This window comes from Bos taurus, chromosome 7 (assembly GCF_002263795.3).
Source record: "Bos taurus isolate L1 Dominette 01449 registration number 42190680 breed Hereford chromosome 7, ARS-UCD2.0, whole genome shotgun sequence".
NCBI lineage: Eukaryota > Metazoa > Chordata > Mammalia > Artiodactyla > Bovidae > Bos > Bos taurus.
The window spans coordinates 41,193,616-41,265,704 of NC_037334.1; the positions used below are offsets into that span (position 1 = coordinate 41,193,616).

Genomic DNA, 72,089 nt, shown 5'->3' on the forward strand with positions numbered 1-72,089 from the left:
CAGAGTTGACCACTTTAAGTACCTAAAAAAATAATAAATAAATTCATTTTGATTTCTACATTCCAGCAGCCAGTATTGGTTGAAGTCAACAATCCACTCTCAAGAGTTAACCAAACAAATTTAGATTCAGCACCTGCTTACATGTCCCCTGAAGATTTCAAGCTAAGTCTTTGTGCTAATTGGATGGTAGCTCAAATATATAGTGCAAGCCAGGTTTTATGAAAGTGAAAATCAGTTACAAAATTAAATTATGAAATAATTACTAAAAGAGGTCTATTTATTAGTTACATTGATTAAAATCATTAGTTTACAAATAATTTGTATGCAGGTCAGGAAGCAACAGTTAGAACTGGACATGGAACAACAGACTGGTTCCAAATAGGAAAAGGAGTTCGTCAAGGCTGTATATTGTCACCCTGTTTATTTAACTTATATGCAGAGTATATCATGAGAAATGCTGGACTGGAAGAAACACAAACTGGAATCAAGATTGACGGGAAAAATATCAATAACCTCAGATATGCAGATGACACCACCCTTATGGCAGAAAGTGAAGAGGAATTCAAAAGCCTCTTGATGAAAGTGAAAGTGGAGAGTGAAAAAGTTGGCTTAAAGCTCAACATTCAGAAAACAAGTATCATGGCATCCGGTCCCACCACTTCATGGAAAATAGATGGGGAAACAGTGGAAACAGTGGCTGACTTTATTTTATGGGCTCCAAAATCACTACAGATGGTGACTGCAGCCATGAAATTAAAAGACGCTTACCCCTTGGAAGGAAAGTTATGACCAACCTAGATAGCATATTCAAAAGCAGAGACATTACTTTGCCAACAAAGGTCCGGCTAGTCAAGGCTATGGTTTTTCCTGTGGTCATGTATGGATGTGAGAGTTGGACTGTGAAGAAGGCTGAGCACCGAAGAATTGATGCTTTTGAACTGTGGTGTTGGAGAAGACTCTTGAGAATCCCTTGGACTGCAAGGAGATCCAACCAGTCCCTTCTGAAGGAGATTAGCACTGGGGATTTCTTTGGAAGGAATGATGCTAAAGCTGAAACTCCAGTACTTTGGCCACCTCATGTGAAGAGTTGACTCATTGGAAAAAACTCCGATGCTGGGAGGGATTGGAGGCAGGAGGAGAAGGGGACGACAGAGGATGAGATGGCTGGATGGCATCACTGGCTCGATGGACGTGGGTCTGGGTGAACTCCGGGAGTTGGTGATGGACAGGGAGGCCTGGTGTGCTGGGATTCATGGGGTCGCAAAGAGTTGGACACGACTGAGTGACTGATCTGATCTGATCTGATCTGAATCATAAGGACATATATAGACAGGATATCAATACATTGTAGTTACTGCCTTTTCATCATTTGTGTTCTGAAATAGAAATACAAGGGTTAATAAAGCCTACATTAGGAAAGTGGATTTTTATATACATTCTAATTACTAGAAACTGGTTTTTATATATTCTTATCTGAAAATTATAAGAAAAAATGAACTCATATTTTTCAATCATGTAGTTTATTCTTGTGAAGATGAAGCATAAGTAAAATGACCTAAACTCCATATAAATGAAAATATTTAATTTTAATTATTGGCAAATCCTGTTTCTTCCTTTTTCTTGACTTATTTTAGAGAATCCTTACTGAGAATAGAGAGGGAGAACTGGACCTTGATGACAGAGATCAGCTTTACAGGGATCCCAACCACCAGAGTCCTTGGGAATTTGCTGTTCTTGCTCTTTCTTTTGGTCTACTTGGAAATACTCTCATCATTACCTTGATTCTGATGGATTTCAGGCTTCACTCACCCATGTATTTTTTCCTCAGCAATCTCTCTTTCAGCGAAATATTAACCACAACTTGTGCTGTTCCACAATGCTGCCAAGTTTCCTGTTAGGCAGAAACAACATCTCAGTTGGTGGATACTTTGCTCATATGTATTTCTACTTCCTGTCTGGATGCATTGAGTTTATCCTTTTTGCTGTCATGTCCTATAACTGCAAATGTGACCATTTTCAGCCCCCTTGAGTACCCTGTGATTATGACCAGCTTACACTGTGTTCATCTTGTCATCCTCTCCTGGGTGGGTGGCTTTCTCCTTATCCTCCCACCCATCACCCTTAAGGCAAGACTGCCACATTGTGGCCCCAATGTGACTGATCACCTTTTCTGTGACAGTGACCCCTCCTCCACTTGGCCTGTGCTGATATCCATATCATTGAGCTGTTGGACTTCTTCAGTTCCCTTGTCCTGCTCCTCAGCTCCCTCTCTTACAGTGGTCTCCTATGTTTACATCATTTCCACCATACTGAAGATACAATCAGGCCAAGGTCATCACAAAGCCTTTGCCATCTCTGCCTCCCATTTCACTGTGGTCTCCATGGGCTATGGGGTCTGTATATTTGTCTATGTTTGCCCCTCACAAACGGGCAGCCTGCACCTCAACAAGGTTCTCTTTATCCTCTCCAGTGTCTTCACACCACTCCTGAATCCGTTCATTTTCAGTCTATGAAATGAAACCATGAAAGAAGCTCTGAAGGACACATTAGTCAAATGCCAGAACGGGACTGAGGTTCAAGCAACCGGATCTTTGAGTATGATCTCAAACCTGAGTATATTTGGCTTTACAGAAAATGAGTTCATGAAAATGGGGTATGAATTTGTTATCTTTTTTGTATTATTTGCACTCATGAAAGTATAGCTAAGCTGAATTTATATACAAATTAATTTTCAAGTTGGCTGAATAAGTATTGAAACACATAATTTGGTAGTGAAGATAATGATGCTTATAGTACTACATGTTGCACTAAACCATCATGTGGTAATATTACTGTCAATAAAGATGATCAAGGTAATTAATAATAATGTAGTAAAGAAGGCTTCTATGTGTATATTACTTTATACAAAATCAGGAAAATAAAACCGTTTAAATCTCTGAGGAAGAAAGCACATGCACACACAGATATATGATTAATAAAAGAATAACTTCTGAGATATTTAAGCTTAAACTGTAATCTTGCATTAAGTAACATTACAAACTTCAGTTTTTTATCATTTTGTTAAATCACTTTTTGTCTCTGCACGAGGTCTTCTTTGTAAACCTCATAGACTTACTTCACTCATAGGTAAGAAACAAAATCAAATTCACTTCTTGAATTCAGTTGCATTGAACAATAAAGAGAGGTTGAACTAGCTCAAGTTTGAAATATCCCAGATATTCAATTTTATTTTTTACCTTTAGCCATGTTTCTTCATCATTTCAGCTCAGTCACTCAGTCACGTCTGACTCTTTGTGACCCCGTGGACAGCATCACACTAGACATCCCTGTCCATCACCAACTCCCGGAGTTTACTCAAATACATGTCTATTGAGTCGGTGATGCCATCCAACCATCTCATCCTCTGTCATCCCCTTCCCCTCCCCCCTTCAACCTTTCCCAGCATCAGGGTCTTTTTAAATGAGTCAGTTCTTCACATCAGTTGGCCGAAGTATTGAAGTTTCAGCCTCAGCATCACTCCTTTCAATGAATATTCAGGACTGATTTCCCTTAGGATGGACTGGATGGATCTCCTTGCAGTCCAAGGGACTCTCAAGGGTCTTCTCCAACACCACAGTTCAAAAGCATCAATTATTTGGTGCTCAGCTTTCTTTATAGTCCAACTCTCGCATCCATATGTGACTGCTGGAAAAACCATAGCTATGACTAGACGGACCTTTGTTGGCAAAGTAATGTCTCTGCTTTATAATATGCTGTCTAGGTTGGTCATCATTTTTCTTCCAAGGAGCAAGCGTCTTTTAATTTCATGGCTGCAGTCACCCTCTGCGGTGATTTTGGAGCTCCCCAAAATAAATTCTGTCACTGTTTTCATTGTTTCCCCATCTATTTGTTATGAAGTGATGGGACCAACATTCAACACTCTGAATGTTCTAGAAGCTCAACATTCAGAAGACTAAGATCATGGCATCTGGTCCCATCACTTCATGGCAAATAGATGGGGAAACAATGGAAACAGTGTCAGACTTAATTTTGGGGGGCTCCAAAATCACTTCAGATGGAAATTGCAGCCATGAAATTAAAAGATGCTTACTCCTTGGAAGGAAAGTTATGACCAAACTAGACAGCATATTCAAAAGCAGAGACATTACTTTGCCAACAAAGGTCTGTCTAGTCAAGGCTATGGTTTTTCCAGTGGTCATGTATGGATATGAGAGTTGGACTGTGAAGAAAGCTCAGTGCTGAAAATTGATGCTTTTGAACTGTGGTGTTGGAGAAGACTTTTGAGAGTCCCTTGGACTGCATGGAGATCCAACCAATCCATTCTAAAGGTGATAAATCCTGGGTGTTCTTTGGAAGGACTGATGCTGAAGCTCAAACTCCAGTACTTTGGCCACCTCATGTGAAGAGTTGACTCACTGGAAAAGACTCTGGTGCTGGGAGGGATTGGGAGCAGGGGGAGAAGGGGATGACAGAGGATGAGATGGCTGGATGGCATCACCGACCCAATGGACAGGAGTTTGGGTGAACTCCAAGAGTTGGTGATGGACAGAGAGGCCTGGCATGCTGCAATTCATGGGGTCACAAAGAGTCTGGCTCGACTGAGCGACTGAACTGAACTGAACTAAAAGAAGGACCTTTTTTTTAAAACAAACATGGCCAGAGACCCTGAGGCAGGGAAGAGATGTGTCATGGTGGAGGTGAAAGATTGTGTGTATGGATCAAGTTGTTACTTACCTAAGATCCTATTTCTCAGAGTTTTTGCTCTAGAGTAAAAAATCACAGGGCTTGAAATCTTACAGCTCAAATAGAACATATAGCTCAAGAGGTAGACTGTAACTTATACTACTTCAAGCATTAAACCTGCCAGTTTTAAGAAAGCATTTAGGTCTCAGAGGAGTCAGACTGAGGCTTCTCAATCCAGCTCCCATAGAACAGCTCCTATTCCCAAGGAATGGGCCAAAGATTCTGAACCAGCAGAATTCCAATGAAACACCCCTTGTTTCTGAATGAATGGGCCAAAGGCTTCTCAGTTCCCAGAGGAGCAGCCTCTGATCCTGAAGAAATGGCTTGAAGGCTGGTCAATTATAGTCAATACAGTCTGATTTCAAAATGAGACTGAAATGTAAAGTCAACACTCAAAAACGTAATAAGGTCTTAATCAGAAATGATAAAACTTAAAATAGATACCAAATAAAGCCTGGAGCGGAGAAAGCAATGGCACCCCACTCCAGTACTCTTGCCTGGGGAATCCCAGGGATGGGGGAGCCTGATGGGCTGCTGTCTATGGAGTCGCACAGAGTCGGACTCGACTGAAGTGACTTAGCAGCAGCAGCAGCAGCAGCAAAGCCTGGAGAACTTCAAAATACAAAGAAGGAAGAAGATCAAAACCAGGAGAAGTAACTTCATATTCCAGGGTCAATGAGAAAAATAGTTGTTATTAAACCAAACTTGGGTCCACTCATCCACTAGCAGTAAAGACAATCTACTTGAAACTGTGCAACTCACATTGGAATTTGAGCCTACCATCTTTTAACTGAGATCACACACGTGGTTTCAGGACTTAAAGAAGCTCAGATTCTTGATGTCTCATCATAGAAAGAATTCATCAGAAGACAAAGTGATAGGTAAGAAGTGGATTTATTTAGAGGGAAACACTCCACCCACAGACAGAGTGTGGGCCACCTCAGAATGCGAGAGTGGCCTCAAAGTATGGCATGGTTAGATGTTATGGGGTGAGTAGTCTCATAGGTTAATGAATGGGAGGATTATTCCAACTATTTGGGGGAAGGGGTGGAGATCTCCAGGAATTGGGTCATCACCCAGTTTTTGGTCTTCAAGGTCAACCTTAGAACTGTCAGTGTGTCTATGAGTGTCTCATTTAGCTTGCTGATGTGTTACAGTGAACCTATACTGAGGCTCAAGGTTAGTGGATTAACTCATTTGCCATCTTGGACCTATTTGGTTATAATCAGTTTATATCATATCCTCAGGCCATATCTTTCTTTTAAAGTTTGTACCCTGTCTTCTTACCTCCTGTTTCACATTGACACTGGGTTATGGTAAAGTACAGCATTTATTGCAGGGCATCAAGCAAGGAGTCAAGGGAAGCTAGTGTTCAAAATGCCTAGACTCCCTGATAGATTTCAGGAAAGCATTTTTAAAGGAAAGGTGAGGGAAGTGGAGTCCCAGGGTATGCAATCAACTCACGAACAAGTCTCTGGTTGGTTGATAGTGAGGTAACAGGGCAGTGTCACAGGGGTTAACAGTTACAATTCTTGTGTTGTTGTTGCGGGTGCATCCTGGTTAAGCCAAGAGTTATAGTAAGAGAATTTAGGGCCCATGAAAGTCCTGATTGATAGGCTAAGGAATTTAGAAGCTATTTATTTGGTATTTAGTGGATATATGTGTTTACTGCGCTCGGTCATGTCTGATTTTTTATGACCCCATAGATGGTAGCCTGCCAGACCACTCTGTCCATGGAATTTCCCAGGCAAGAATACTGGAATGGATTGCCATTTCCTCCTCCAGGGTACTTTTCCTGATCTAGGGATTAAGGCGATTGCAGCCATGAAATTAAAAGATGCTTACTCCTTGGAAGGAAAGTTATGACCAACCTAGATAGCATATTCAAAAGCAGAGACATTACTTTGCCAACAAAGGTCCGTCTAGTCAAGGCTATGGTTTTTCCTGTGGTCATGTATGGATGTGAGAGTTGGACTGTGAAGAAGGCTGAGCACTGAAGAATTGATGCTTTTGAACTGTGGTGTTGGAGAAGACTCTTGAGAGTCCCTTGGACTGCAAGGAAATCCAACCAGTCCATTCTAAAGGAGATCAGTCTTGGGTGTTCATTGCAAGGACTGATGCTAAAGCTGAAACTCCAATACTTTGGCCACCTCATGTGAAGAGTTGACTCATTGGAAAAGACCCTGATGCTGAGAGGGATTGGGGGCAGGAGGAGAAGGGGACAACAGAGGATGAGATGGCTGGATGGCATCACTGACTCAATGGACATGAATTTGAATAAACTCCGGGAGTTGGTGATGGACAGGGAGGCCTAGCGTGCTGCGATTCATGGGGTCACAAAGAATCAGACATGACTGAGTGACTGAACTGAAATGCGGGATTGTGCCTGCACCTCTTGTGTCTCCTGCATTGGCAGGTAGATTCTTGACCATGGTGCCACCTTGCCAATGTATATTCATGGTCATCAAGTATTTTATTTTCTCCACTTGGTGATGGTTTTAACATCTGTAAAGCAATGAGATACTTTCGAAAGGAGCTAAAGCAAAGGATATAGGGGAGGAGACTGCCTCTGGAAGGCCTCATAAGATCCTGAAGGAACAGTGGGTTCAATTGTGAGGACTGCTCCTGTTTACTCACCAGCCCTGGAGTCATCAGAATCTCCTTTGCTCACCATATGGTTCACCAAAATGTTCAGTTCAGTTCAGTTCAGTCACTCAGTTGTGTCAGATTCTTTGCAACCCCATGAACTACAACACGCCAGGCCTCCCTGTCCATCACTAACTCCCGGAGTTCATTCAAACTCATGTCCATCGAGTTGGTGATGCCATCTAGCCATCTCATCCTCTGTCGTCCCCTTCTCCTCCTGCCTCCAATCCCTCCCAGCATCAGAGTCTTTTCCAATGAGTCAACTCTTTGAATGAGGTGGCCAAAGTATTGGAGTTTCAGCTTTAGCATCAGTCCTTGCAATGAACACCCAAGACTGATCTTCTTTAGGATGGACTGGTTGGACCTCCTTGTAGTCCAAGGGACTCTCAAGAGTCTTCTCCAACACCACAGTTCAAAAGCATCAATTATTTGGCGCTCAGCTTTCTTCACAGTCCAACTCTCACATCCATACATGACAACTGGAAAAACCATAGCCTTGACTAGACGAACCTTTGTTGGCAAACTAATGTCTCTGCTTTTCAATATACTATCTAGGTTGGTCATAACTTTCCTTCCAAGGAATAAGCGTCTTTTAATTTCATGGCTGCAATCACCATCTGCAGTGTTTTTGGAGCCAAAGTAAATAGACATCTAGCTATTTCTCCAGCAAAACTGGGTTTATTTGGGATCAGCAGAGACTTGCACTTCAGGGTCTGCAACCATGGTGATGTTACTGAAAGGTGTGGGGTCCACTTGCTTGTCACTCAAGCACCAATAAACAGGCTAGGTTGGTGGAAAGGAAAATTTGCTTTGCAGATTCGGCAACTGAAGGAGAGGGCAGGCATCTGTCCAAAAGTTGACTCCCCCCACAGACAATCAGTCGGTAAGAGCTTTTATAGTCAGGGGAGGGGAAGAAGGGGTCGATAGGTTACATACAGAAAGAGCATAATCAGCTCTGACAGTCATCTTCAAATTGGTCATCAGTGATCTGATCTAGTATCATCATGGTTGTTTTTAGTAAACTTAATATTCAGTTCCAGGGTCAGTTTCTTTCCAGTTCTTGGAATTGTGGCAGCTTATGTCATGGATATAGTCTGGTCATCATGTAGTTAACTTCTCCACCTGAGGTTTCAGTATCTATAAAACATCTCACGGGATATGGCTCAGAATATTATCTACAGCCCTTAGAAAGACTATAGCCATAAAGGTCCTTGACTGTGTTTATTGACTACATTATTATAATTTGGTCCCCTTTGACTGCTTTCCTTTGTTTCTGCATACTATCATTTCTCTGATTAAACTTATTCTTTGACTAAAGTTTTGTGCAGACAAAAGGCCGGCAGAGGACATGGGAGGTAAAGACCATAGGGTCCTGTTCCATTTCAATGAGGCACATGCAAGTGCCCACACAGCAAGAGAAGGAAAATTCCTTTACAGAGGGAAAAAGGAATTTGTGAGGGTTATATAATAAATGAAGAGTCCATGGCTTTTCATTGACTGAGTTGTTGCCAGGAAAGAAGAGGGGGCCATTCTTATTGGGCACTGCTATTGTCACAGGACGTGAGAGTTCCTCTTTCTAGTCTCTTGACCCTATTTAATTGAGGCTCTGCTTATTGGTCCTGGAGAAGACTCTTGAGAGTTCTTTAGAAAGCAAGGAGATCAAACCAGTCAGTCTTAAAGGGAATCATCCCTGAATATTTATTTGAAGGACTGATGCTAAAGCTTAAGCTCCAATACTTTGACCACATGATGTGGAAAGATTGATACTGGGAAAGATTGAGGGCAGGAGGAGAGTGAGTGACAGAGGATGAAATGATTGGATTGCATCACTGGCTCAATGGACATGAGTTTGAGAAAACTCCAGGAGATAGTGGAGGACAGAGGAGCCTGGAATGCTGCAGTCTATGGGGTCACAAAGAGTGGACACCACTTAGCAACTGAACAACAAAAATAATCTATTTTTACACTTTCATGTTACTCTGGATTTCATTTCTAAACTGATTTTTTGAGGGAACATTGGGGAGATGTAATCATTTATACATCATACTGCCACTCAACCACACATTCTGTCATGACAGCACATGTGATCTATCAATCTCCTTCTCAAAGCACATGTTTTCCCATTATCTGTCTGTACTATTTTTTTATTGCTGCAGAGTTTAAATATATGAGTGTGATTGCATGCATTGTTTGTGGTAGCAAAGGTATTTTACCACATTAAGTGAAATCTTTTGTTGCATTCTCTCATTCTCTCCTCTCTAATTTTATGCCACCTGGGATTGGTATAACTAGCACTGTGTTCTGTTTAGAGGTGGTTCTCTGATGGATAGATACCGGGACAGGAATTAGGGGATTGAAAGACTGTTAGAATCCCTATTAAGAAAGTACTACAGAAAGTGAGAAAGGCAGACATGGGCCAAGGATGAAGCTGCCCTACAAGGCAGTTGTTTCTGAGGCCTCATGCATTTTGTGAAGAACTAGAGCGAAAGGGCGGGTCTCTGTATCCAATCAGGGGTTATAAGCTGTTCTGGGGAACATCCTATAGATGGATGCAACTGTGAGTCCTCAGTAGTGAATGGGTGTTTTGGCCTGAGAAGAAAACCTAAGGAGAACATGAACATATCCACTGCAGATAAGAGTCCAGTAGTTAATAATTACCTAATATACTCAGGGCTCCCTTAAGGATTTTACATAGCAACTACTATGGGGTAGATATTGTTTTCCTTCTTTCAAAATTTGAATTACTTAAGGGTGACATTATCAATTAATGTTACATGACATGCTATGCTCCCTGTGTGTTGAAGAGCTGGAATGTGAAAGAATGACTCCCTGATTAAACAGTATGTCCTTTTGACCACTATGTTATATAATAAGTATTTAATTTTAACACCACATTGTAAATGAACTGACAATCTAGTCATCCAAACTCCAAATGTTGCAAAACAATGGGTGAAAGGAACATCATAAATTGATAAGGGGCCAGTAATGTCTTGACCCCCCTGAGCACTCCATCCTGGTTCTTCATCTGTATCTATTCATTTGGTGCCTGTTGAAAGCAAAGCTATAAGTTATGTCAACTAAAAAATTAGTCACAACCAAGAAGTAGAGAGTTACTTTATTCGGTGGGAGTGTTAAGGACTTTGAGCTTGGGAGGTGGCATCTCAGTGGCCCTGACAAAACTGCTCCAAGGAGGCAGGAGAGGAAGTCAGTCTATATACAATTTTGTAATAAAGGGGGCAGGCAAAGATTATGTTAAGTAGTAAGGAAAACCAGATATCAATTTTAGGAATTTAGTGTTCTTCTATGTATGAGAAGATGCAAGCCTCTGGGCTCACTGAATTCATTCCTTTTATATGCACCTCAGCTATCTGGGGTCAAATCCTGTTTTCCGATTGTTTAAATCTTTAATTCTTTGTTCACCTTGAGGGATGGCAGCTGTGGTAGGTGGGATGGCTGCTTCCTGCATTCCCCCAGCTCCTCAGCAATCACTGTGGGGCGGAAAGAGGTGGGGGCGCCATCTGCTGGTTCACAGGCATTGTATTCCATTTTGGGAGTCATTCACATTTGGAGGCCTGAAATAAAAATTGCTGATGGCTGTGACATTTATTTATTGATATGGCAGGAGATATTTCGTTTCACCGTTAAAAACCAGAGATAAACTAATAGTCCCTACTCTCACAGGACAGATTTAGGGTAATTAATCTTTAAGATAACCTATATATGACACAGCTTCCCTGGTGGCTCAGACAGTAAAAAATCTGCCTGCAATGCAGTAGACCTGGGTTTCAACCCTGGGTTGGGAAGATCCCCTGAAGGAGGACATGGCAACCCACTCCAGTATTGTTGCTGGAGAATCCCCATGGACGGGGAGACCGGCAGGCTGCAGTCCATGCAGTCGCAAAGAGTCAGACACAACTGAGCGACTAAGCACACAGCAGACAGACACACACACACACACACACACACACACACACACATGACACATGATCACACAAACATACAGTAAAATCTAGTTGAAGTTAATAGAAGTTAAGGTCATTTTTAATTTTGTGTGTGCCAGAGACAGAACAAACAACTTCTGTTATGAAACCACACATTGCTTACTAATAACATAAGAAAGGATTCATTTTATAATACTTTGTTTTGGGTACATATATATGGTCAAGGGCTTAATGGGAGATGGTTTTCAATTATCAGAAAATATTTTTAAGGACCCAAACTCAAGTTAAAAATTACAGAGTTGGACAGATTCCTTAAGACATAAACTAAAAACAAGGGCAAGAAGGGGAAAGCTTTAAATAAGACCGAAGATACTACTTGAATTACATTCCTTGTATCTAATTAGTTAAAACAAACACATGGACAAACAAAGTTATAAGAGATAGGAGTCCAACAGAGAATTTAGATTCACATCCCATTCAATTTCTTTATTTTTGTAATAAGCATGTTGGTGGTTAGGAAGAGTAAATGTAAGAGGGATGTTAATAATATTAATTCTCCATCATTTTCATGAAAATAAATTGTTTCCTCTATTTGCTTCCTTTTCTTTATTATTATTAAGCTGTTGATAAGGTAGTGCATAATGAATGTATTTTTAATATTTTTTATTTTGTACACTTAATAGGTCAATCACAAGATTCAATTTTTAAACAGCAATCAATAAAATGATGTATTTTTTGATTCCATTGATAAAACACACAATAGCAGAATTTATTTACAGTAGGACAGTCCATTTACAGATGGACTAAAGTGATGGACTAAGTTGAAACTTCTGTATAATTTTCCTAGTCCATGCTATGACAAAATCACTGCACATTTATGAAATGATTCCTTAAAAAATGATACACTTAAACAACTTCTCAATTCTTGAACAACTGAGAATAAACAATTGAAAAACATGTAATATTGGCTCCTTTATCTTTATAATATAGTGATGTGATCCTTTTAAAGGAACTGATATTTAAATTGTGTTTAATTTAAAACATGTTAAATCCACATTCATCAACGTTAGGGACTGTGAGATATGCCACCTGGCATGTTCCATGAAAGGCTCGAGTAACATCTTTAGAGAAGAGTGATAGCCCCACCTCAGGAGAGGTCTTGAAATGTTCTGATGGCTCTAGATCAATCACAGTAATTCCTCCCTTTGGAACTTATGTTCCTTGTTTAGTCATCAGTTCTTTATTAATCTTATACCACTTCCTTGCTTAAATGGAAACTGACCACTAACTCTCTCATGTGGAATTTCTTCACATCTCCCTCCCCTTGATTGAGAGTCAGTCTGTAGAATAATACACTCTTTGCTCTTTAATGCTTTGCCCTGAATATTGTTCTCCCAATCGTTAAAAAAAAAAAAAAAAGAAGAAATCCTTTAAAGCTCATGCTAGAAAAATACAAAACCCACTCACATCATTGAGACAGTTCACTAAGCTACTGGCTACTCCCTCTTATTTACAGACAATACAAGCATCATGACTTTCCTTCCTTTCAGAATTTTTGCCCTCAGCCATGTGACCAATTCATCCTTCTTCTCAAGACCTAATTTATCTCAATTTTTTTAATACTTTTGACTTTTTCTGTGATTCAAAACTAAACTTTGTCTTATATTGCTATTTCAAGTCAATAAATTTCTACGTATCACTTCCTATCAATCCACATAGTATACGCAAATAATCCTATTACAACTGCATTTTTCAAAAACTTTGAACTTCTAGTCAATGTTTGTTTCATTTCCCTCCTATGTATTTATTTCCCTTGTTGACAACCTAAGACTCTAATGTCCATTATTTCCTTGCTTATACCTCTAGTTCTAATCACAGAGCTAAGCCTCAACTCAGGGTGAACTTTGTCTTTTACCATATGGGATTGAGTTAAAGTAGCTGAGTGGTCTTAAAGTAGAATACACAGACAAGTCGCTTAGATTACAATAAATTAGCGATAGCCTACTTTCCTAGGGGGCTTCCCAGGTGGTGCTAGTGGTAAAAACAAAAAAACACCCACCTGCCAATGTAGGAGACGTAAGAGACAGGGGTTCAATCCCTGGGTCTGTAAAATCCCCTGGAGGAGGTCATGGCAACCCACTGCAGTATTCTTGACTCAAGAATCCCATGGACAGAGGAATGTGTGGGGCTAGAGTCCATGGGGTCGAGAAGAGTCAGACACTACTGAATGGACTTAAAATGCACACACTTCTACTAGGAACACATCTTTGCTTCCAAATTCACCTATCTGCCTTCAGTCAGCTATCAATCCTATTTAAAAAAAAAAAAAAAGTGAGTCTAGACTGCATTACTATTTTCTTCTGGTGGCTTCCCTGGTGGCTCAGCTGGTTAAAAATCTGTCTGAAATGTGGAAGACCTGGATTCAATCCCTGGGTTGGGAAGATCCCCGAGAGAAGGGAAAGGCTGCTCACTTCAGTACTCTGTCCTGGAGAATTCCATGGACTGTATAGTCCATGGGGTAGCAAAGAGTCAAACACGACTGAAAGACTTTTTTCTTTTCTTTCTTTTTAAACCTTAACCTACATTCTTTATGGTAAATAAGAGCTTCTGATCTTGTCTCAGAAATATAAATCATATAAGTCCTTCAATGGGAATTGTAGAAGTCCTAAATCTATTTCTTTCTAGTCTCATCAAATTAAAATGATTCTCTCCCTGCTGTCTCTCACACTAAATAAAATGCTTTCCCTATTGAATACTGATCTCCTCACATTTTCCCCCAGATCCCAACCTCAAGCTGTCACTTATTACTCTCTATATTCATTCCTCAAATTTTTGCTCACTAGTGGACTCTTGATGCAAGTCTTTAAACAATCAGATCCTAAAATCTTGCATCTTACATAAACACAACAACCCCTCCACTATAAGCATATTTATCTCATTTTTTCACAGTTGCATTTCTCAGGGTAATTATTTGCATATACATAATTGCTTCTGTCTCCTTATAAGTCAGTCCCCTCCTCCACTGTAATCAGTTTGGTGTGTACTCTTTCCAGTCCAAAGATGCTGCCCTTCCCAGAAACAATGGTATCCTCTGTGTTGAGAACTTTGAGAAAAGCACCTTAATCCTCACCTTCCATGCCCAGTGCCCCTTCCTTCAACATTCTCTTCCTTTGCTATGCTATGCTAAGTCACTTTAGTCGTGTCCGACTCTGTGCGACCCCATAGACGGCAGCCCACCAGGCTCCCCCGTCCCTGGGATTCTCCAGGCAGGAACACTGGAGTGGGTTGCCGTTTCCTTCTCCAATGCATGAAAGTGAAAAGTGAAAGTGAAGTCGCTGAGTCGTGTCCGACTCTAGCGACCCCATGGACTGCAGCCTACCAGGCTCCTCCATCCATGGGATTTTTCCAAGCAAGAGTACTGGAGTGGGGTGCCATTGCCTTCTCCGTCTCTTCCTTTAGAAGACTCTATATAATCACTTCACAAATGCCCTTCCATCCCTGTGCTTGTTCCTCTTTAATCTCTTTTCAGGTTCCTCTTTTCTACTTAAAACTTATGAAGTTATATTTTGACATTTTTCCACACTTTTTTTTTTTTGGTTTACACTCTTTCCTTTGGAAATCTTATTCATTTCCATATTTTCAAAAGTGATGTATATGTAAAAATTCCCAATTTTTATCTCTCAGTCAAGTTACTCCTCTGAGCTCCAGATCTATACATCCAAATGTCCATTGGGTATCATTTTTTGAAGTTCCTCATATGTGGATCAGCAATCTTTTTCTCTCCATAGTGTAAGTGAAAGTGAAAGTTGCTCAATTGTGTCCAACTCTTTGTGACCCCATGGACTATACAGTCCATGGAATTCTCCAGGCCAGAATACTGGAGTGGGTAGCCTTTCTCTTCTCCTGTGGAGCTTCCCAACCCAGGGATCGATCCCAGGTCTCCTGCATTTTAGGCAGATTCTTTATCAGCTGAGCCACAAGGGAAGCCCAAGAATATTGAAGTGGGTAGCCTATTCCTTCTCCAGGGAATCTTCCCAACCCAGGAATAGAAATGAGGTCTCCTGCATTGCAGGCAGATTCTTTTACCATCTGAGCCACAAAGGAAACCCATAGGCAGAGTCAGGCACCCACCAAATTTAAAATTAGAAAGCATCTTCTGGTAAGATAATTTAAGTCTCATTAAATACAAGGCACAGTGAACATAATCAAAGGCAAAGGCTTGCAAGAAAAGATATCTGGTTGTTTTTGAATACTCTGCCCCAAGGCCCAGATAAATGATGTTTTCCTACCTATATCATCCAGTGCATTGCTTTCCTTCTACCTAATGTTTGAACCAGATGGATCTGATAAGGACTAACAACAGTTCTCACAAATAAAGTCCCTGGAGGAAGTGTGAACTTGAGCACTGGAAGAAGGTGGGGAAGAAACACCAGGGACATGTGTTGAGATGAAATTATATGAGCTAAAGCATCAAACAACACTTACTTCTGAAGCTCAGGGGTAGATGTGGAACATATCACAAGTGTGTGAAGAGACTACAAAATGGTGTCACTGCACAGGAATAAATGATTCCAGATTGTCTGTTCCCAATGTCATAGTTGGGAGGCATTACTGTGATGGGTTACATCATCAAACCTAAATCAAACCAACCTTGTCTTCTGTGTGGACTAGTGTTATGGCTCCAGAAACTCTTGTTCTCTTTCAGTCTTTTCTCTAAACAGTAGTGAGATTCGCAAAGGCAAAGTATATCATGACTTTCCAAATGGATACCCTTTGATAATCAATTACATTTCTTATTGTAAAAACAACAATAAAAAAAAACCTTACAGGGCTTTGAAAGGCTGACATGGGCAAGCTTCTGCCTTTCTCTCCAGACTTGTCTATTTCCTCCATCCTCAGATTCTCCTGGATGCTTCACCTTTCATGTTATATTCTCTTCATGGACCACTATTTCCATTCTTAATTCTCCTCATCCTTAAAGTGTAGGTTAAAGCACTATATAAACATATCAGTAGAAAGCTTTGCTAGCCTTCTGTGATAATTTAGACCTTATTGTTCTATATTAATGCACAAGCTTACACTTTATCATTTCATAGCAATCATAATACATATCAAGAAGTCAATTCTTTCTTTGATGACTCATTAAATATTTCTCTCCCCCTCAAGACAAGAGGGTCCCTTAAGGCAAAGTAGTCACTGGCCATTTCTTGAGTAACACAGGCTGCAACAAGCAGACTGGCATATACCAAGTGGTTGAAAATATGTGTGGAATTAATCAGTGGAATAGTAAGCAAGATTAGTAGAGGCCTTCTTTTTTTTATTATGGTATAGTTGCTTTACAATGTTGTGTTGGTTCCTGCTGTGTAACAAAGTGAATCAGCTCTATGTATACATATATCTCTCCCTCTCGGACCTCCCTCCCACCCCCACTGTACCACCCATTTTGGTCATCACAGAGCACCAAGCTGAGCTCCCTCTGCTACTCAGCATGTTCCCACTAGCTATCTATTTTACACATGGCAGTGTATATGTCAATCCCAATCTCCCCATTCATTCCACACCCCCTTCCCTCCACCTTGTCCACACATCCTTCCTCTGTGACTGCATCTCTATTCCTCCCCTGGAAACAGGTTCAGTTGTACCATTTTTCTAGATACCACATACATGAGTTGATGTACAATATTGTTGCTTTTTTTCTTTCCGACTTACTTCACTCTGTATGATAGATTCTAGGTCCATTCTTCTCTCTGCAAATAGCACAATTTCATTTATTTATATAGTTGGGTAATGATTCTATTATATATATGTCCCCCCTTTGACTGTATGGATCACAATAAACTGTGGAAAGTTCTGAAAGAGATGGGAATACCAGAGCAACTGACCTGCCTCTTGAGAAACCTATATGCAGGTCAGGAAGCAACAGTTAGAACTGGACATGGAACAACAGACTGGTTCCAAATAGGAAAAGGAGTATGTCAAGGCTGTATATTGTCACCCTGCTTATTTAACTTCTATGCAGAGTACATCATGAGAAATGCTGGGATGGAGGAAGAACAAGCTGGACTCAAGATTGCTGGGAGAAATATCAATCACCTCAGATATGTAGATGACACCACCCTTATGGCAGAAAGTGAAGAGGAACTAAAAAGCCTCCTGATGAAAGTGAAAGTGGAGAGTGAAAAAATTGGCTTAAAGCTCAACATTCAGAAATCGAAGATAGTGGCATCTGGTCCCATCACTTCATGGGGAATAGATGGGGAAACAGTGGAAACAGTGTCAGACTTTATTTTATGGGTTCCAAAATCACTGCAGATGGTGACTGCAGCCATGAAATTAAAAGATGCTTACTCCTTGGAAGAAAAGTTATGACCAACCTAGATAGCATATTGAAAAGCAGAGACATTACTTTGGCCAACAAAAGTCCATCTAGTCAAGGCTATGGTTTTCCAGTGGTCATGTATGGATGTGAGATTTGGACTGTGAAGAAAATTGAGGGCTGAAGAATTGATGCTTTTGAACTGTGGTGTTGGAGAAGACTCTTGAGAGTCCCTTGGACTGCAAGGAGATTCAACCAGTCCATTGTGAAGGAGATCAGCCCTGGGATTTCTTTGGAAGGAATGATGCTGAAGCTGAAACTCCAGTACTTTGGCCACCTCATGAGAAGGGTTGACTCATTGGAAAAGACTCTGATGCTGGGAGGGATTGGAGGCAGGAGGAGAAGGGGATGACAGAAGATGAGATGGCTGGATGGCATCACTGACTCGATGGACGTGAGTCTGAGTGAACTCCAGGAGTTGGTGATGGACAGGGAGGCCTGGCGTGCTGCGATTCATGGGGTAGCAAAGAGTTGGACATGACTGAGCAACTGAACTGAACTGAACTGAACTGATCTTCTTAATCCATAGACATCGATTGACTTAAAGACAATATGAAAGACAATATGAAAGCCTTCTGATGTACAGTCTTTGACTTCTAGGGCTCACAAGAATATATATACTTTGGAATTTTCTTTCACTTCGTTTTCTTTCTCTTTTCTTCCCTTGTCATTCCTTTCTTTCTTTTGCCTTTTTCTCTCTCCTTTTCCTTCAAATTTTGAAAATGCAGCAGAGGCCACAGAACTGGAAAAGGTCAGTTTACATTTCAATGCCAGAGAAATGCAATGCCAAAGAATGCTCAAACTACCGCACAATTGCATTCATCTCACACGCTAGTAAAGTAATGTTCAAAATTCTCCAAGCCAGGCTTCAACAATACATGAACTGTGAAGTTCCAGATGTTCCAGCTGGTTTTAGAAAGGGCAGAGGAACCAGAGATCAAATTGCCAACATCTACTGGATCACGGAAAAAGCAAGAGAGTTCCAGAAAACACATCTATTTCTGCTTTATTGACTCTGCTAAAGCCTTAAACTGTGTGGATCACAACAAACTGTGGAAAATTCTGAAAGAGATGGGAATATCAGATCACCTGACCTGCCTCTTGAGAAATCTGTGTGCAGGTCAGGAATCAACAGTTAGAATTGGACGTGGAACAACAGACTGGTACCAAAAAGGGAAAGGAGTACATCAAGGCTGTATATTGTCACCCTGCTTATTTAACTTCTATGCAGAGTACATCATGAGAAATGCTTGGCTGGAAGAAGCACAAGCTGGAATCAAGATTGCTGGGAGAAATATCAATAATCTTAGATATGCAGATGACACCACCCTTATGGCAGAAAGTGAATAAGAGCTAAAGAGCCCCTTGATGAAAGTGAAAGAGGAGAGTGAAAAAGTTGGCTTAAAATTCAACGCTCAGAAAACTAAGATCATCGCATCTGGTCTCATTACTTCATGGCAAATAGATTGGCAAACAATGGAAATAGTGACAGGCTTTATTTTGGGGGGCTCCAAAATTGCTGCAGATCATGACTGCAGGCATGAAATTAAAAGATGCTTGCTCCTTTGAAGAAAAACTATGACCAACCTAGACAGCATATTAAAAAACAGAGACATTACTTTGCCAACAAAGGTCCATCTAGTCAAGGCTATGGTTTTTCCAGTAGTCAAGTATGGATGTGAGAGTTGGACTATAAAGAAAGCTGAGTGCCAAAGAATTGATGCTTTTGAACTGTGGTGTTGGAGAAGACATCTTGAAAGTCCCTTAGACTGCAAGGAGATACAACCAGTCCATCCTGAAGGAAATCACTCCTGAATATTCATTGGAAGAACTAATGTGGAAGCTGAAACTCCAATACTCTGGTCACCTGATGCGAAGAACTGACTCATTGGAAAAGACCCTGATGTTGGGAAAGACTGAAGGTGGGAGAAGGGGTCGACAGAAGATCAGGTGGTTGGATGGCATCACCTGCTCAATGGACATGAGTTTCAGTAGTCTCTGGGAGCTGGTGATGGACAGGGAGGCCAGGTGTGCTGCAGTCCATGGGGTTGCAGAGTCGGACATGACTGAGCAACTGAACTGAACTGAACAGAACTTTCCTTCCTCCAGTTATTCCTCTTCCATCTCCTCTCCCTCTCTCTCCCTCCCTTCCTTCTTTTCTTTCATATAATTTCATTAAACAACAGAAAAACTCTAAATCACTATACTTAATCTTTGGCACTGCAAAAATCCTCCTTTGCTTTTTCCTGTCACTAGAAGATAATTCAGGTCAACACATATTTCATTTATCTTTTCTTTTTTCATTCATTCATTTCACAGATATTTAACAAGGACCAATAACATCAGGAGCTGAGTCTACAAGACCAATTTCCTAATAGTATTTAAAAGATGCATAATTTTCTGTACACAGGGTTATGAACTAAAGAGTAACCCCTTTATAGACTCTGAAAATATTACATATGTAATCTTCATGCCTTGGAATTACACAATCAGATTCCCATCAGAAATGAAAGAACGTGTCCAGGACAAAATTGTACCCTAATTAGTTTGAAAGAGGCAATTTATCTTCTGAGCACCTGTTGGCAAATGGTCATGCAGACACTCTTTTATTATGACTTGTGGAATTTCAGTTTAGTTCAGTCACTCAGTCATGTCTGACTCTTTGTGACCCCATGGACTGCAGCAGACCAGGCTTCCCTGTCCATCACCAACTCCTGGAGCCTGCTCAAACTCATGTCCATCGAATTGGTGATGCTCTCCAATTAACTTGTGGAATTTAATGTAATGAAAATGATGGCATTCATGTTTCAAGGCTCTGAACCTGCCACTCACTTTTCCTGAACTTAATTCACTGTGTTCTATGTTGATTTTCTTTATCTGATAAAGAGATTTTCCTTCATTCTTACCCCATAAATGCCACAATTTCTTCTCATGACTTTTCTAAGAGCATTTTTGAAGTCTTTGTTCCTCAAGCTGTAGATGACGGGGTTCAACAGTGGGGTGACCACAGTGTAAAAGACAGAAATAATCTTGTTGATATCTGGTGACAGGGGGGCACTGGGGCGGACATACATGGAGATCATGGTTCCGTAGTAGATAGTCACAACAGCTAAATGGGAGCCACACGTGGAAAAGGTTTTCATTCGGCCAGAGGCTGAAGGAATTCTCAGTACTGATGATACAATAAAAACATAGGACACCAGTGTAAGAATAAAGCAAATGCACAGCACAGCAATTGACAGGATAAAGATTACCATCTCAGTGACATAAACACTGGAACATGAGAGCTGCATGAGGGGAGGGAGGTCACAGAAGAAATGATTGATCTGGTTGGGCCCACAAAAATCCAACTTGGAAATCATTAGAGAGGGCAGAAATCCTGTGCCAACTCCTGTCAACCAAGAGATAGCCACCAACTTGGTGCAGATCTCAGGCCTCATCAGGAAAGAGCAGTGCAGTGGACTACAGATTGCCAGATATTGGTCATAGGCCATCACAGCCAGAAGAAAGCACTCAGTAGCCCCGAAGAACACAAAGAAGTAGAGCTGTGCTATACAGGCGTGGAAGGAGATGGCTTGGCCCTGGGAGACCAGAGTGGCTAGGAGAAGGGGCACAATGGTGGATGTATACCAGATCTCCAGAAAGGAGAGATGTTTAAGGAATGTGTACATAGGTGAGTGCAGCCGCTGGTCCTGGCTCACCACTACAATAATGACAATATTCCCTGTCATTATGAGGAAGTAGATGAACAAGAAAATGATAAAAAGCAAGGTCTGCCACTCAAGAAGGTTCTGGAATCCCAGCAGCTGAAACTCAGTAACAGTGGACAAATTTTGAGACTTCATTGCCTGTAGAAGAGGAAAACATTTTGGAAAAGTATTGTTTGCAAGGCATAAAAATATTTAGAAATACTGACATCTTGAACTTCAGAGACTAATTTTTAAATTAGTTCAGATCTCTAGGTACTGCATTTTAGGAGAGCAAATGCATGATTTCATCTTGCTTTTAAAGAATACATTTTGAGATTAGAACCTGAATGTGGATATGAAGTCTTGTAAAGAACTTCAGAAAACTTCATTTGTTGGATTCTCTGAATTCTACAAGTGGTCTCAGGTTCAAAGACATAGGCCAAAAAGGACTCTGACTGAAATCAAACTTAGAAACCAACAATAAGAGCAAAGTTAAAAAAAAGTCAAGCACATAAGGAAGCAAATACCTTCCTTTTCTCATATGTGGGCTTTGTCTGAAAAAGAAATTAGACACAGCATAACTCCTAAGATACCTTGGAAAAGTTTCTCCTTTCAAACAATATTTAAGGATAACCTGCTCTCTGTGTGCATATGTGTATGTACACTTTTGTGAAGCTTTGTACTGAGCTAACTTGTACCTTCATTGCTGTCCTTGTCCAGCTGGATACCATGCTCAGCCACTGTAATCACTCCTTTCTGTATATACTTCAGTTCAGTCACTCAGTCATGCCCGACTCTTTGCGACCCCATGGACTGCAGCACGCCCGTCTTCCCTGTCCATCACCAACGCCTGGAGCCTACTCAAACTCATGTCCATTGCGTTGGTGTATATATTCAACAATAAATTTTTTCCTTTGAAAGTGAAGTGAAAGTGAAATTCGCTCAGTTGTGTCTGACTCCTTGCGACCCCATGGACTATAAAGTCCATGCTATATAGTCCATGGACTTCTCCAGGCCAGAATACTGGAGTGGGTAGCCTTTCCCTTCTCCAGGGGATCTTCCCAACCCAGGGATCGAACCGAGGTCTTCCGCATCGCGGGCAGATTCTTTACCAGCTGAACCACAAGGGAAACCCAAATTTTTCTTTTGCTTTCATTCAATTCATTGTCATAATCAGTTTTTGTTAGTCAACATTCATCTGCCATACCTGAGTTTTCTTTCTGTAAGGGAGGTGAGAGGCAACAATGTAGCCATTTTAAAATTTACAACCAATACATTCCAATGCATCCTTATTGCTTGGAGCATTCATTCTACATTTCCTTTATCTATTCACTTTCCATTTTCCTTAGTGATTGTATCATAATGTTCTTCTCTTTTCAAACTCCCAACACTTTCTTGTTGTGTATCTATACACTCAGCAAAATATTAATGCCTAGTGTACTATTAAATAGCAACAACAACAACAAAATAACCAGAAAAACAAAACTGAAATCCTCCAAAGGGAACATCCAAACTCTCAGGCCACTAAATTCCCCAACTACCTACCTGAGTTCCTGTGCATCTGCTCCCCATTTCTTTCTCTGAATAAACAGTGTAAGCCCAGATTAAGGCAAATCCCTCTACAGGTGCTTCGGGTGTTGCATCCTCCCACTTAGCTGAAGGTATTTCTGGTATTACTCCCCCTTACTCCCCTTAATAAACAGTAGCCCCCTCTCAGTTGGATCACTTCCTCAGCTTGTCAGCATGCTGACTTTCTCTCTCTTTTATAAAGGCAACCAGAGCAATAAAAGGTCTTGATGCTCTTCTTTTCTCCAAATACTACCTGCATTTGTCTGTTCATTTTAACCCCCTCCCTTCTGGAAGGGAGTCTCTCTTCACTGCCTGTATTCCCTCTTGAATCCACTGAATTATGCTTTGCCCTCTTCAGGACACCAAAATCATTCTGCTGCACTATTGCCCTTCAATCATTCATCCTCGTTCCTAATCGTCCTGATGTATTGATGGTATGGCACATTTGATTTTTCCCTCTTTCTGGGGCTACTATGCATGACCATGGGCTCTCTGAGTTCAGCTATAGATTTTTCTTTTCACATTTTATCCATTTCCTTTTTTCTAGCATCTCCATATCCTCTAACCTGTAAAATACATCACTTTGGGGCTGAACACCTCTCAATCTACCTCATTTCCCTCATGATTTCAAGCAGTCTCTTGATTTTAAATGCTTGGCCTTTAACCCCCTAAAGGGTGAATCAAGCCTGAATATAAGACTCATGTAAACAACTGCCCTATTTGAAGTGCATACTGACACATTCAATCAGCATCTGAAACAAAACAAACTATCCTGCATTCCTGCCTCACCCCCCAGTCTCCTCGAAGCAAGTCTCTCTCATCTCATTAGGTCCCTCTATCCTCCCATTTGCTCAAGCCATAGTTAAATCTGATTCTTGTTTGTCACAGACCCAGTATTGGATTTCTCACCAAAATTGCCTGGCTTCACCTGAAAGTATATCCAGAAACTGTTCATCATTTGGCAACTACATCGCATCCTCTCTGGGGGGAAAAAAAGTTCCACTTACTCTTACCTGGATTGTTCAACAGACTCCTTGCAGTCCCTCCACAGCTACCTGCCCTTCCTTCTTCAGTAAATCCTCAGTAAAGCAGCCAGAGTGAAACTTTTGGCACAGAGCTTGCCATTCCTCTGCTTAAAGCCCACAGCAACACCCAGATTCTACAGGAAACATAAATATCCCTGAACTGTTCCTGATAAGTAAATGAAACAATGTGGCCAATCAGCTTATTTATATGTTTCATAGTTCTCTATTTTTGCTATGTTTTGTTTTCACCTCTTATACTTGGCTAAAGTCACTAGGAAAATTATCTTCATTTGACAATGAAATAGTCATATAGAGTAAAAATGGTATTTTAACAAAATCCATGTTGGGCTTTCCTGGTGGCTCAGACATTAAAGAATCTGCCTGCAATGCAGGAGATTTGGATTCAGTCCTTGGGTTTAGTTGACCCCTGAGAAGGGAATGGCTTTAGTATTCTTGCCTGGAGAATTCCCTGGACAGAGGAGCCTGGTGGGCTACAGTCCATGGGACTGCAAAGAGTCGAACAGGACTGAGGGACTCACATTTTCACTTTCATGCATTTGTTACCAGGGACACACTAGTGGATCTCTCTTTTTTATCTTTTTTTTTTTGTAAGTATATTACCATGGGACTCAATTAAATATAAACAATGAGTAGATTAAAAAAATAAACATGGAGAACAATAAGGGCCCACAGGGAGCTCACAGGGAAAGCAAAGGAGCATTGTATTATGACTGACTAAGTTTATAAGGCATTTGGCCCAATTTCCTAGTCATATAAAATTTCTCCAGTAATGCGCATCCAAGGGAACAAGGAAGCTGAACTTTACTAATCACCTTTCTTTGGTTAAATACTTTCAGAAATGAGGAACTCAACCCCTAATGAAATAATGATAATTTACTGATTATTTCCAAGAGTTAGAGTCACCTTAACTGCATTAAGCTTTAAAAAACAAAAAAATCTGTTTTCTAAAATGCTGTACTGAGTTTACTTAGCACTAGAATAAACAGTGTAACCTCGGATCTAATGCTATAGCTTTATTATGAGAATTATACATATGAAATTATACACAAATAAATATAATCAAGAATGTTATTGTTTTTATATGCAATGTCGCACAGTCATCTAAATGGCCTTTGGCATCTCAAGACATTTTTGATTACTTTTCAGCTATTACAGTTTTATATGTTAAACAATTTAGGTAAGATCATTTGTCTCAAAGTAGATAGAGTATCAGCAAAGGCTAAAATTGCCTTGGTCATGAGGAATAGTCTTTAGAATTCAATATATTCACTCACAACAACCAAAATAAATTTGTGTCATCAACACCAAATGTACCATTTAGATTTCTTTAGGAAAAACTTCGAGTCTGTCCACAAGAACCTCCCCTACCTGTCAATAACCACAGCATGAAGAGCCCTAAATCATGGGTACCACATGCACCTTGCCCTCCTGGAACCCAAATGCGGGCTGTGCTTTTTTCTTGAGTGGAAATTTGCCATCTTCTGTTGGAGTTTGATGCTGTAGGAAGCAGACTTTTCCTTTCAATAACTCTGTGTTTCTTAGGGACCTGGCTCTTCTGAGTACTCTGTTCCCCAGATATATATATATAAATATATATATATATTTTTTTTCCCTGTAATTTGCCAATCAAGCTAGTAAACAATGGAACCAACCTTCTGAGATTCAACAGTTCCCACTGAGGTTTATATGTCAGTAACACTCAGGATAGATGCTATTCTTAAATTCTTATGAAAGTATATTTTTAAAATTTAACTTAATATCAATCCTAATGATGTTTGACTAAAAGTTAAATCAAATTAAAAAGTATTTTTTAAATCTAACAAGCAGGTAATTAGTGAGAGGACTGAATGTATGACAGTTGGGTTTTGTTGCATGGTGTTTCTTCATCAAATTTTAATTACAGGTGTGGCTAAATTAAAAAAAAAAGTCATGACTGAAATAATTGTCTTCATTCATTCAATTAAAGCAATCTATATACAAGTTCCAGAGAAGGCAATGGCACCCCACTCCAGTACTCTTGCCTGGAAAATCCCATGGACGGAGGAGCCTGGTGGGCTGCAGTCCATGGGGTTGCAAAGAGTTGGACACAACTGAACGACTTCACTTTGACTTTTCACTTTCATGCATTGGAGAAGGAAATGGCAACCCACTCCAGTGTTCTTGCCTGGAGAATCCCAGGGACAGGGGAGCCTGGTGGGCTGCCGTCTATGGGGTCGCACAGAGTCGGACACTACTGAAGCGACTTAGCCGCAGCAGCAGCAGCATACACAAGTTCATTCTGAGTATTACTCTGTCAATCTAACAAAAAATATACAATATGTGAATCTGAGAATTAGGAGATGAGTTGAAAAAGAAAAAGGTTTTAATTCATCCATAATATAGCAGGATTAAAAAGCCAAGTGTATTAAAGTCTATTTAATTAAGAAGATCTAATTTATTAAGATCCCCTGGAAGAGAGCATGGCAACCCACTCCAGTATTCTTGCCTGGGGAATCCCAAGGATAGAGGAGCTTGGCAGGCTATAGTACATAGCATTACAAAGAGTGGGACATGACTGAAGCAATTTATTAATATTTATTAACATCACATGCAATTGATTAATATTTTAGTTGTTTATATCTTTTAATTTAAAATAACATATTAAAAGATTGAACAAATGAAAAAAGAAAAACAAATTACAATTGCACATGTTTTGGATGGGTTTATCATTAATTTATTCAGCAAATATGCATTTGGAACTTACTATGTGCTTGGAGCTCATCCAGGCATTGGAATTCACCAGTGAATCACACAAACACTATAGTCCGATGAAGTAGGCTGACATAATTAATTATTGGTGTTTGACTTACTTAATATAATTTTAAAAATATTTAAACTAATGATTTTAAAATAATGTGATTCCTGTGTATATATATTTTAGAAGACATTGAAAAGGGAAGAATATACAGATTAAAAACGTATCCTTTTAAATACCTATAGTACTGTCTCCCAGATTTAAACACCTTATATTTTACCTTCCATACTTTTTTGTGTCCCACAAGTGGAGTAGTATAATTGAGTTAGTACTATATAGCCTGGGCTTCCCTCCCGGTTCAGTTGGTAAAGAACCTGCCTGCAATGCAGGAGACTCAGGTTTGATTCCTGGGTCAGGAAGATCCCCTGGAGAAGGAAATGGCAACCTACTCCAGTATTCTTGCCTAGAGAATCCTATGGAGTGTAGCCTGGGGTCACAAAAGTCGGACACGACTTAGCGACTAAACCACAACCACCAACACTGTATAGTCTATATCTCGGCATGCACGCATGCGTGCTAAGTCAAGTTGTGTCTGACTTCAGTTGTGTCCGACTCCGAAACCCTATGGACTGTTGCCCGCCAAACTCCTCTGTCCGTTGGTTCTCCAGGCAAGAACACTGGAGTGAGTTGCCATGCCCTCCTCCGGGTATCTTCCTACTCAAGGATCAAACCTGCGTCTTTTATGTCTCCTGTATTGGGAGGTGGGTTCTTTACCTGTAGTACCATCTAGGAAGCCCCAATATCTTGGCGTATTGACAGATAATTTTTTAAGCCTGAATCTTGCCCCTTTTTTGCAGAAAATTTTATGGATAATTTACATTATAGGTCTTTTCACATGCTGTTGAATTTTGGGAAAATAATTAACATTTATAGACTACATGATAGTTCACTCTTTGGGGTATGGTTTTCATATCTAATCCTAAATCCAGATCTTGTAATCCCTGCATGTTTATGGAAAGATATGAGACCTGATAGGGCATGTAGAGCACACCAGAAGCATCATCAAACACTACACCTAGAATTAGAGCTATCAGATCAGATCAGATTAGTCGCTCAGTCCTGTCTGACTCTTTGCGACCCCATGAATCACAGCACGCCAGGCCTCCCTGTCCATCACCAACTCCCGGAGTTCACTCAGACTCACATCCATCGAGTCAGTGATGCCATCCAGCCATCTCATCCTCGGTCGTCCCATTCCTCTCCTGCCCCCAATCCCTCCCAGCATCAGAGTCTTTTCCAATGAGTCAACTGTTCGCATGAGGTGGCCAAAGTACTGGAGTTTCAGCTTTAGCATCATTCCTTCCAAAGAAATCCCAGGGCTGATCTCCTTCAGAATGGACTGGTTGGATCTCCTTGCAGTCCAAGAGCTAAGACAGGGTAAATTTGTATACCTTGCATTTGCTCACATCTCAAATTTCTCATATTTAATATACAAATGTGGTTTACAACACTTCTTTAGAGAGTGATTGCAAATCTCACACAGGACATTGCATATATTATTTAATTTATTCCATAAGCTATAGGGGGCCCTTACTCTATGAAGCCCAGAGTAAAAGACTCTGGAATAAAAATGTGAATGAGATAATATTCTTTTCCTTAAATCTATCAAATGACCTTAAAAATTCTTAATGTAAATCCATTGTAAAGTATAACATTAGGGAGTAAATCTACTTTTGTTAACATGTACATGTGATGATTGGAGCTCATATGCACAGAAAACAGCCCACGGGCAAGCATTTTTTCCACTGCACAGATCAGTATCTTAGAAACCCTGGGTTCTCACTCACAGTCACAAGGAGACTTCTCTGCTTCACATTTTCTTTCTGAATTCCCTCCAAAGAAACAAAGAAGACTCTGGAGATGTCAGCACCCCTTACAAAGCCAATGAATTGTGTCTACAGAGGATATTAGACAACCTTAGCTCAGTGAATGATCAATATAGACTCTGGGGAAAAGGAACAATAAAAATGAAGGATATAACTGCTGAAATGAAAATCAACAATGGGATACTGCTTAGCCATATAAATGAATGAAATAATGCCATTTGCCACATCATGGATGGATGTAGAGATTATCACACTAAGTGAAATAGGTCAAACAGAGAAAGACATATATCATATGACATCACTTATATATGGAATCTAAAATAAGATACAAATGAACTTATTTATAAGACGGAAACAGAGTCACAGACATAGAAAAGAAATTTATGGTTACCAAAGGGGAAAGAGGGGGATAAATTAGGAGTCTGGAGTTAGTAGACATAAACTATGATATATATAATAAATAACAATGTCCTACTGTATAGCAGAGGGAACTATATTCAATGTCCTATAATAAATCATCATGGAAAAGAATATGAAAAATAATAGTTATGTATATGTATTTATCTATATCTATACTATATCCATATCTAGCTATCTAGCTGAATCACTTTGCTGTACACCAGAAACTAGCACAACATCATAAATCAACTATATTTAAATAAAAGACAAATTTTTTTTTTATGGATTGAAAAACTGAAAAAAAAAAAAAAAGTAAAAACGAAAAACAGAGATCCTTTTAAAAACCACAAGCAGGAAGGAAAGTGATGGCTCAGTTGCTTTTGAGGTTTGTTCTGGCTGGCTTTTTTTTTTTTTTTTTCAGTACAGGGTGGGCTGAATTTGGGACTGCTGCTACTGCTAAGTCATTTCAGTCGTGTCCGACTCTGTGCGACGCCATAGACAGCAGCCTACCAGGCTTCCCTGGGATTCTCCAGGCAAGAACACTGGAGTGGGTACTAGGAGATTATAAATTCTCAAAGCTGAGGTAAGGGTATGGTCATAAAACGCTGGGAGCCTTGTTTAAAAAGACTCAGACTAGGAAAGAAAACATGGATGCCCTGGAGAGATGGTTTCAGGAGCCCAAAGTCACTATGTCAGGAAGTCAAGAAAGAAGCAGAGAGAAATGGTCAGAGGAGGAGGATCCTATATCCTTAGAGAAGGCAGAATACATGTGAAGTGTAGTATTAGAGAAGGATGATGGCAGGAAGCGAGGATGTTAACGAAAAGATTTAGAACTGTGCAACCTGAGACTGAGTCAGAGAATGGAGTTAGGGTAAAGGCGTAGGTGCACTAAAATGTGATTGTATCAGCACAAAGGCATGTTTTATTCACCCAGGAAGAATGATTGTGAGGAAATATAAATTTAATTTGCTTCTCTGGAGGCTCAGACGGCAAAGAATCTGTCTGCAATTCGGGAGACATCTGGGTTCAATCCCTGGATTGGGAAGATCCCCTGGAGGAGGACATGGCAACCCACTCCAGTGTTCTAAAGTAGGTGCATCAAAATTCGATTGAATCAGCACAAAGACATGTTTTATTCACTTCAGAAGAATGATTGTAAGAAAATACAACTTTAATTTAGACCAACTCTATTAAACAAGAAAGTATTCAGGGAGGCCTTTCACATAGCACTTGTAAATACAACGACATCTGAGTATAATGCAGCTTACTACTTACCACAAATGGGCTATAAGGAAATTTTGCTTTTTTTAAGGACAATCCTACAGAGGTCATTCTTATCCTCCCAAAGCTAGAGACAAAATAGAGTTTAAATTCAATGACTGAAGAACAAGTCAGGGAAGAAGTACCATCTGATATTAGCTCACTCACTCTCCTGAAAATCACTTTGACCTCCACATGCAAGGCTAGTGACCTTCCCTTAGCCTTTGGCGTGTGTGTTCGGTTGCCCCACTAGTGTCCCACACTTGCAATCCTATGGACTGTAGCTCTCCAGGCTCCTCCCTCTGTCCATGAAGGTCTTCAGGCAAGAATACTGGAGTGGGTTGCCATACCCTCCTCCAAGGGATTATGTTGCATTATAATGTTTTCAAATAAAAGAGAAATGTGCTTCAGCATCTTTGCAAGTCACAGTAACATAAATCAAAGTCAAAATCATATATGAAAATCATATATGTTAATTGTAGACAAATATGAATCTCACACTGAACATATAATGGTCATTGAAAATTTTCCTTCATTAGCTTCTAGGATGAACTGTACTGATTCTATTCATTCATTCATTCACTTGTTTATTCAACCAGTATTTATTGGGTATCTTATGTGCCAGTCATTCTTCAAGTTAATGGGGATACATTATTGAGCAAAATAGAAAAAAAAAAAAAACAACTCCTGCTTACTTTCTAATTATCCATCCCTTTTGTTACTTGTTTTCTTTTTCTTTAATTAGATATATTTACTACACACCAGGACCTGTATCAAATGTGTGACATTGTTTAGCCCATTTAATCCTTTGAACAGCCCTGTATGAGAGGCATTAACAAAGTCAGTCCTCATATTTTAGAGGAAATTTGGTATAGAAACTTATTTCAAGCCTCTTATCTAGCAAGTAGCACAGTCTTCAGCCTGGAGCCAGGGTCTGCTTTTCTACTAAGGAGCCCTCTGCCCTTTTCCTTTCTTTTATAAATTCACATCTTTAATGTTCTACTCATAACTGTTTCTGTTTGTTCTCAAAGAGTCTATTGTATTTATTTTTAGAATCTATTTTAATTATCCACCTGGAACTTTCAGCAGACAGCCTCAAACTGTTTAGACCTTTCCATTTGCCAAAGTTCCAGGCCAAGCCCTGGTCCTTAGAACAAGGACCTGCAAACCTCTCCAGCCTCTTCATCACACCCTTTTGTCGTGGTGAAGGGGCTTGAGTAACTCAGTGAAGCTAGGAGCCATGGTGTACAGGGCCACCCAAGATGCACAGGTCATAGTGAAGAGTTCTGAAAAAAAATGTGGTCTGCTGGAGGAGGGAATGCCAAATAGAAGGGGGGAAAGTGGAAGCAATGACAGACTTTTATTTTCTTTGGCTCCAAAATCACTGAGGATGGTGATTGCAGCCATGAAATTAAGACACTTGCTCCTTGGAAAGAAAACTATCACAAACCTAAACAGTGTTTTAAAAAACAGAGATATCACTTTGCTGACAAAGGTCCATGTAGTCAAAGCTATGATTTTTCTAGTAGTCATATACAAATGTGAGCACTGGACCTTAAAGAAGGCTGAGCTCCAAAGAACTAATGCTTTTGAATTGTGGTGCTGGAGAAGACTCTTGAGAGTCCCTTGGACAGCAAGGAGATCAAACCAGTCAGTCCTAAAAGAAATCAGACTAAATACTCTTTGGAAGGACTGATGCTAAAACTCCAGTTCTTTGACCACCTGATGTGAAGAGCTGACTCATTGGAAAAAATCCTGATGCTGGGAAAGATTGAAGGCCAAAGGAGAAGGCAGCAGAGGATGAGCTGGTTAGATAAGATCACTGACTCAATGGACATGAATTGAAGCCAGGCATGCAGCAGTCCATGGGGTCATAAAGAGTTGAACACAGCTTAGTGATTGAACAACAACAACAACAAAACCTCTCTGAAGCTGTAAGGACCTGAGTCATCTGCCTCTGCCACTCACTCGGAACTTATCTACTGCCACTCATCCTCATCGTACACATACGTCAGCCTGCCTGGCTGCCTCATGTCATGGGGTACATCCTGCTCCCTCTAGCAATAGTTCAGCTTATATACTCTGTGCCCTCTGACTGTTCTCCTTGCCAGAGCTCCCTTCCTTTCAACTTCTATTCACTCTTCAGTTATTAACTCAGAAACTCCCAAGGGCCCAATCTGACCACTGCCCACCCTCCACAACCCCAGCTTGTTCAGAGCCCTGTAATATTCTTGCAGCACTGGTGAGTGTCTTTTCTCCCAGTTTTTAGTTTAGAATTGTATGAGTTCTACTTATAGATCTTAAGACTCCCTTGAGCGATGAGCCATTTGTTTTTTGCTTACTCTTGTGTCTGAGATTCTGGCAGCTTGTGCTGAGGAACAAATTGAATGATTTGCTATAGGCATGTCCATCATCCCTTCAAACTCAACGAAATAAAAATTGCATTTTGCGTAGATGACAGATGTTTCCCACATTTGTCTACTTTCCTGATGACCTAATGACCTCACCATATTCATCCCAAGTAGGGATCACACCCTTTTGTCAAATCATCTTTCTTCTATGTGTATCTCAGCCTCCCCCAACTCACAAGTGCTGCAGCACTGATAGGCTGTAGTTAGATTATTTTTCCTAACCAATGCCTTAGCCTACAGCTTTGCCACTTCTAAAATAACACATGTGCAGTCATTATGGGACTCACTGAAGTTGACCAGATTTTATTTAAATGCTTTGAATTGTTGTTAGGCTATAGACTTATCATTATTATACACACATTTTTTGGGGGGGAGGGGGCATCTCCTTATAACTTACCAATATATTTCTTTATTAAGAGCTAATTAAAAGGAAGTAAAAAAAATATGCAGAGTACATCATGAGAAACGCTGGACTGGAGGAAACACAAGCTGGAATCAAGATTGCTGGGAGAAATAGCAATAACCTCAGATATGCAGATGACACCACCCTTATGGCAGAAAGTGAAGAGGAACTAAAAAGCCTCTTGATGAAAATGAAAGTGGAGAGTGAAAAAGTTGGCTTAAAGCTCAACATTCAGAAAACGAAGATCATGGCAGCTGGCCCCATCACTTCATGGGGAATAGATGGGGAAACAGTGGAAACAGTGTCAGACTTTACTTTTGGGGGCTCCAAAATCACTGCAGATGGTGACTGCAGCCATGAAATTAAAAGACGCTTACTCCTTGGAAGGAAAGTTATGACCAACCTGGATAGCATATTCAAAAGCAGAGACATTACTTTGCCAACAAATATCCGTCTAGTCAAGGCTATGGTTTTTCCTGTGGTCATGTATGGATGTGAGAGTTGGACTGTGAAGAAGGCTGAGCACTGAAGAATTGATGCTTTTGAACTGTGGTGTTGGAGAAGACTCTTGAGAGTCCCTTGGACTGCAAGGAGATTCAACCAGTCCATTCTGAAGGAGATCAGCCCTGGGATTTCTTTGGAAGGAATGATGCTAAAGCTGAAACTCCAGTACTTTGGCCACCTCATGTGAAGAGTTGACTCACTGGAAAAAATTCTGATGCTGGGAGGGATTGTGGGCAGGAGGAGAAGGGGACGACAGAGGATGAGATGGCTGGATGGCATCACTGACTCGATGGACGTGAGTCTGAGTGAACTCCAGGAGTTGGTGATGGACAGGGAGGCCTGGTGTGCTGCTATACATGGGGTCGCAGAGTCGGACACGACTGAGCGACTGAACTGAACTGAACTGAGAAAAAATAAATTTTGACAAAAAAAAAAAAAAAAACTTTAACAAATCAATATGTCATAAAAAGATAATAAGGTCATGGGGCAGTTTAGAAAATAATTGAAGGAAGGAGCTTAGCGATTCTTGAAATTTACTGACAGTGAAAACATGAGAGTACAGGCTCCAATAAGCGACCTTACGAGGGATTTCGTTAGAAATGATCAGTTTCCTAGGAGGCTAGGATTGCTAGAATGTTAATTTTATGCTTGTGGTTTACTGTGTCTGAGTTGCAAGTTTTCACTGGGCGTGGCTCATTTGGACGCTTGCCAGTGGATAAAGCCCATCTTGTGTCTGCTTCTCATGAGGCTGTGGGGTTCCTCCCTTCTGCGTCAGAACACCAGGAAAGATAGTGCAGGCAGCTGGGAAAGACAGCTGTACTATCTTAGGGGCCAGGCAAGGCCCAGCAGGCCATGGCCTCGGGGTCCCCTGGGGAGCGGCTCTGCGAGGAGGCCCGGTGCCCAGTGTGCCTGGATTTCCTGCAGAATCCCGTCAGTGTGGACTGCGGCCACAGTTTCTGCCTCAGATGCATCTCCGAGTTCTGCGAGAAGTCCGACAGCGCACAGGGCGGCATCTATGCCTGTCCGCAGTGTCGGGGTCCCTTCAGGCTGGAAAGCTTCCGGCCCAACAGGCAGCTGGCCAGCTTGGTGGACAGCGTGCGGCAGCTGGGGCTGGGCGCGGAGCCTTCGGGGGCACGCTTGTGTGTGAGGCATGGCGAGGAGCTGACCCGTTTCTGCGAGGAGGACCAGGAAGTGCTGTGCTGGGTCTGTGACACCACTCCAGAGCACAGGAGCCACCACACAATATCGCTGCAGGAGGCCGCCAGGTGCTACCAGGTGAGAGGTGTTACCATGTAATGTGGAGGGCTGTGACTCCTGATCTGGAAATGCTGGTCTGTAATGGAAGACACTGACTAGGTCAGAAGTGTGAAAAATCCCTTGCCAGAGACAGAGCCAAAAGATAACCCCTGATCTGAATGAGCAGTGCCCTCCACACCAACCACCCTCCTGGCTCACATTCACCTTTGCTCCATGGAAATACCATCGTTTGGGACTCCTATTCAGGAGCTCAAACATACTGTTATTTTAGACTGCTCTTCTCTGCCATGAAACTCCCTTGTCATTTCATTTCATGCTGGTCTTAATTTTCCTGATATAGGTAATCTGAGTTTCACAACTAGAGCTCCCTGGTGTAGGAGGCTATGTTGTCCAATTGCCTCTTAGTTACAAGTGCATAAATGTTCTTGGAAACACTTCCTAATAACTATCATTTGTATAATATTTTGCTTTTGCATAATAGTTATATTAATTAATGCTACTGTTGTTTAGTCACTAGGTTGTGTCCAGCTCTTTGCAACCCCATGGACTGTAGCTGATCAGGCTTCTCTGTCCATGGGACTTCCCAGGCAAGAATACTGGAGTAGGTTGCCATTTCCTTCCCCAGGGGATCTTCTCAAACCAGGGATCAAACCCAAGTCTTGTGCTTAGCAGGAGGATTCTGTACCACTGAGTCACTTAGGAAGCCCATGATAATTAATATTGTCATTTTATATTGGAATATAGTTGATTTACAGTGTTGTCTTCATTACAGGTATACAGCAAAGTGATTCAGTTATACATATACATGTATCCATTCTTTTTAAAAATCTTTTCCCATATAGGTTATTTCAAAATATTGAGTAGAGTTTTCAGTGCTATACAGTAGGTCCTTGTTGATAATCTATTTTATATATAGTTGATAATCTATTTTATATGTATATAGTAGTGTATATATGTTAATCCTAAACTCCTAATTTATTCCTTCCCCTCACCTTTGCCTTTTGATAATTTTAAGTTTGTGTTTGAAGTTTGTGAGTCTATTTCTGTTTTGTAAATACTTTCATTTGTATCATTTTTTTTTTAGATTACACATGTAAGCAATGTGTGTGAGTATGTGTGTGCTAAGTCGCTTCAGTCATGTCTTATTCTTTGTGACCCTATGGACTGTAGTCAGCCAGGCTCTTCTGTCCATTGGATTCTCTAGGCAAGAATACTGGATTGCCATGGGTTGCCATGCCTTCTTCCAGGGGATCTTCCCAACCCAGGGATTAAACCTGTGTTTCTTATGTCTCCTGCATGGCAGGCAAATTCTTTAATGCTGACCACCAGGGAAGCCCACATAAGTGATATTATATGATATTTATTTTTCTCAGTATGACTTACTTTACTTAGTATGATAATCTCTAGGTCCATCCATGTTGCTATAAATTACTTTGTTTCATTCTTTTTAAGCCAGAGTAATTTTACATAGTGGGCTCCCCTGGTGTCTCAGTGATAAAGAACCCACCTGCCAATGCATGAGAAGCAGGCTTCATCCCTGGTTGGAAAGATACCCTGGAGAAGGAAATGGCAACCCACTCCAGTATTCTTGCTTGGGAAATTTCCCAGACAGAGGAGCCTGGTAGTCTACAGTCCATTGGGTCACAAAAGAGTCATACACAACTTAGTGACTAAACAACATCAATAACAAAAATATTCATATATATATATATGCCACATCTTCTTTATCCATTCATGTGTCAATGGACATTTAGGCTGTGTCCATGTCTTGAAAGAAAGTGAAAGTGAAGTCACTCAGTTGTGTCCGACTCTTTGCAATCCTATGGACTATAGCTTACCAGACGCTTCTGTCCATGGGGTTTTCTAGGCAAGAATATTCGAGTGGGTTGCCATTTCCTTTTACAGGAGATCTTCATGACCAAGGGATTGAACCCAGGTTTCCCGCATTGTAGGCAGACTCTTTACTGTCTGAGCCACCAGTGAAGACCATGTCTTGGCTACTGTAAATACTGCTGCAATGAATATAAGGGTGCATAAAACCACCTTCATGTTTGAATGTTTGCTATGAATGGTGTCTGGATGGGCACAAGGCTCTGGTCCCCTTTAAAGTTGCCAATACATGTTACTATGACGTAGGAATCCAGTGGTTAAGCCGACAGATTCCTCTCTATTCAACACATATTTCTGGACTTATGATACGAGCATCCTCAGTGAAGAGGTGACTAATATTGGAGTACCTGGCTCACAAAAGTGGCATCCATGCAACTCTGTGAAAAAGATTCTTCCTACTGGTGGTCATCAAAAGTTTTTGGACATATTCAGAACATACTTCGGAGAAGGCAATGGCACCCTACTCCAGTACTCTTGCCTGGAAAATCCCATGGATGGAGGAGCCTGGTAGGCTGCAGTCCATGGGGTCGCTAAGAGTCGGACACGACTGAACGACTTCTTTCACTTTTCACTTTAATGCATTGGAAAAGGAAATGGCAACCCATTCCAGTATTCTTGCCTGGAGAATCCCAGGGACGGGGGAGCCTGTTGGGTTGCCGTCTATGGGGTCACACAGAGTCGGACACGACTGAAGTGACTTAGCCGCAGCAGCAGAACACACTTAAATTCCCAATATTTGGAACAGCTGCTTGCACAAAGAGAGTTAAAGTCATCTTTAATCTACTGACCTTACCTGAAGTACTATCACAATGAAAATAAAGTGAAGATATTAACTTTATAAAATAATAATAAATTTAATAAATTATTAATAATATAGAGCCTATACTAATTTTGTATATTTATATCATACATTTTAACTTAGAATAATTAATAATGTAATTATTATTATTATTTTAACTTTGTTTTAAATCAAGGTTGTGATTTATTTTTTCCCTCAAGTACCCTCTGGACCTACCTAGAAATATCTTTTTTAGGTTTTCTTCTTGATTTTGGTTGTCTTCTGCAAAATTCAGGTGCTAACTATTTCTTAACTAGACTTCTAGAGTATATTCCTGCCTTTTTTCTTTAATCCAGCGGGTGCCATACAGTGCATGGATAATGTCATATTCTAAGGAAGTTTTCTCTATTTCAGCAGTCCTTCAACTAAATACCAAATAAATATCTTCCAAACTCCTTAGCCTGTCAATCACTTTTAGGACCCTAAGTGCTCTTACTGTAACTCTTGTCTTAAGCATTAATTTTTAGATTCAGCAAAGCTAGCTTAATCACTGTTTCCCCAAACGTGACACAACTTTCAACCTCTTTGCTTTTGCTTACAATTTTTTTTTTGTCTGTTAAGTGTCGGAGTGTTCTAGTCCTTCCAGATTCTAAAAACAATTGCCATTTTCTTCATCTTATTAAATGTCTCATTGGTTTCTACTGCTATTTTATGTGTTCTACCTTAGAATGTTATCATTAAAAAAAAAAAGAAAAAAAAAAGACTGGTGTGTGGGACTTGTTGAATGACTGTGGGAAGAATTTAATTTTTTGTTTGTTTTAATTTTTTCCTGAGACTTATTGAATGACTTTGGGGAGACTTTTAAAATGTGTATATGTGTCTATCTTTGTGTGTGTTCTCTGTAAATAAAATATATGTGCTTACCTTTAGCAGGAGTCCTAGGGTTGAAAAGAGATTTAGTTTTCCTTAAATTATTTTTCTACCCCTTGTAAGATTTATGACTTTCTGTATTTCTTTTTCATATAATAAATACTAACTTACAAGATTTCTTCTTTAAAATAATAAGAAGTACACTTCTGGTTATAAAGTAATGAATAACTTTAAGAAGTTGAAATATATAGATAAAAGGAATAGCATCACCTTTTCAGCCAAGCATAGAAGATGAGATTTTGTTTATTGAATATATTTTCATTTCATTTTATATATTTATTATAAGAACTTTTATTTTTAAAAATTGGTATCAGGTTACATAAAATATGCTTATTTTAATTTTCATTATAATTGTATTTATTGCCATTAAAAATTCTGAAGCACCTTGTTTTAATTCTATCCAGTGAATAAAATAATTTTTTCCTCACTGCCCTATTTTTAATTGCCCTATTTTGATTATTTACTGTTTTGCTATTTATAATACAATGAACACACTTTTTAGATACATCCTTTATTATATCTGGCATTAACATTTAAAACATATCTATGTTTAACAGTCATTAATATTAATGAGATCGAACATTTTTGTATGCTTTCTACTGCCCGTTATAGCTGATCTTTGTATTTCTTCCTGTGCTTGGTCAGTTTAAGTACTGAATGAGAGTATCCTTAATGGCTGCAGCGTATCTTCCCAAACAGATAAAGCTCCAGGTGGCACAGGAGCTTGTGAGGAAAGAGCTGGAGGAAGCCTCAACTCAGGAGGCCAATGTGGGGAAGAAAACTGTTATTTGGAAGGTAAGAGAATACTGGGGCTTCAGGTGGCTAACCTATCTGAAGGATCCTTATTTGGATCATTAAGTCGTTCTTCTACCATCGTCCCTGCTTTTGTTCCATTTACCGAGGTACTCAAGAAAAACTGATCTCAGCATCATCCTGGACCATCTCATCCCCTCAGATTATATTTGTACAATTGTGTTCTTTCTAATCTCTGTAATACTATCCCCAATCCAAATTATAAAAAAAGACTTTATTCATCTTGATCTTACTAACTCACTTGATCTTAACTCACTGATCTTCACTCACTGCATCACTTAGAACAGAGTTGTACTGTCACTACTAGTTTAAAAAATGTGTATTTGTTGAATGAAATTTTTACTATTTCACAGCATATATATATATACATACATATATATATATATATATATATATACACACACACACACACACATATATGAAATACAGGCTTATAGTCATCATATATAAAAATAATCTGAATTTTCTTTTTTCAGTCAATATATTGATATAAATATATGTCTTTTTTCAGTCAATATGTTGATATATTTCTGCCATCATCAGCTCTTTTTTCCTTTACCTATTTATACATACACACACATACATACGCAAAGTGATTCTGAACCTGGACCAATGTTGCCTTCCAAGAGATATTCTGCAATATCAGTAGATATTTTTGGTTGTCACAACTTGGGTGCCTTACTAGCATCTCATATGTAAAGGCAAGAAATGCTGCTAAATACCCTATAATACAAAGGACAGTCCCCACCCCCCCAAAAAAAAATCACAACAAAAAATCACCTGGTCAAATATCAATAGGATCAATACTGAGAAACTGTATATAGAAATGACATAGGTGTTTATATTTTTATATTATATATTACAATATATATAGACTTTATTTCCAAATACTTCTCTTTCCCCAAGAAACCCTTTTTCTCTGATTATTCTCTATAATTTTGTAATTCTTTCTTTTCTTGAAAATTTTGACTTGTATTCTATCCTCTGGCAGATATTTTCATAAGGGTTTTTGCTATATTTTTCTCCGTGATATCTTATTTTTTCCCATAGTTATGTATATCATATGTAAAGTTAATTAATAATGACATTTATTAATAATTTTTTAAGTTAGTAATCTAAGTCAATTGTTTTTAATCCTGACCTGACCAGAAATTTATGAAATCAGGAACTCTATATCTGAGATCTGATTTCATGCATGTCTTGAACCCTCCACTGATTATTCTTAGAGATGTTTCCAAGAATCTTGTTCTAAGTCAAGTCAACTTGCATCATTTTTACCTTTAAGAATGTATCTATGTGAGCCAAAATGCAACAAGCATAGTTTTAATAAATGAAATTCTAAATTCTGTGGAAACCCTTAGTCCTATATTTATAGGTGTAATTATAGTATTTAAAAGGGTGATGTGAGAGAACAATGAATTGCAACTAAACCCCTTTTCACTATGTCATTCCCCATGTGTGTGTGTGTTAAGTCGCCTCAGTCGTACCTCACCCTTTGCAGCCCTATGGACTGTAGCCCACCAGGCTCCTCTGTCCAAGGAATTCTCCAGGCAAGAATACTGGAGTGGGTTGCCATGCCACTCCCCAGGGCATCTTCCCGACCCAGGGATTGAACCTGGGTCTCTTGCACTGCAGGCAGATGCTTTACCATCTGAGCCGCCAGGGAAGGCCCCCGATCCCCACCACGCTCCCCGCCCATACATGAAGGTAGAGGCCAAATACTCTGCCCCAACTGCTGGTGATTTGTTGTACTGTCACTCCAGGAAAAAGTGGAAATGCAGAGGCAACGCTTCAGGTGGGAGTTTGAAAAGTATCGTGGCTTCCTGGCCCTGGAGGAGCAACTGCAGCTTAGAAGACTGGAGGAGGAGGAGCGAGCCACGCTGCAGAAGCTTCGGGAAAGCAAAAACCGGCTGGTTCAGCAGAGCAGGGCCCTGAAGGAGCTGGCAGAGGAGTTGGAGGAGAGGTGCCAGCGACCAGCCCTGGGTCTGCTGGAGGTGAGGCTGGGTGCCTGGGAGAAGAAGGATGGGCACACCTGAGACCAAGGGGACAGATGGCAGCTTTCAGAGATAACTCCTTAAGCAGTTTTGCTCTTTAGGACAGGATCACCCTAGAATTTCCTTGGAAAGCATGTTATTAAAAATCCTCAATCCTAACATCAGAATCTGAAGGGAGCCTAGAGAATCATACATAATAGTTTATACTAAAGACAAAACCTTAAATATTTTCAAAACTAAAATTAATTTAATGATTTACATATGATTAAACAGAAAACAGACTATCTATACTATGTTGCCTAGAAAGCATTTTATAAAAAATCCCATAATGGGCCAATGATGATATTGCTGTATTTCAGTCATGGCTAATCCAACAAGTCTTGTTAACCCATTTTAATGTCAATGGTCAAACATATGAGTAATATCTAAAATTTTTCACTTTGAAATTGGCATATTAATTTTCAAAGCAAATGCTAATGTTCTAGCCCATAGTGCATGCCCATTCCAGGCATTGTGAGGAGGGATTAATTTGACTCCATACAGCTTGCCCACAGTATAATTGAGATTATAGAGAAGACAGACAAATAAATAATAATCCTCCTTAAAGGCATTAAATCCTGTGAATTGAGAAAGTCATCATTGTTGGTGGATGCTTGCTCTCATGCTAGAACTTACTTGCAATAGAAATTTTCTGGGCACGCTTCATTGTGTTTCAATCCCAATGACTCATTTAAGAATGTCTGAAATAAGTAATTTCTATCTTCATACAAGTTCTGTGATTAAATAGCACTGGTCACAGAGTAGGGGGGGTCATTAAATAAAAGCATTTGCATAGCTTTTATATTAAATATGTCCCATTTTCTTCAATATATTTATGCATCAGTAAAATGTTGTTGTTGTTATTGTTTTTATTATTATTGCTATGCCTACTTAGACTAAGCAAACTGTCCCAAAGGAATAAATTTTCAAAATTTTAAACAGTAAATAAACACAAGAACTTTGGCATTTTCAACAATATTCATTGTCACATCTTACTGTATCTTAAAATATTACATATTTGAAATTATCATTTATTAGCACTGAATAAATGTTAGAATGTCTTATAACACAAATCTTGAAGTTTGAAGTGAAGTCGCTCAGTTGTGTCCAACTCTTTGCAACTCCATGGACTGTAGCCTACTACGCTCCTCTGTCCATGGGATTTTCCAGGCAAGAGTACTGGAGTGGGTCACCATTTCCTTCTCCAGAGGATCTTCCTGACCCAGGGATCGAACCCAGGTCTCCTGCACTGTAGGCAGATGCTTTACCATCTGATCCACCAGGGAAGTCCTTAGGGAGACTATTCCTCAAATAATTTGCTTTCATTTTTATACTCATTTCTCCCTTTCTTCCTCAGTACCAGGAAACAACATCTCACCCTTAATGGACCAAAATAAGACCTGTTGTTCTGATGAAATATAAAGCTAATCATTTCCCTGTTTTTATGCCCTGTTAAAATTAATCTGACTGGTGGTCATTTTTTAGAGGGATAAGGGAAATACAGTGTAGGTGATTTGTTTAATAATCTACTTTGACAGAGACTGTTGCTGAATTTTAATGACTTCTGTTTTTTCTACTTAGATAACTTAGACAAAGTATGTTGGTTCAGAGAATAAGGAAGTTAGGGTTTTCTTACAAGGACACTGAGATTATCATTTTATGTCTATACATTTCACTATTTCCCAAATAAATTCTGCAGATATTTAGAATCTATTTTTACCTTAATTCTGTTCACAGAAAATAACTCTTCATAAAAACATCCAATTATCAGAATTATCAATTCAGAAAATAGTTAAACCAATAGATATTATAGGAATTAACCTAAAGTTTGTGTGGTCTGATTTTGTTTTAATAGAGGCAAACTGATTATATTATTTTAAATTCATGAGAAAACTCAATAACAATCTGTTTTAGATTTTTTAAAGAGGGAGTCATATCTCTTATAGTTTTACATCAATAGTTAATGATTTTCAATAATTCCTAAAGAGATGTTCCTGGTGTGTCCCCAGTCTGTCAAAAGCAGTTCAGAGGTCTAACTCACACCTGCTTGTGTTTCTCTTTCATTTTCAGGGTGTGGGAGGAGCCTTGAGCCGGTATGTTTACTTTCCAAATCAGAGAATGGTTTGGGAGAGGCTGGGGAGGTTGGTGGATAACCCTAATGAAAACTGCAGGTTTTGTGCTCTTCTCAGAAGTAAGAATGTCACACGCCTGGAACCCGAGTCCATCGTTATGGAGCTGAAGACAATGTGTCGCATCCCTGGCATGAGGGAAATGTTGAGGAAGTTCCAAGGTAGGCTGCATTTTAGACCTTGAAGAACTATGACTCCTGGAATTTGGCTGTTATTGCATGTTACTGTACCAGTCAGGCTACAGTAACAAAGACAACCCAAAATTTAGTGGCTAAAATCAGCAAAGTTTTATTTTGAGATCATGTTATTGGTTGATTACTGGATTGTGGAGGCTTTAATTTCACATAATCTCACTCCATGCAGACAGAGCCCCACCTCCTTCCTGTTGCTGATAGGCACAGAACTGAGCAAAGTCATGGTGAATCATGCACCACCCTAAGGGACACATATAGCTTTCCTCAAGATATTATTGATGAAAGTGAGTCACGTGGTCATGTCAAACTACAAGGGGGGAAGGGAGAGAGCAGTAGGCTCAGATTTTTTTTTTAAAAGAGTATTGGGATATTTGTGAATAGTCCTGAAGAATATCAGAGTAACTGACACCCATGTAAGCTACATTTGGTTGGAGTAGTGGGTTTGAAAATGATATTATCTGTGACATAAGCAATATTAGTTCCAATCTATGTCTATGTCGTTTTTTATAAAATGCTAAAAACTTGTATTGTTTGGAGGACAAATGAAACATATCTGAAAACAGAGAAAAAAATCTTCAGTATATGAAAGCATTGCAGTGTATCAGATAATATAAAGTTTGGATTCTTTCGTTATCTGGCAGTTTGATGAATTTCTTAAATTAGATAGTCAATAAAGCCAAAAACATTCAGTTAATTATATTTAAGAGGGAATAACTGTAGTGTTATAGTTAGTTTGTTGGGTCTTAGTATTTGGTTTTTTAAAACAATATAGATTCAATGTTTTTAATTTTTTTATATTCAATTTATGCCAAATAATGAAAATAGACTATGACTTAATAATGGGTTTATTACTTAGAAGGAAACTGCCGTCTGTGGGGTCGCACAGAGTCAGACACGACTGATGCGACTTAGCAGCAGCAGCAGCTTTGTCCCATGATAAGAAAACCCATTTTATCAATCCTGTTCAATGATTAATCCATGATCTTACAGGGAGATTGATATTCCCCGATAGCTCAGTTGGTAAAGAATCTGCCTACAATGCAGGAGTCCCTGGTTCAATTCCTGGGTCGGGAAGATCTACTGGAGAAGGGATAGGCTACCCTTTCCAGTATTCTTGGGCTTCCCTTGTGGTTCAGCTGGTAAAAAATCTGCCTGCAATGCGGGAGACCTGGGTTCAATCCCTGGGTTGGGAAGATCCCCTGGAGAAGGGAAAGGCTACCCACTCCAGTATTCTGGCCTAGAGAATCCCAAAGAATTAGACACGACTGAGCAACTTTCACTTAACTGTATGAAATGTTGCAAGTTATTACACTCTCATAATCAGTGTCTTTATATTCCCATTTATGTTTATTGAATTAATTAACTGGTCAATTCCAAAAATATTGTGTATTTTATGCCAGTTACTCTTCTAAGCTTTAGAATATAAAACTGAACAATAACATCAAAGATGTTACAAATATGGAGCATCATGTTGTACATTTTTGCTTAAATTATGGAAAGTACACAAAATGTGAGAAAATGAAACAGAATATTGAAAAAATAAATAAGTGTGGCCAGAAGTTCTTGAGTTAGCACATCTAATCTGGAGTTTTTGATGATCAAGGAAGACTTCGTTCATAGGGGAAAACACAGCAAATATCTGATCTAGAAGAAAGCATTTCAGGCAACAGAAATGAGTTCTAAGACCTGAGCTTAAAATATGGAAGATGCATTCCAGGAGCTATGAGGAAGTCTGTGTGGCTGTTGTGGAGTGAGTGACAGGAGAACTGTAGAGGTCAAGCAAAGTCCAGGTAGCATAGGACCCAACAAGAAGGCCACTATGCTGCTGCTGCTGCTAAGTCGCTTCAGTCGTGTCTGACTCTGTGCGACCCCAGAGACGGCAGCCCACCAGGCTTCCCCGTCCCTGAGATTCTGCAGGCGAGAACACTGGAGTAAGTTGCCATTTCCTTCTCCAATGCATGAAAGTGAAAAGTGAAAGTGAAGTCACTCAGTTGTGTCCGACTCTTCACCACCGCGTGGACTGCAGCCCACCAGGCTCCTCCGTCCACGGAATTGTCCAGGCAAGAGTACTGGAGTGGGGTGCCTTTGCTATGAGCAGAAGTGAAATAAAAAAATAAATAAATAAAAAAAATAAAAAAAAAAAAGAAGTGAAATAAGGCATCAGTTATAAATGGAGGAATAGCATTATTGGACTAATGTTTCATGAAGATCACTCTGCGTGGTTTATTGAGAATAAATTACAGAGGGGCAAGGCTTGATGTGGAAAAGCTGTTAGGAGCCTTTGTAATAACTCAATTAGAGACTATTTTCTATTGGACTAGGGAAGTCGTACTGGAGGTACAGAGAAATAGACAAGATCTTGCTATATTGATATTTTGAAAGCAGAACTGGGAAGATTTGCTGTTGGATTAGATATGAGGTGTCAGAAAGGGAGAAAAGTTGTGAATAATTCCAAAGTTAAAATCTCCTGAATTGGCATAATGAAATTATTGTTTACATTGACAGGTAAAGCTGTAGGCAAGGTAGAAAAAAGGACTTGGGTCTTAGACACATCAATGTTGTGATGGATATTAAATATCCAAATGCTGATATTGGGTAGGCAGATGAATTTACATATATGGAGTTCCAGGAGAAAAGTCTAGGCTAAAAGTATTTGGGATTAGTAAAGCATATGAATGGAATTTAATGAAAGTAATATACCTGCCAGCCCAAGAACACATCAAAAGTGATCTGAGAGAGAGGCAAGAGGTCCCAATCATTAGACCATTGGTTTCTCCAATAGCAGTGATGGAGGAGGAGAAGAGAAAACAGCAGAGGAGACCAAGAAGGGGTGATCAGCAGAAAGGGAGTAAAGAGTGATGACTGGTGTCTTTGGGAAAGAGAAATGTTTTCTAGGACAAAAGGATTCTCAAAAGTGTTAAGTGCTATAGAAAAGTCATTTAAGCTGAACTTTAAGGACTGATCATTCATGGGGCACTGGGAAGAAGGTGAAGTTTGGTTAGAATATTATTCTATTTGATGATAGTTTAAGAAATTTTAAGAGTTTAAGAAGAGTTGGGAGAAGAATTAAAAATAGATGTATTCACAACCTTTTCACAGATCTATTTTCTTGAAGTGGGAATGATATATGAAGACATGACATCTGTTAAATAATTCTACCACAACATCATGGAGACCCACTTTCAGTTCCTGTTATTTATGACCTCTAGAGTTTGGAGGAGAAGGCAATGGCACCCCACTCCAGTACTGGAGGTGAAGAACCTCCAACTGATAATCAACAAGGAGATGGGGATGTCAGTCCTCCAACTGCAAGGAATTGCTTTACATCATCAGACTGAATAAGCTTGCAAGTGGACCTTTCCCTAGACCCCTTAGAGATGTCCAGTCTGGTCAACACCTTGATTTTAATCTAATAAAATCTTAAGCAGAGAAACTAGCTGATCCCATGTGATTATCAGATCTGAAGAATGGAAGCAAATGGATGTGATTTTAAGTAGCTAAGTGTGTGGTAATTTGCTATGCAGCAAAGAAAAGTAATGAAAACTGGCCCACTCCATCTTCAAAGGCAGCAATGACATATCAAATGCAAATCTCCCTGATTTTTCCTTCTACCACCAGACCAATAAGCAAAGAACTGTATCTGATTTTAAAGGGTGATTAGATTAGAACCCACTCATATAATCTCCCAGTTGTCACATAACAGAATCATGAGATAACCACCTGGGTCTAAAGGTCATGAAGTTCCTCTTAGAATTCTTCCTACCATAGTAACATAGCTTTTAAAGTGGTGTGTTTTAGATCAATGTAATTTTTCTATAGGCTTTGGAAAGAAAAAAAACCCCAAGGGAGTTATAAATTGTATTTTAAATGCAGATATTCCAAAGAGTACCCAAGTGCTGTGGATAGAGATAAAAGGAATCTAAATGGTTATGAACTTGGTTTGTCTTATCATCAATGGTTATGGTTTAATTGGGGCAGTAATTAGTCCTGGATCATGCAGACATAACAGAGGAATATACTCAAACTCAAGAAAGCATCTGCAAGATGAAATACTTATTTTTTTATCTCCATGAGTTATTAGAGGGAGAGTAAAGAATGGTGTGACAGTCATTAATATCATGGGTTCTTAAGTTTTCACGAGTCTTTTCTGTTCTTTTACATGTTCCACAAAATTGTTTCCACAGTTGACATAAAATTGGATCCTGCAACCGCACATCCTAGCCTCCTCTTGACTGCTGATCTGCGCAGTGTGCAGGATGGAGAACTGTGGAGGGATGTCCCCAACAACCCTGAGCGATTTGACACATGGCCCTGTATCCTGGGTTTGCAGAACTTCTCATCAGGGAGGCATTACTGGGAAGTCATGGTGGGAGAAAGAGCAGAATGGGGCTTAGGTGTCTGTCAAGACACAGTGTCAAGAAAGGGGGAAATCACACCATCCCCTGAGAATGGGGTCTGGGCCATGTGGCTTCTGAAGGGAAGTGAGTACATGGTCCTTGCCTCTCCATCAGTTCCTCTCCTCCACCTGGAACGGCCTCGCTGCATTGGGATTTTCTTGGACTATGAAGCAGGGGAAATCTCCTTTTACAACATCACGAATGGGTCTTTTATCTACACGTTCAACCACCTGTTCTCTGGTTTTCTTCGACCTTATTTTTTCATCTGTGACACAACGCCTCTTATCTTACCACCTATGACAGAAGTGGAATTAGAAAATTGGACATCCAGGGGTCATTCTGATTCTGCCTCTGATATCAGAGATGACTCTTCCTAAGATTGTGTTGCTGAGATACACCCCAAGCCTAGCAAAGTCTTCTGCAATAGAATGGAGCCTATAGTATATACATATGTGAAGGCTCAACAGATGTCCCCATTTAGGTCAGCTGTTTACTCCTTGTCACTATGGAAATTTTCCCATAGGAACAAAAGGGAAAGTATATGTTATATGTGTTTGAATAAAGATTGTATAATAATTTTAGAAATGGAGCAGTCTTATCACTGTTTTCCCAAATGGCTCCACATACTTTTTTGATGAGGTTTTCTTCAAATGAATGGACTTTGTATTAAACAAAGATATCTATACATTTATTTTAATTTCTCATTCCTTTTAATATCTCTTCATTCCAAGTCTTCCACATATTAAGAATTAGAAATAGAAATTCTTAAATTGGTTCAAAACAGTCCAATATTGTTCTAACGTCAGATCCCTAATTGTTTCATCTTTTCTTTCTCTCTCTCCTCTTTTTCTCACTCTGGGCCCTGCCTCTTTCTGTCTCTGTCTCCCTCTCTTTTTTCTTTATTGCTTCTATGTTTTTTTTGCTTTATATCTCATCATTTAACCTCCATTTCCTTCTAGATTAATATATTCAGAACCATCCCTTTATCTATTCATGATTCCTATGACTATTTAATTATTCTTTAAATCCTCTTTATTCAGGGGTCAATTTCTGAGAGTGATGCAGTTCATTCCTCTGATTATATCACTGAGTCCAATGCCATACCTCTGACAAGAACATTTTCCTTTTTCTTTGGATATATTTTTGATTGCAATATAATTGGTTTATAATATAAACCAATGTTAGTTTCAGGTATTCAGCATGGATACTTTTTTATTTTTGAGCAGAAATTTCTCAGAATTATGATTCAACTAGTTATTTGACCTAGTCATTTTCTAGTTGTAAAACTTCAATTATTTCTTTTTCTCTCAGACTCATTTACTTAGTATGATTTTTATAATGTGGGACAATGATATTGACCTTACAATATTTTGGGAAATAATTGAGTTTGTGATTTATAGGATTGCTTTAAATTCAACTTTGCCTCTTAAATACAATATGAAAATGACCATAATGATGAAATGATAATAATATTTGACTTATTTTTAGTGTATATTCTATATATTCCAAACAAAATTCTTAAAAATTATTGAAAGTTAACTATGCTTCCATCTTCTATATATATATATATTTGATGAATACTTGCTAACCAAATGCTTAAATGCTAAATGTTGAAATGTTAAATAATTATTCATTAATAGAAACTTTAGATGACATTACCTAACAAGACTTTTTGATTTTTAAGGAGCTTTTCTCTTCCAGAGAAGTTTCTTTGACTAAAATCTTTCACATTCTTTACAATAACATTAATGATATGGCTTTCTTTCTATAAACATATTTCTTTTCAGACATTTTTACATTTGGAGGAGCATTTATGGATTATAATAATTTTAGCAATGGGGAAATGTCATCAAACTGTATTTCCAGATGGCTTTACATATTCTAATGATGGGGCCTTGTATTAAACAACGATTTCATATTCGATACGTTTATGTTTGATCACGAGCAAACTATTCCTCTGTCTCTTTTAGAAATAGAGGTAATAATAACGTACCTTACATCCCTCTTGTTGATATTTTACATACAATGCACACCCTAGGCCTTTTCCACTCATGATCTAAGTAGAAAGCTGGGTCTCAGTTCACACTTTCCCATCATCAGGGCTTAAATGGGGCCTGGAAACTTACTATAACTCCTGAGTGTTCATGTCACTATAGGGTCTATAGTGGCATAGCATCTATGACAGGAGCTTGTGACATAGAACAAACACTCAGGACAGTAGAGCCCCTTTCCCAAAAGGATCAAGAGGGACAGGGTCACTGGTCTAAGATCATGTCACCCCTGGGGGCTCCACCCATTCACCAGGACAAGGAAGCCTCATGACCTCAGGCCTGCTACCCTCTTCAAGGGGTGAAAAGGGAATCTCAAGAATGCCTCCTCCCCAGGAAGCTAACATCCCAGTGTCTACTGTCTCTTTTTAACCCTATTATCTCATTGTGCATCCTCTTATGATTTATGTCAGTTACTAAGCCAACTTAAATCTTTCTTCATCCCTTGTATTCCACGTTTCACAAAGCTTTGTGCATCTCCTATTATAACCCCTATTTTTTGCCTTCCCAATTCCATACACACGCACACACTCAAACACAATACACAGAGGCTTTTCCAGTGGATGACAACTCCATTTTTTCAATTACTCAGGCCAACAATCTGGTTAACTCCTTTCTTGATTTTACTTTCTCATACTAGTCTATCAGTAAACTCTGTTGGCTCTACCTTCAGAACGTATCTAGAGTTCAGCCAGCTCTAACCACTCTACTGTTGTAACCATGGTCTGAACATCCATTCTCTCCCTCTGAGTTATTAGGTTCCTAATAGCAATCCTAGCTGTACTTTGGCCCCTCCATGTCCCTTTTCAATGCAGCAGCCAGGCTGATCCTTTTAGCACCAAGATTGTAGTACCATTGCTATTACCTTCTATTCATCTTAGAGTTAAAGCCAAAATCTTTATAACAAACCCTCAGACCCTAGAAGATCTGAGCACAAGTTTCTCCTCTGACTTCCTCCCCTTACTTCCCTTTTTATTCTTCTCCATCTATCCTGGCATCCTGGCTGGGTTTACACCAGACCAGGCACTTGCTACCATCGAGCCTTTCTCCCAACTGTGCCTTCCACCTGCAATTTCCTTTTCCCTGATGTTTAATTCATTTGCTTTCTTTCCTTAGTTCATGTTAGTGTTAGTCGCTCAGTCATGTCCATCTCTTAGTGACCCCATGAACTGAAACCTGCCAAGACTCCTGTGACTATGGAATTCTCTAGGCAAGAATACAGGAGTAAATAGCCATTCCATTCTCCAGGAAAGAGAAGGGATAGAACCTGACCCAGGGCTAGAACCCATGTCTTCTGCATTGCAGGCATATTCTTTACTGCCTGAATCACAAGGGCATGCTCAAATCCTGCTTTTTAGTGAGAACCATACAACCTGACCTATCCCAGAGCTCACCCAGAGTTCACCCTCCAACTTCCCTTTGTTGGGTGCAATGGAGGCACTTTTCTTCAATATACTACTTATTGGCTTCTAATGTATTATATTGTCCTATTTATTAAATATTTATTTATTTACTTGCTTTTGCCTTTTCTGGATAGATCGTAAGCATCCTGAGGAGAGGGATCACTGTCTATTGATAATGATATGTCTGATGTATCTCAAACAACTCACTGGTTTTTATGTGGTTATAACTCAATGCACATTTGTTGAATAAATAAATGATTAACTTTTGTTAGGCAGAATTAAGTGATGGATCTGAAAATATTTTATGAAATATAATATAATGGTATTATTATTATTACTAATTTATAACTAGAGAAGCACCGATCAATAAAGCTTAATGTCAAGTGTTAAAAGAGTAAACCAATTTTTAAGTGTAGAAGAAATTTGAATAAATTTGTAGAGATACTGGTTCCAGTGACATGATGAATTGCTATGCCCAGGTTCCATTGAGCCACTTGTAGCTTTGATTCCCTATGACAATACAGTGACAACTTTAACTCATTCATTGCCTTGTATGCATTCCATATGCAAATTTTCATACTAAGAATGTGGGGAGCATTATATAAGTTATATGGAATAAAAATTTTGTAGAAACCAACTTTTCCATGCTTTGTGAACTCCTTTTTGTTTTAACTGCACTATAGAGCCACCTTCTCTCCCTCCAGTACTCTCCCCACTGTCACTTCCCTTCAACCATCTATCTCTAGTTATCTGCTGGACTTTTTTTTAGGCCCAAATCATTATAAAAAATGACTAAAATCATAAGGAATGATTACAAAGTCAATCTCAAACATTAGGTTCTAGCTTTTCTGAAGCTATAACTCTCCAGAGTTATAGTTTATCAAAAGACTAGATGATTCATTCAAATAACTAATTTGATCATTTTCCCCATGTCCCACTCCTGTGAGTGGTTTGTCTTGTGAATTAACTAGTTAGCTAATATTCTAGCATGTTGAGAAGGCGCTGAACGAAGGGAACTAGTGTGGGGCTGATTGGGAACAGGAAGTGGAAAAGTTTCATCCTCAGGCAGAAGGAACTGAGCTAATTTACAGTGGTGATGTTGAGGCTTATTGTCCCAAAGGGCAGATAAATTGGGAACACTGGGATTTATTAAATCTGTCTGCTCTCCAAGAATTGACTCCTCAATGTACATTTTGTGTGTGCTTCTGGGGTCTTCTGCAAATTTACCTTTTTTATTATAAGAGGGAAGGATGGAAGTGATCTGTATCTATATAAAATACATATTCTACAAACCTATAAGTTCCACACATTTTCCTATGTTGAATATTTCACTCTTTACTCTGTGGCTCTGTAGCTATGTCTTCTCAAAGGATCCCAGATTATTATTTTGCTAAATCCCCTAACCAATTGATTCAAACTAGCCTGGTTTTCTCTGATACTGTCTGATTGTTTTCAGGGACTCAATTGCTGTTCATTATTGACTTTGATTATTTATATTTTGAAAAAAATTTAGCCTTGGGGTGTAACATCACTTAAATAAGAACATTAAAAGCACAGTCATATATACACAGTCTAATAAATCAAGAGTTCCTGATAATTGCTTAATTTTACCCTAGTTACTTTCTGAAACTAAAGTATAAATCCACTATGCTGACATCTTCGCTTCAAATCCTAAGTAAATAAATAAAATCAGTTGCCCTACTGGTTCCTTAAATTAATAATAAAGTTCTAAATTAACCATTGCACCTATCCAATTTTTCAGCTGTCTAGGTCAATGAGTCCTTTCTTTTTCATGAAAAAAAATTCTTAGAAAAAAAATGACAAAATACTTTTGCAGTATTATCAATAGAACTAAGGGAAAAAAATTATTCTTCCAAGTAGGATGGGACTGATTATACCTTGGCTAATTTTTAGATACATGATAATTCTCAGGAACAGAGAAAGGAAGCAAATATTCCGTCTATATTTATGGAAGAAAAACTGAGTCTCCAATTTTACTTACGTAAAGTAATAAGTCCTTTTCATATCAAGGAACAAATTTTCATAGTCCTCATTTTCTGTCTGGACCCTATGGGAGATTATAGAGTTTGATGTGATATATACCTACATCACACCTCAGTGTATGTACTAATGACCCCTGTGGGTTCAGAAATTTCCCTAGAGGTTGGGGCTGTTGAGAAAACCAGACCACTGGTCCATCTCCAGTCTTTCTCAGGAGAACTGCATCTTACTGTCATCACCATAAACTCCTCTACACAAATATTGTGGTCCACTTCACTTATAGAGGAATGGGCCAACCCAAGAGAAGTGCCTTTATTTCCTCCCACATCTGGAATTGCACTATGGCTATGGTCCTATGTGCACACAGGCGGGAATAAGACAACTCACAATCCTCCTATAATAAGATCCACACATTTTGACTTTTGACTTTTAATGATACCTGGTAGCCTACGAGTAAAAATGGTGAGTAGACTTCTGGATTTCGGAACTGTGATATTATAATTTGTAAGTTTTATGCATTCCTGACTTACAGCTCCCTAAACCTTGGAATTTCCTAAGTGTTGATAATAAATATGTCTTTTGTTATGTTAGTGAGGTGACTCTGGAAAGTACTTTAAGGACGGGGACAGTTATGGTTGGAATTTTCAGCCCCACCCCTTGACCTCTGGGGAGAGCAGAAGGGCTAGAGGTTGAATCAATATCCAGTGGCCAATATTGTAATCAATCAATGATATTTCATGAAACCTCCATTAAAGCCCAAAAAGACAGGGTTGGGAGAACTTCCTGGTCGGTGAACATGTGGAGATAAAGGGAGAATGCCCTTCCAACATGCCTTGCCCTCTACATCTCTTTCATCTGGCTGTTTCTGAGTTATATCCTTTTCAAAATATACTAATGATCTAGTAAGTATAATGTTTTTCTGTGTTCTATGAGTCATTCTAACAAATTCATCTAACCTGAGGAGGGTGTCATGGGAATCTCTGATCTAGAGCCATTTGCTCAGAAGCACAGGTAACAACCTGGACTTGTGGCTGGTATCTGAAGTCCAAGGAGGGGATTGATGGAACCTTCAATCTGTAGCCAGTTGGTCAGAAGCACAGGTAATAGTTTGGGCTTGCAACTGGCTTCTGAAATGGTTAGGCAGTGGGAGAAGTCTTGTAAGACTGAACATTTAACCTGTAAAATCTGATACTTTCTCTGGGTAGTATCAGAATTGAGTTGCATTCTCAGACACTCTGCTGGTGTCCAAGGTTTGTTGATGTAGGGATCCCCCTATCTACCACGTTGGAAACTAAGTCTCAGAATATCCAACAAAGGAGTTCTGCTCATCAGTCTGCACCCTTTTGTTGGTTTGTTAAATAAATTAAAAAAGAAAAAAACACATGAAACATATCAAAGAAATAGAAAAAAGAAAATGATAAACATCCTCCTTGCTCTTGGAAAATGTATGGATTATGACTAACATTTGTTGTTCAGTCGCTCAGTCATGTCCAACTCTTTGTGACCCCATGCCAAGACACAAATCTACAGACAAATACATATATAAAGCTCTTATTTTTTAGTCATAAGAAAGCAATAACTTTACCAATGCAAAACAATTTTTAAAGTATAATATATAAAAGTAGTGAGGGACAAAATATGAATAAATGCAGCATAAAAGTTCACTTTTTGTACTAGGGCTAGAGTTTGTTATCTGTCAGGCAAACATTAGAAAGTAAGAGCTAAGATGTGTGTTTCATTAAAAAGAATAGCATTGAAAAGATATTATAGCCTCATGGGAGGAGATGGAGAAATGCCAGCTCTTGACTGGGAAGATCCAGGCCTGCTGTCCACTCTGAAATCATCAATCCCATTTTCTTTCATATGCCAGTATAGCTACTGGCATATGAAATTTGTGTGAGTTTGAGATTATTGAATCTGCAAGGTTAGACATGCTTTGGAAATAAACTAAAATTTTTAATTGTATGACTTCTTGCTCTGTAGGAGCTGAAAAAAATATATATATATTTTTTGCTTTGTTGTTTACTTCTGTGCATTTCTGAGGTAGAACGGTGCATTTGGGGACCACAGTGTTCACATGCTGACCAGCACCTACAAGGAAAATAGATTTTACCTCTAGGTACAGTGTCAACACACACTCTCCTAAATGCTCAATTTAAAACACGTTTTAAAAATCAATAGTCTTCAAGCAGGTGATCTGTTCTGCTATCTCAAACTTCATGAAAAATCATATCTGAAAAACTGTGAGTCATCAATAATTGGATTCATTTCCTGACCTTTCTATGAGTCATCACCCATGTGGGTAGCGAGAGCTTTGATCTCTCCAGTTTAGTACTTGTTACTGCCTTTATTTTTTTTTTTTTTAACCATTGAGCAATGAAGAGGAAGTGTTTCTCCAAGATAGGGAAGACTTGAACTACAATAGTAAGCAATGAATTGTTTATTCTTTGATCGCCCAAGCTGTGCCCATGTATATAAAATGAAAGATAACTAGGTTATTGCCCATTCTCTCCCCTCACCAAGATAGTGGTGACAAATCCACATGACGTACAATAAAATTCATTGTGTGCAAAACACAAGTGCACGATTGCATTAAATATGAAGATATTCATGGTGGCTGTAAAAGGTTCTTATGAAGTATAAACCACCGGTGGAGAGGTGAGAAGGTAGGGGAGGCTGTTAACCCTGAACCAGTAATGTTAAGAAGGACCTCAAACAGAGAAAGGAAAACTTATTATATTCCTTCCAAAGTTTGAATATAAGGGGAGAAATTAGTTCCTTCCCAGAGCTGCTTAGAAAGTGAAGGTACTCTGGATCCCATCTGAGAGGTGGGTTTCTTCCAGGTAGAAAGGTGTGTGATAGCAACAAGGCTTGTGGACACTGTCTCAGGTCCCCAGTGCTTAGCACAAGTGTTCCACTTGAACAGGAGAAAAGGCACAGCTTCTTGATTGAAAACTAGCAAGAGCACTCTCTTTCAGTTTTCTTTAATTTTCCTGTGAAGAAGCCATTCTTGAATCCAGCATCTAAGTTGTAAAAGCAATTCAAGAGATTGGATTTCCAGTTCTCTTGAAAACCACTCTTGCCTTGTCACTGCATTTGGCTCATCTTCAGCTCCTCATACTCAATTTTCTCTTATATCCCAGGATTTACAATTTTAAGAGTATGAAATTGTGCATCAGTTTGTTTCAAAACACTGGTGTTATTATGTAGACTGAAAATTTCTTTCAGTCTTTTTTTTCTTCCTAACTTCCTTTCTTCCTACTTTTCTTCCTTTTTCAGTTTGATAATTACATATATATATATATATATATATATATATATATATATTAAGGGGGATGAGGCAATGATTTCTGTAAAGAAGGAATAACAAAGTTAAAAAGATACATTAACTGATTTTAAAAAAGACAGAATCATTTCTAGGGAAATTTCCTAGGTATATAATCCTATACACATACATGTATAAATATTCTTTTTAAATTTTATAACAACTCATGATTACTATTTCCTATTTTATAAACAAAGGATGTGTAGACATTAAAGTCTCCCTTAAACTCCATCTCATGTTCTAGAAGTGAGCCTTTTTGATAATTCAATGTACATATTTCTAGATATTGGTTCTATTTTGGTATGAATATTTATATATAGATTTACTGACCAAAAAGATGGGACCAGACCACATATAACCTCACTATACATTACATTTTGCCTTTTCCTTGTTTAAAATTAATAAGATTTTTGGAAAAAATGCCAAGTGAAGCCACATACATATATTATTTTTATTTAGTAGTTATTTGTTTCAAGTTCACAAGGTTGTTATTTATTAAATCATTTCAATAACTGAACATATATATTATTTCTGAGTATTATCTGTCTCAATCAATACTATAATGAAGACTTTGGAGGAATTACATTACATGTTGTATGTTAATAAATGCAGGACAGATTCCAATATTCAGAATTAATGAGTCAAAAAAACCACATGTGATTTAAAATTTTATAAGGTATAATTGTTTTTGTTAAAATAACATGAAGAATGTCAGCATATATGTTATTCATAATTAATGATCTCTTCTAAGATTCTGCCAAAGATACTATTTCAATTTAAATTCCTATCAGGAGTTAATGGGCTCATTTCCCCACACTTTCCCCAACTCTGTATATACCACACCTATAAATACATATCTAAGAAGCAAATACATTTATATTTATACTTTATATACGCAATCATCAGTGAGAACAATTCTGATGTTTTGTCACATTATTGTAAATAATTATTTTCTGTAAAATGCTCAAATTATTATCTACATTACTTTGTTACGTATTTTCTTGTTAAGACAGCTTTCAGTTTTCATGTTGAAGTTCGATAGTATTGACATTATTCTTTAGACTTTGTTAGTTGTCTTTTTGTAGTATAGATTTTTTTAAAAATATGGAATCAAATATATATTTTGCTTCATACTTTCAAAAATTGCAACTTATCTAGTGAGATCTACCTAAATCCAAGATGATTAGGAAAAAGAAAAAAAAGAGCAAGAGAGAGGTGTATTGAGCAATGGTTGACTTTCTTATAGTGGCTGTATTTTTAACACTTTAAATATTTGATTTGTAATTAGTTTTGTTGAAAGGAGTAATTTAAGGATCCACACTCCCCAACCCCAAATGCCTTTTCAGTGATCATGTTGTTGTTCTTTTTTCTTTTTTTGTTGTTTATATTAAATATTTATTTATTTGGCTGCATCAGGTTTTAGGTGCAGCTTGCAGGATCTTTCTCAGCAGCCTGATGGCTTCTCTCTAGCTGTGGTGTGAGCTTAGTTGCCCACAGCATATGAGATCTTAGCTCCTCAGCCAGGGATGGAACACATGTCCTCTGCATTGCAAAGTGGACTGTTAACCACTGGACCACCAAGGAAATTCCGATCATGTTAAATTATTATATTTTCAGTGTATGTTTGATATATATAAGGATAGTTTCTCCTCATTAGACTTTTTTTTTTCCTTCAGAATTTTCCTGCCTAATCTCATTTTTATATGTCATATGAGTTTTATATAGCATACATATAAACTTTCATATTTACCAACTTTTTCATGTTAATAAAATAACAGAACATATGTGTAAGTAGTTTAAGTATTACCATATTAGATGGGAAAACTATGTAAAGGTAAGTGATCTTTCAAATAGCTTGTAATGGTATCTTGTTGGTTAAGAGATCGTAACGGAGGAGATTGGAATTGCAACTTAAATTGTTTGCAATCTACTTCTCTATATCTATCTGTAAGACTTGTGGTTTTGTCCTCAAACATTCTTTGCTTTGAATGTGATAGGTTCTTGGAATTGCAATTTGATAGAAATTCTGAACATATATGTGAATAATTGCATTAAAGTTGCATTATCCATTACAAAATGTTATATTTTTTCCTCAAGCAGTATATAATATTTTGGAAGAAAAGAATTATTCCTTCTATGCAAGACCTATCTGAGAGAGAGAGAGAGAAAGACATACACACATAGGGACAGAAAAATAGAGACAGAGATGGCAGGAAAGAGACAAAGAGAGATTAATTTTATGTGCATATTATTTAGTAATATTTTATTGTCTTATACATTATCTGTACAGGTACTTTAAAATTACCTCAAGAATAATAATCAAACGAGTGAAGTGTCTTTGGGATAAAGAATAGACAAATATTCTGCATAAAATGGATATGTCTTTGGGCCTTTGAGGTTACAGCAGGAGCTTAAGAACTTGTGTCTCAAGAAGAATCAATAGTTGGGCCATGGGAGGATTTATCTTTCCTGACTTTGGGATTAGAGGCACTACCATCAGTGAAAGATAAAGACTCTAAGCCCCATTTTCTGTGTTCAAAATTCATTCTGCCCCTTCTAGAATACGATAATTTACTTGACATACATCTGTCTCAGTTTCCGTTTCTGTAGGTCAAGGATAGTAAGAGTGCCAACTTTGTACCATTCTAGTTGGAGTTAAATGAGTAAATAAATGTAAAAAACATAGAAGAATGCCTGTAAACATTCATAGTAAACACTCCATTTTATTGGCTGTTCACATTATTAGTATCGATATTCCTCTTCAGGTGCAGTAGAGATGGATGGGACCAATGAGAGCAACCAGGGAAATTTCATCCTTTTGGGATTTTCTGATCGGCCCCATCTGGAGAGAATCCTCTTTGTGGTTATCTTGATCGCATATCTCCTGATCCTTGTGGGCAACACTACCATCATCCTGGTGTCTTGGCTGGATCCTCACCTCCACACTCCCATGTACTTCTTCCTCGCCCATCTCTCCTTCCTGGACCTTAGTTTTACCACCAGCTCCATCCCTCAGCTTCTGTATAACTTGAGTGGAAGTGACAAGACCATCAGCTACACAGGCTGTGCCATCCAGCTCTTCCTATTCCTGGGTCTGGGTGGTGTGGAATGTCTACTCCTGGCAGTCATGGCATATGACAGGTTTGTTGCAGTCTGCAAGCCCCTGCACTACATGGTGATCATGAATCCCCGGCTTTGCCTAGGCTTGGTGTTGATAGCCTGGGGCTGTGGGGTGGCCAACTCCTTGGCCATGTCCCCAGTCACCCTACGCTTACCCTGCTGTGGGCGTCACAGTGTGGACCACTTCCTGTGTGAGATGCCTGCCCTGATACGAATGGCCTGTGTGAATACAGCTGCCATTGAGGGCACTGTCTTTGTACTGGCAGTGGGCATTGTACTCTCACCGCTTGTATTTATCCTGGTCTCCTATGGTTACATCGTGAGGGCTGTGTTACAGATTCAGTCAGCGTCAGGCAGGCAAAAGGCCTTCAACACCTGTGGCTCCCATCTCACAGTGGTCTCACTTTTCTACGGAAACATCATTTACATGTACATGCAACCTGGAAACAGCTCCTCCCAGGATCAAGGCAAGTTCCTCACCCTCTTCTACAACATTGTCACCCCACTCCTGAATCCCCTGATCTACACCCTCAGAAACAAAGAGGTGAAGGGGGCATTGAGGAGGTTGTTGCTGCATGACAGGGAGAAGAAAAGAGTAAGAGTGAAAGGACCAGACAGGCATCTCTAGCCTGGTTATGAACTCCATCAGGCACCATTGATGGAATCTGCAATTGTTGGATCAGATCTGGGTCTTTGCTTCCCAATTTATATACCTTTCCCTGGACTTCTTTACAACTGGTTTAGTTCCATCGAAACAGTATATGTTTTGATGAGTGAACTGGAAAACACATATCACCCAAAAACCTCTAGGTGATCTGTAAAGCAGGTATGAAGACACAGTGATATAGATATAAAGATGAGTTTCTCCAACTTTGTACCAGAATGCCAAGAAGGAAACTTCTTTTCTTAATAAGAATTTTGCCTTTGTTGTTGTTTGTTTTTAATGCACTAATGCAATGATGGGTGTTTTAGTGAGAATGATCACAGATCAATCACTTCTCTTAGTCAACAGCCATCAACATGGGAATTCAGCATAGGGATGCTTGCATTTTTCAAATTCCTATCCACAGCCTTTCATTGAGTCATATGTGTTGTCTACACTTTGTCCCCAAACTTTGACATTTTCCCCAAAGTTTGTTGTAAGAACTCTGGATAAACCAAGAAATTAACCTATAACAATAATATGTGTGTCATTTAAATCTTAAAGCATCACTATTTCTCAGGTATGTTTTTATTTTGTTAGTAAGAAGGACCTGATGTTTATTAAGTTCCTGTTATGAGTCAGGTGCTCTTAAGTCATCTAAACTTCTCTGCATGTGTGGAGATCATATGACTGGTATTACCCTTATTTTGCCCATATGGTATTTGAGGCTTTGAGGTTAAATCATTTACTCAAATAGAACTGAACCAAAAAATTTCTCCATGTTCTATGTCACTGATGATTCTATTGCTACACAAATTTTTAAAGAGTAAAAACATGTAAGCATTTAGTAAGTAAAACAAGCAGCATGACTTATTTCCCTTCTTTGCATAATACAGTCCCAGATGTAGGAAAGGAAAAAGTTTTCCTGGAACCTTTTTGAGTGTCTGGATCTGAAATTAAACTTACAAAGATAGGTTAATGGGAGAAAAATCACACAAATTTATTTAATATATGTTTTTCATGGCATAGGATACTTCATGAGGAAATGCTGCTGCTGCTGCTAAGTCACTTCAGTTGTGTCCGACTCTGTGTGACCCCATAGACGGCAGCCCAACAGGCTCCCCCGTCCCTGGGATTCTCCAGGCAAGAACACTGGAGTGGGTTGCCATTTCCTTCTCCAATGCATGAAAGTGAAAAGTGAAAGTGAAGTCGCTCAGTCATGTCCGACTCTTAGCGACCCCATGGACTGCAGCCTACCAGGTTCCTCCGTCCATGGGATTTTCCAGGCAAGAGTACTGGAGTGGGGTGCCATTGCCTTCTCCGCCTGAGGAAATGAAGACCCCCAAAATTGTATTTTTTTATTCCACATTTGATGAAGAGTGGACAGTGGTGAAGAAATTTGATAGGCAATGGGAGCTGAGCTATTGGTAAGAAATTGGGGAAAACTTAGCAAGGCATGTGTATTTAGATGCCTCTCAATGTTCCTCCATCTTTGAAATAAAAATATTCCTTTCCTCAAGGAACACGAAATAAGAAGGGTAACCTCATTGAAGGGTTTTATGAACCACTTCAGAAGAAGGTCAGAAAGTCCTTCCTGCTCCTGCCTTTTCACAAATGTCTTCAACTCAAATATGCAATACACCAAAACGCCATATTTTGAGACAATATGTACTGAACCCCATCAAGGGTTTCTTCCAATTAATGTGCAAATGAATTACCCAGGATCTTTATAACATTTAGTTTACTAGTCTAGTAGGATCCTGAAATTCTGCATTTCTGCAAATTTTCCAAGGGATGCCCTCACTCCCTTGCTGCTGCCTCTCAGATCACACTTTATTTATTTATTTTTTTTTTCAGATCACACTTTAATGCCATAGGAAATTAATCACCTACCAATTTTTTTAGCAGGATACACACACTCTGGAAAAATCTGAGATAGAACTCACAGATTAAGGGGAAATAAAATGGGGAAGAAGTAAAGAGAAGAGGCTGACTGAGTGCTGCCATCCTGTCTATTCTCAGTTCCCTCAACTTCACAGCCTCTCCTTCTCCACAGTGAGCCTTGTATTCTCACCCTCCCTTTCTAACCTCTTCACTCTCTCACCTTATCTCCAAGGACAGAGTCCCATTGGGGTCATTTAAGTATATATGAGCCAGGGACTACTGGAAGGGAGATGTCTGTACTTCAAGGGGATCAGTTTGAACATTCCAAACTGCTTTTTTAAAGAAGTAATGATTTGGGCTTCTGGGGTGGCTCAGTAGGTAAAGAATCCACCTGCAATGCAGAAAATCTGGGTTTGATCCTTGGGTTGGCAAGCCTGGAGGAGAGCATGGCAACCCACTTCAGTATTCTTGCCTGGAGAATCCCCATGGAAAGAAGAACCTGGCGGATTGCAGTCCATGGGTTCGCAAAGAGTGAAACACGACTGAGCAACTCAGTACAGCACAGCACAGTGACACAATTGGGCTGACGAAATAAGAGAATGAGAGCTACTTGTATGGGAGTTAGAGTTTCTGCCTAGAGTTATAAAATTCCACAGTGCTTCCTTGATGCAGAACTGATGGGGGGAAATTTAAGAGATAACCAGGGCTTGTAGATGATCAACCCTATAAAATTGCTCATAGGGCTTTTCCAAACTCATTCTCTTTTTGGAAATAACTTGCTGGACACCCTAAGTGAGCTTGAAGAGCAGCCTCTTGAGAAGAGGGGACTTAAGGAATAGTAACTAGACTATCGCCAGTGTTCCTAACTTTGGAAAATACCCTAAACATAGCAAAGAATGTTCACAAAACTCTAAGGAATGAAAGTAGTCGAGTGTGCACTGTGGTGATTTTTATTATGCTTCTTCAGTTAAGGGACAGATTTCAACTGGGTAAAATTTAAAGATTTTATTGGTTTTATTCAGTGATTTATGCTCTGGCATCATCCTTCCAGCAGAAAGGAAGCAACTAAACAACTGTGCAAAATGAAAGATGCTTATAGGCAGAAGAGGGCAGAGACTTGTACTTGGCAAAAACACATTTGTTTTTGTGCTATTACTTGTTACTTTCCTTATAGGAGAGAAAAGAGTATCTAAGGTAGATTACCTAATTAATGCTGATCATGCAATCCTAATTGGCTGGCTTAAGATTCCATTTCTAGGAAAGCTGAAACTATATTTTAAAAGTCTGATGATGTGGAGTTTATAATAAGCAACTCCATTTAGATCTGTTGTCTATAGTATCTCTGATTATTTTATGACATGGGGGAACCAACAAATATAGTTGCTATGGAATTGTGTAAGATACTCCACTCACTGGGTCTAAGCCAGAACAAAGTTGATTTTACTGGAGTCCCATTCTTCCAGAAAATAACTACAGATAAGAAATCCCCTTACTCTTTTTATGTGCCAGTAAAGGGCAAACTGTGAAGAATGACTCATCCTCACATAACTCATATATGTCCCCTCTCTCTTCTTCCAAAGACTCATTACTCCCTTTTTCAGCTGCTAAGTAAGATCCTCAAGCCATTTTCTTTACAAGGAGATTTTCCTCATGTTGAAATATATGTCAATGCCCAAGATGGAGATGCTTATCCCTAGGGTGCAACATCAGCAAACTGAAATTCTGTGTTCTGCTTGATGAGAAATGCAGTATAACCAGGCAGCCAATCTCCAAATGCTCCAAGGTAATCCTGGACTTTATTCTTGGTTGGTCCTTGGTTTTTTAAAATAACGTCAGATATGCATTAGAAGAGAAACAGCCCCAAAATGGAGCCATTTGTGCTAAGACCCATGTCAGCAAAGTAAGACTTAATATCCAGTTTAATTGCAGTCACAACCTCTTTCAGGAATACAGTCTCAACAGCTCAGTTTGGAATTTTCTCATCAGAACTGATGAGGAAGTCCACCATGTAACCCTCTTCCATCCCCAGGAGGTCCTTTACCTAAGCCTGAAGTCACCCACTCTTTCTCTTCTGCCTATGTAGGCCTTCCATTTTGCACAGCTCCTCAGAACTCTTCTCTACTTGTTGGATGGAATGTTGCCTGTTTCATGAATTATTTGATAAAGCAAATTAGGTCTTTCAAATGCTCAGCTGAATTTTTGTTATTTATTGGGTTGGCCAAAGATTCATTTTTTACCCCCATAAAATGGCTCTAGTAGTGCTTTGTTGTCTTTAACTTCATTTGAATTGTTATGTTAGATTGTTCTGTGGCAGCTATTAGCATGCATTAAAAAAAAATCAAAATTGATGAATTTTTGTGTATCTATTTTAATATTGAAGATGGAAGAAAAAACATTTTCAGCATATTATGCTTTTTTATTTTAAGAAAGGTAAAAATGCAACTGAAATGAAAGAAAAGATCTGTGCAGTGTATGAAGAAGGTGCTATGACTGTTTGAATGTGTCAAAAGTGATTTGTGAAGTTTTGTGCTAGAGGTTTCTGGCTAGACAATGCTCCCTGATCAGTTAGATAAGTTGAAGTTGATAGCAATCAAACCGAGACATTAACTGAGAACATTCAATGTTGTACCATGCGGGAGATAGCCCACATACTCAAAATATCCAAATCAAGCATTGACTATCATTTGTACCAGCTTGATTATGTTAATTACTTTGATGTTTGGGTTCCATATAAGTTAAATGAAAAAATCTCGTTGACCATATTTCTACATATGATTTCCACTGAAATGTAAGGAAATTGTTTCATTTTAAAAACAAGTTGTTAGGCAATAAAAAGTGGATACTGTACAATAATGTGCAGTGGAAGAGATTGTGTGAAAAGCAAAATGAACTACCACCAACCACACCACAGGCCAGTCTTCATACAAAGAAGGTGATGTTGTATATGTGGTGGAACTGGAAAGGAGTCCTCCAGTATGATCGCCTTCTGGAAAATCGAACAATTAATTCTGACAAGTACTGCTCCCAATTAGATCGACTGAAAGCAACACTCAACAAAAAAGTGTCCAGAATCAGTCAACAGAAAATGACTAATCTCCCATCAGGATACTATAAGTCCACATTTTTTTTTTTTCTTTTTTGATGACTAGGCAAAAACTGTTACAGCTTGGCCAAGAAATTGTGATTCATCCGCTGTATTCACCAAAACATTGCATATTCAGATGTCCATTTAATCTTTACAAAATTCTCTTAATGGAAAACAATTCAATTCCTCAAAAGACTGTAAATGGTACCTGGAATAGGTATCTTTTCTTTGCTCAAAAAGACAAAAAGTTTTGGAAAGATGAAATTACAAAGTTGTCTTTAAAATGGCAGAAGGTAGTGGAACAAAATGGTAAATACATTGCTCAATAAAGTTATTGATGAAAATGAAAAAAAATGTGTCTTCATTTTTACTTAAAAAAAATTAAGGAACTTTTTGGCCAATGAAATAATATGTGCAACCTCAGCTGATCATGCACTCTTCTTGCACTACCATTTCTAATATTCTATACAGCTCACTCTTGCCCAGACATCATTGTGGAAGAGTGTTCCACTGTTTGTCAGGCACTGAACTCCAATCCTTGAATCGTTTTCCCTGAAATAAAGGGCATAAAACTTGTTACTAATTTATTTTTGTCATTTGACTCTCTTTAAGGAATGCCCTTTATATTGCAGTAGCTTGAAAAAGTCATCTCTTTAATTTTGCAGCACATTTTGCTTCACAGTTATTTCTCCACATGTTGAAAAATTGAGATTAAAATTTTGTCAACATGTGACATAGGACAGAATAGGATAAATTGGCTTCTCTAGTGGGTGAATGGTTTCTGTTCCAATCATTGCCTGTTGACTGCAACTTTCTTCAGGTACTCCTTTTTTATTCTCTCTTAATGGTGCCTCTTCTTTAAACAGCCCTTATGTTTTATTTTTTGTCTACCTATTTTTTATTTTCTGTCTCTATTTTGATTCTTGTCTAATCAACTCATTTTTAAACTACAGCCGGGACTCCCTCTCCTATTAATACCACAATTACCATGCATACTTTAAAAAATAACTTTCAGTAAAATCATGCCTCATAAATATAAGTGAACTCATGTTAAAGGTTTTTTTTTTTCTTTTACTCATGGGATCTGAGGTGTTCAGGCAGATGCTATAAAGAACTTAATGGAAATTGAAGCCACTAAAACTTTACTAAGTTAAGAAATGTTGGTTTGAAGTGAGAATACAGCAAAACTGTTTTGTCCACTGGGTGGAAGGCAGTCAAATAAATGTCTAGTAGACACAGCATGACATGCATATCTATTAATTGCCTACAACTTACAAAAAGTACAAATAGCTCAAATTCAATGAAAGGGGGCTAGAATCTGATAGCCAGACATGTGTGCCAGAGATAATAGTTTTCTTCAGAAACACAACTTTTTTTTCTACTCTGCTTAAATAATTAGGGTTTTCCAAGTGACAGAGTGCTGGAGAATCCACCTGTCAGTGTAAGAGATGTGGGTTTGATCCCTGGGTCACGAAGATCCTCTGGCGTAGGAAATGGCAACCCACTCCAGTACTCTTGCTTGGAAAATTTCATGAACAGAGAAGCCTGGTGGTCTACAGTCCATGGGGTCACAAAGAGTTGAACACACTGAGCAACTGAACACAAAAGCAATTAGCACTTTTGGGGTCTTTGATGTGTGGCTGCCACTATTAGGGTTTTACCTGCATTTACTCATTAAATCCTCATTAAAGATAGTGAAGTGGGTAGTGTCACATCTGTATTACAAGAGAGAAAGTTAGAGCTCATCTATTTTAATATCCAGTTCCTGGGAGAGTAAGAATGCAGGAGTTTAGCCACTGTGCTATATCACTTGTATGTAATCCTGAGTGGACTATTGGGATTCAGGAAATGTTACTCCAAAACATGGTGCTTTAGCATGTTGAATAGTTTAAACAGAAAGAGTTTGAGAAAATGATATATGCTAAAAGACTCTGACCTTTCCCTCACTCATGTCCCCTTGAAATATGTCATAAAATTCCCATGTGAGAGGTACCCTCCCCAAACCTTGAGTAATGGGACATTCTTATCTCTAAAAACAAAGGGCTACTAAGAAGAATTCTAGCAAACAGGCTATGCTAAGTTTCCCAGAGTTTACTACATTTACCTCATACTCCTTAAACTATCACATTCAACCATGACAGTCCACTCTTCATCAAACCTAGCATAAAAATATTCAGAGCCAAGTCTTTTTTTGTGGGGGGGAGTCTCATTTCCTTGTGAAGTTCCATGTCACATAAAACTTAAATTAGATAAATTCATGTGTTTTTCTTTTGTTAATTTGTCCTTGTCACTTTAATTTTCATACCTAAGAGGACCCAGGAAAACTTTTTCCTGTTCTGTAAGTTGGAGTCCTCATATTAATAAGTCCTGCAAACACTGCAATTTCAAGTACAGTATTTCTCCACTTGAGAAACTAATTGCTTTTATTTTGCTTTTTTAGCCACAATAAAGTTTCCTCTTCTGTTAAAATAAAAATTCAACTGAATATAAAATAAATTTATTGCCTTTATTCAAGGATATTCATGAATCAAGCAGTTTCCTATATAGCAGATGGAAAGGAGCTTTGAAGAGCCATACAAGGCAAGATATTTTATAGCCATGTGGCGAGTTAGTACTCCACAATGAGTCTCACCTATTAGACCGATCCACAATTTTCATCTTCATGGTAGGTGTTGCAAAGGGGACCAAAACTGCACCCTTCATCTACTGATTCATCGTCAATTAAATATGGTGAGCACCTGTGAGCACCTATTATGTGCCAGCTAATTTTTCAGGAACTAGAGTTAGAGCAGCAGATATGACTACAAAGATTCTTACAATTGAATAAAATTGAACATACAGACACATAGATATACAATACAAATAGTGAAAGTGAAAGTTGCTCAGTTGTGTCCGACTCTTTGTTCCATGGCCTATACTGTCCATGGGATTCTTCAGGCTAGAAAACTGGAGTGGGTAGCCTTTCCCTTCTCCAGGGGATCTTCCAAACCCAGGGATCAAACTCAGGTCTCTCGCATTGCAGGCAGATTCTTTACAATATAAAAAGTAAAATAATTAAAGATATGACAACTGCTAGATGAAAGAACAGGTATTATATTTGAGTCAAGTGTCTATGTGCAGGTTACAAACTCTGAATTTTAATTTGAACATTTTGAGTTGAAGTTCCTTTTGGAGACTCCCTTTCCTAAAGAAGAGTCTGAAATTCTATGTAGAACATATATCAGGTATTTATTTGGAAAAATCTGAAAATAATTATGGTCAAAATCATGAAGAAGACAGATATATTCCAGGAAACGATAAATGCTGAAGTGGTCAATTGAGGCAAAGGACTTTATGAGTGGCAAAAAGAGAGAGAAAGAGAGAGTGAGAGAGAGAAGAGATGATTGAAAAGGAGGAATAAAACTAGCTGAGGTGAATGAGGAAAGTTGCCAAAAGGGAGGAGCACATATCAGTGAGATCAGAGAGTCATTAAAGGAAACTGCAAATGTCCATGTGATGTGACAATCCCGGGGATATTAGAAACCTCTTTGAAAGCAGTTTTAGGAAAGCATTAGGATTTCTAATGAGCTGACAATTTAATACAGGGCAAGATAAAACTTAATCCTCATTTTTATGGTGCTTGTCTAAGAAAGGAAGAGGGCTACAAAAATAGTCCAGAGTTAGAGATGGGGAAGGAATGACCTCTGCCCCCAATAGACTTTTTTTCTTGAAAAAAGTTAGTTGAGAGTGTTAAAGTCTTCTGAAAGCATAATTAAAACAGGAAAGATATCAAGTCAACAGCATGTGGATTTTTAAAAAAAGTTTTGATACATTTGACCTAATTCACATTTAAAGTCAAATAAAAAAATTAAAAAATAAATCACAAGAAACTGTGATTTATTTATTATCCCTAAAAAAACAAAGTTCTTCCTCATCAGAGAGAAAATTGGTGCATGCAAACTCTACAAATATAGGGTCTTGTCATTTCGTCATCTCCAGAAGCTGGCAGCCATTCTTCATGAAATATTTTTGAATAGATGAATGAAGTAATAACACAATAAGGGAATGTTGTGTAACTGACACTAGAGTATGTAATTACTGATGCAATGGATGTGACAGAAAAGAAATCATTCAAGATGAAGAAGTGTGTGTGTGCTCAGTCGTGTCAACTCTTTGCGACTCCATGGACTGTAGCCTGGCAGGCTCCTGGAATTCCATGGAAATTCAGTCCATGGAATTTTCCAAGCAAGAAATGGGATGGGTTGCTTTTCCTCCTCCAGGGATCATCTCAAATCAGGGATTGAACCTGAAACTCCTGCACTGGCAGGTGGGTTCTTTACCACTTAGCTACCTGGGATGCAATAGATATAAGAGACAAGAAATCACTCAAGATGAAGAAGGAAGAAAGATAATTCTCAAAGGAGACAGGAGACAAAGCAGATCAGAGCACACGTGGGGAAAGCAGTCTTCTCTTAAATGAGGAACAATTCTTGCTCTGCAGTTACAGATAGAGGGAGCAAAGGAGCACTTAGTTAGAAGTAATAACAACAGAAGTTATCCAGGAGATAAGTTTCTTGTCCCAATATTTTGTTAAGTGCTTTACTTATTTTATCAAAAAATCACAAGAAATTGATGTGGCACTCATAACTTATAGTAAACAGTAACTTTACCTGTTAGAATCTACTCGGACCCCATGGTGAATGCTTGTTTGTTCTTTGTTGCCATCCACTGCACATTTACTGTAGCAGAACAATGACAACCACAAAGGCCACAAATAACCTTTCACCTCCTGTCTACCTCGAACTAACCTATTCAACTTTAGTTTCAAGAAAGCATTGAGGATAGGAAAAAGCACTTATCATTATGTCTACACTGTCAAGCTCTTCATATACCACTTGTTTCTGGTTATTACACTGTTATCACAGACCATGTGATCATGGCTATGACAAGCAAGACACAGGGATGATTGTGCATTCACTCTCAGAAGCAGGATTATCCTCTATTCTAATTGAAAAATTCCTTGGGATACACATGGGCAAATTAGGTCCCTATTAACAGTTGATTGATTTCAATCGTATTCTAAATAATTGACCTGGGAAATAAAATAACTAGAAACTGCCAATCAAAAATAACAAGAGTGATGATATCCATTTAATTAGCAAAATCTTTTTTTTAAGTCTACTTAATTAAGAGGATAACCATAGGGTGAAAAATGTTTCATTTCTTCGTCAAAGCAGCAGAATATTTAAGGAATGCATACATACTGGAAAAAAGCCAGAACAGAGATTCATTTATGAGTCTGTTTTATCCTATTTTATAACCTTAAAGAGAGCCAAAGCCAATTGTTTCTATACTTTCTCCATCTGTGGAAAGTTGACGTTTATCAAGCAGGATGGCTCTTTCAAAACAGGATTAAGATATGGAAAATAATTACCTGAACATCAAAGAAAATCTTGACAATGTGGTTGTTGTGACAGATTCTACATGATTCCCTGTGATGTTCTTTCTCAATGCTCACACCTTCACATCTTCCTTTCCCCCACAGTGCAGGTGGGAACTAACACTTCCTTCAAATCAGCAGAATATGGCAAATGTAGTGGATGTCAGTCTTTTGATTAAGTGATGTTGTATAATAAATGTGAAGTTTTTTGCAGGTGTCATTAAGCTTTCAAGTTTATTGATTTTGGATTAATTTAAAAAAGATTATCTTGAGTTCAGTTCAGTTCAGTCGCTCAGTCGTGTCTGACTCTTTGCAACCCCATGAATCGCAGCACACTAGGCCTCCCTGTCCATCATCAACTCCCGGAGTTCACTCAGACTCACATCAATCGAGTCAGTGATGCCATCCAGCCATCTCATCCTCTGGCGTCCCCTTCTCCTCCTGCCCCCAATCCCTCCCAGCATCAGAGTCTTTTCCAATGAGTCAACTCTTCGCATGAGGTGGCCAAAGTACTGGAGTTTCAGCTTTAGCATCATTCCTTCCAAAGAAATCCCAGGGCTGATCTCCTTCAGAATGGACTGGTTGGACCTCCTTGTAGTCCAAGGGACTCTCAAGAGTCTTCTCCAACACCACAGTTCAAAAGCATCAATTCTTCGGTGCTCAGCTTTCTTCACAGTCCATCTCTCACATCCATACACGACCACTGGAAAAACCATAGCCTTGACTAGATGGACCTTTGTTGGAAAAGTAGTCTCTGCTTTTCAATATGCTATCTAGGTTGGTCATAACTTTTCTTCCAAGGAGCAAGTGTCTTTTAATTTCATGGCTGCAGTCACCATCTGCAGTGATTTTGGAGCCTCCCAAAAATAAAGTCTGACACTGTTTCCACTGTTTCCCTATTTATTTCCCATGAATGGGACCAGATGCCATGATCTTCGTTTTCTGAATGTTGAGTTTTAAGCCAACTTTTTCACTCTCCTCTTTCACCTTCCTCAAGAGGCTTTTTAGTTCCTCTTCACTTTCTGCCATAAGGGTGGTATCATTTGCATATCTGAGGTTATTGATATTTCTCCCGGCAATCTTGATTCCAGCTTGTGCTTCTTCCAGTCCAGCATTTCTCATGATGTACTCTG

At 38.9% G+C, this 72,089-nt stretch overlaps 3 protein-coding genes and 1 pseudogene across 3 annotated transcripts; 3 read left to right on the forward strand and 1 right to left on the reverse strand.

The window, feature by feature from the left end:
* OR6R17P (olfactory receptor family 6 subfamily R member 17, pseudogene) lies at positions 1,675 to 2,612 on the forward strand (annotated as a pseudogene).
* Positions 20,580 to 21,551, reverse strand: OR11L1 (olfactory receptor family 11 subfamily L member 1). The gene has a single exon (NM_001390353.1). It carries the CDS (start codon positions 21,549 to 21,551, stop codon positions 20,580 to 20,582), a length of 972 nt encoding a protein of 323 aa, NP_001377282.1.
* Positions 21,552 to 34,377: 12,826 nt separating this feature from the next.
* TRIM58 (tripartite motif containing 58) lies at positions 34,378 to 49,213 on the forward strand. The gene is made up of 6 exons (XM_024995083.2): positions 34,378 to 34,882; positions 39,162 to 39,257; positions 41,039 to 41,269; positions 43,379 to 43,401; positions 43,498 to 43,598; positions 47,816 to 49,213. The coding sequence occupies exons 1-6, from the start codon at positions 34,460 to 34,462 to the stop codon at positions 48,403 to 48,405; spliced, it is 1,464 nt and encodes a 487-aa protein (XP_024850851.1). The 5' UTR covers positions 34,378 to 34,459; the 3' UTR covers positions 48,406 to 49,213.
* A 10,368-nt stretch (positions 49,214 to 59,581) lies between these two features.
* OR2W3 (olfactory receptor family 2 subfamily W member 3) lies at positions 59,582 to 60,574 on the forward strand. Its single transcript, XM_002689082.2, has one exon. It carries the CDS (start codon positions 59,582 to 59,584, stop codon positions 60,551 to 60,553), a length of 972 nt encoding a protein of 323 aa, XP_002689128.1. The 3' UTR covers positions 60,554 to 60,574.
* Positions 60,575 to 72,089: the final 11,515 nt, after the last annotated feature.

Coding starts and splice junctions, on each gene's coding strand:
- OR11L1 (NM_001390353.1), bottom strand. CDS start 21,551: ATGAAGTCTCAAAATTTGTCCACTGTTACTGAGTTTCAGCTGCTGGGA.
- TRIM58 (XM_024995083.2), top strand. CDS start 34,460: ATGGCCTCGGGGTCCCCTGGGGAGCGGCTCTGCGAGGAGGCCCGGTGC. Junction 39,258..41,038: donor AGAAAACTGTTATTTGGAAG/GTAAGAGAATAC, acceptor CTGTCACTCCAG/GAAAAAGTGGAAATGCAGAG. Junction 43,402..43,497: donor GTGGGAGGAGCCTTGAGCCG/GTATGTTTACTT, acceptor TGCTCTTCTCAG/AAGTAAGAATGTCACACGCC.
- OR2W3 (XM_002689082.2), top strand. CDS start 59,582: ATGGATGGGACCAATGAGAGCAACCAGGGAAATTTCATCCTTTTGGGA.